This window comes from Plectropomus leopardus, unplaced genomic scaffold (assembly GCF_008729295.1).
Source record: "Plectropomus leopardus isolate mb unplaced genomic scaffold, YSFRI_Pleo_2.0 unplaced_scaffold29, whole genome shotgun sequence".
Classification (NCBI taxonomy): Eukaryota; Metazoa; Chordata; class Actinopteri; order Perciformes; family Serranidae; genus Plectropomus; species Plectropomus leopardus.
In genome coordinates, this window is record NW_024631600.1 from 1 (window position 1) to 60657 (window position 60657).

Sequence of the window (60657 nt, forward strand, 5' to 3'; positions counted from 1 at the left end):
TTGCGTCTCTCTTGTTTACTATGCCGGTAATACTGTTTTCTTTGGTGCTCATGTTTCCAGTAAAAAAACGCAATGAATAAATTGTAGAGAATCTCACCAAGTTATCATTGTGAGTAGTATGTCCATAGTGGCAAAAGTTAGACACATATGCCAGCTATGCATATGCAGCTAACTAACGTTAACTCCAGCAGGTAGCCAAAACAACCGGGTTTTCTACATTTAAAGAACTTGTATAAAAATGAACTTAATCGCAATCAGACCGGGCATGTAATTTAGACAGGCATTTATTTGAAGCTTTACGGTATAGAGAGAGAATGAGAAAGACACATACACATTTAGATACTTCACAAATCGACAATGATGTATTTATTTTCTGAATGTCTATCCAGTATACATACAGACACAGAAATACAGGTGTAAATAAATGAATAAAAGCAGACACGTTATAAACAGTTTACTGTACAGAAATATTGAAGAAGGCAGCATATCTGTTAATGTCCAAATTAATTACCAACATTTATTTATTAATTTCTGCATCTAATCATTTATTTTTATACTTATGTATTAATCATCCTATACATATTTATCTATTTCAGATACTTATTTCAACATCTATGTTGGGCTACATATGTATTTTGTTAAGTAATTCAACTATGTTATTATTTTATTATTATTTTAGCATTTTTTTCTTGTTAAATAATGAATCAGTTTTTCGTCCTCCACACTATTAGCAACTAACAGTTTGACCAGCAGAGGGCGTACTCCTTTGTCTTCAGTCTGAGGTATATGGAAGATTAAAAAAAAATGTTTTTCATTTAGTGTAGACACAGTTAAAACTCAGATAAAACTGAAATACATATAGTGCTATATGTGGGCCTTTTAAATCTTCCTTAGTTTCTTCATACATAATTTCCACAGTCTTTAAGGATGATTTCCAGCCTTTTTGTTCAGTTCTTTATTGACTGATGGCCTCAGTTTTACAGTTTTAAATACATATATTTTCTTCATCTCAACATCTGGACATGATTATCACAACCTCCTGCTCACACACAGACAAAAGGGCTGACGTGACACCTGAAACATAAAGTCATTAACAAAGCATCTTGAAAACAGTTCACTGACAGCATTTGTAACAAAATTAGGAATCCTCAAAATAAAACTCTAATGATAATAATATTAATGATAATTAAAATAAATATTAATATTATTAGTCATCCAATTGAAGCTTTACTTAAACATGTACAGCACTGATTTTGGAGGCAGTGTCAAATGTGCCCAGGGTTAAAAATATAGTGTTACGAAACCAGAGAAGCAGAGTGAAGTGCATTTTATAGCCTGTGTGAATGTGAAATGTAATATTCAAGCAGTGGAGATTTTAAATCGATGGTGATCTCTTAAACTGGCCAAAATGATTTGTGTGCAACCAAAGAGTGATTTTTCCTTCTCAGATTGTTTTATCTAAACACGTTTTAGAGACCTGAGGAAGTGAAGTATCCAATAATTCACCAGAAAACAAGGTTAAAGAGGCTTTGCAGCATTCTAGTTTCTCTGTGAGGGTGCACTTAGGCACAGTGGTGCTTTGTGCTAAATAAATATCCACGATGGTAACATGCTGATATATAGCAGGTTGCATGATCACCATCATAAATTAACATATTAACATGAGAACAACTATTGGTAGATCCAAAGTACAGCTGAAGCTGATGGGAATGTCATTATTGCATTGGAGCAAAGGATTGATCCAAATTTCATCACAATCCATCCAATAGTTGCTGAACTCAAAACAACATATGTCAACCTCATGGTGGCACGAGAGATAAAGTCAGAATCACCAAAGTTAGAGATTCATCTCTTGACAAAATTTCATGATAATCCATCCTATGAATGTTGAGATATTTTAGTTTGGACCCAAAGTGGTGGATAATTTGGTTGATAAAATGTTAATAATTTGGACTAGTTTTTCACCTGGGAACAAGCAATTTATACATATGGCAATCACACTTAAGTTATTTAAGGTTTATTGAATTTAATTAAAAGCTGAACTCAAACAGAAACTGGTTAAAACACAAGTAAAAGGAAAAAGGGAGTTTTCCATTATTATGAAATGCTTATGAAAGTTTAATGTTGTATGCTTCGTTGCATGTTTCTGGTGAACATGGAAGCATTTTTTCTTAATTGCATTTTTGCTTTCACAGCAAGAGTGTGAGCTCAGTACCAGAGGAGAAAAATAGTAAATACAATCAATCACCACAGTTAACAGCTTAACATGCAACCCATTCAGAGAAAGCACAAGGTTGAAGGCAAAAGAGATGAAAATCTTTAAGCTAAAATAAAAATGTCAAAACGTTTCACAAATTAAATGAGCAGGAGTTGAGACAAGCGTGCAACTGCATAGGGAGAAAATGTTCTCTGTGTTTTGTCTGAAGGCAATGACATCAAGTATTTGCCTCCTAAATATACAATAAAGTCCTGGTAAAAACATGAAAACAAAATGATAAGAAAAAGAATAGCCGGCCCACTTTGTTCCTTGGAGTTTCTTGCTCAGGCTCTTAGTTCATACTGAGGTGAAACTTTGGCCCTATTGAATATTAGACAATATATATTTCTGGGAATTATGCCTGACAATGACTGGGTCTGTAGCCCAGCTTGTGGCTCTGTAAGGTAAAAACAGCTGCTGGAGGAGGGTGGTATTCTCAAAATCAGTGGCATCTTATATTGCGGTTCTCTTTTCTATAAAATCTAAAAATTCTAGACACATAATATCCATCCTCCAAGGACCCAACCTGTCTAATTCAGGCTCATTATCTTTGCATGCTAATGAGCTGGCTCATGTGATGTGCTAATAACAATATGCATGTTTTATTTCACATTTAGTGAAGAAAAGTAATGCAGTAAATGCAGAATTCATGCATGCAAATCATCTCTCCGTCCATCAGAGATGTAGAGTGTTTCCTTTGTTGCTACGCTGCTCTGGAGAAAACTTTTTACAGATGGTACACATGCGTCGTAGTAATAGAATAAAAGACATAATACCCACGAGGCTGTTCTTTACTGTGATAACACTAAAAGTACAACAGTGATACAGACGTGTGAGCAGACTAGAGATTTAGTTCCTGGAACATTTTTCAGACACAGTTTTGGAAAATTTGAGCTGCAAGATGAGACGCCAAGGTGTCATAATGTTGACAGATGGATGCGATTTCAGTTCCGTTATTGAACTACTCACACAACCCATGAAGAAGTCTTACTGGCTATTATCAGCCAGTTTTGTTTCGTGCTAACAGTGCTTGCACAAACCTCGTCTTTAAGAAAGAAATAACCAAAACATAGCGTATATTATTAATTCAGGTTGGGTTAGAGTCATATGAGGTCCAATCAGTTTGGCTCCTAAAGAAATTGCCATTTTGGGAAGTATGATAATTTGCTTACTTGACGAGACTTAGATGAGAAGACTGATACAACTCTCTTTTAGAGCCTGTTGTCAGATTAGTTAAATTTTGCATAAAGACTGGAAACATGCTACAGTCCAGCATATAATTCTCCATAAAACCATAATTTGTCATTTTTGCATTTTGGTTAATATACATACTAAATAAACAAGGTATGTATGTAACAAGGTATTTCTTTTACCTTTGGACAGAGCCAGGGTAGCTGTTTGCTCATGTTTCCAGTCTTTATGCTAAGCTAAGCTAAGCTAATTCTCTCCATGGCTCCTGCTACACATTTAGCATACAAACACTTAAGTGGTCAGCAAACTTCTTGTCTAATGCTCAGCAAATGATTTAACAATTCATATAGACCTCAAACACCGATGGGCGACAATGTATGTAAATGTGACAGGTATGGTATATTCATTTTGTAATACATATTTTTCAGCAAAAAACAACAACAAAATAAACACATAGCAAAAGAACTACTAGCATTCTTTTAAAGGGACAGTTCACCTCAAAATCACAGTAGATACATGCTTCCCTCTGAGCAGTGATATGGTTGGTGGGTGTAGTTTGGTAGAAAGAAAATAGTTCCTACATGAAACTATTCACAATAAGGTCTGTGGATTGTCTTGAGTAATCGGGTCATGATTTCTGGAAAGTTGAGTTATTCAAATGTATTTTGTGATGCTTTGAGCACCAAAAGCCAAATGCCATATAGTTCCCTAATTTTGGAGAGAAGGCAGACATCTCTATAGCGTGTAGCATTTATGTATTTGGGATGAACTTTCTCTTTAAGGTCTCACCAGAGACTGCAAGGGAGCTTATCTACTATGTTAGATAGAAGCTACCTTACCAAGTTTATGCAGATGAATATTTGTAAAAATAAAACTCTAGTTGTGCTGCACATGGCTGAGTCACAGAATCACATTATAGATCGTCCTCCTGGGTATTACTGCTGTAATATATACACTTTATAAGAATTATAAAAAGGCTATTTGGAACAGGTTGTTACATGGTTGACTATGTTGGTACAAAACAGTTAGTCTGTTTAACTTGTAGGTTTTTTCTGTATTGTTGGATTATTTTTAAGTTAATTGGAGTTAAGTCATCTGCAGGCAGTATTTTCCTCAATAAGTAGATCCAGTGACATGTGTGTGCAGGTATGTGTGTGTTGTGTGTAGACATACATCAGCTCTCTGACCACTTGACTCACTCCACAGGTTTCTTAAAGGTGCAGTTAATCATTCTTTAGTGAAATTTCCTTGTTTTTTTTTTCATACTCCACAGTCAGATGAGAGATCAGTTTCTTCTGTGGATCCAGAAAAGAGTCTGTGCGTCTTAGTTTAGGAAAAAAAAGACCAGAAGCAGAGGGAAATATACACAGACAACTACAAAGCTGTCTAATTCATAAACTGTATCTCATTTAAGCGCTAATTTGAGCTAATCACCCAGCCGACAGATTGCAACCTCCATGTTTTCACTGTATTTTGAGGATGTTTACTTCTTATGTTGAGTTTTTTGTTGTCAGACTATGTCCACAATAACTCATTTTTTGTCCACATTTGTGTTTCAAGATCACTTTCTTAAAGATCTTTTGTCCACACTCAAAAACCTTAACAAAATGGCTACATCTCATCTTTGTCCTCCTTTATTTTGGAAAACTTAAAACAAATCTGGAAAACTCAAGACTTTTAAATATTTTTAAAGGAAAGAAACGGAAATACATGCTTCTTAAGACTTTTCAAGACCTGCAGATAGTTTAGTTACAAACGAACAGCAAGCTGAAGTTGTAAGATTTATCCACTCTTGAAAACATTTTTGGAGAGAGGAGAGGAGGAGACGCATTTTTAAATTTAACCAGCTTAATGTGGGCGTACTTTAACTGTGACTCACAGGCTCCTTTGTGTGGCGTGGAGTTGTGGAGACTACTCACCACAGTAAGTAAAGTCTGAGAACAAATGCAATCACATTTGGAGGAAACTGCTGACTTCTAGCCAAGTGTTTATCGAGCTCTGAAAATAGAGCTGTAAAAAAAAATCCCCAAACTAAAATCCAAGCCACAAGAAACTTGTCTGAAACCAAAGCAAAACCGCAGCATTTTCTGTCTTATTCATGCATATATGTGCCATTTGATTGTACGTCTTTATGAACTCGCAAGACTAATTTAAAGTGAGCTGAGTAACAGCAGTGAATCAGATTGGTCCTCAGTATGATCGGATGTTAGGGAAGCATTATCGGCAGTGAAAAACTGATCCAGAAACTGATCTAGGCACTACCACAAAACAAAGAAAAAACTACTCCACAGGCAGCTCCTTTTAGGACAGTCGAGCTCAATGTGAAACAACAATCAAAAGGAAAGTAACATTTGTGATTTGGTTTCAAAGTAAAAATCAAGATGGGAGTGAAAGAGTGAGCGTAGCGCCTCACAGTGTAATATCTTACAGTATATACACAAAATGTAAAGGCCCTCTCTGTACAGGTGTGCGTGGTAGTTGTTTTGTAATGTGTGATGAGGAATGAGGTTTATTTGGCTACAGACCCACTTCTCTGGGGGCTCGGTTTACGAACTTGGTTTGTTTCATGATTAGATTTAGATTAAAGGACCATACCACTAATTTGACATGTTTCAGTCCCATAAAACACAAAATTGTGTGTGTCATATTACTGATGTGCAGTTTCCAGTGCCTGCTGTTTGCATTTAGACTTCAGACTTGATTGATATACATGAAAGTGTGAAAGCGTAATGCTCATTAGTAATCTGTTTACGTACAAAAATAGATGTCGTTCGTTTTTAATATTGTAAACTGCACTGCTCTCATACTTCCATGCATCATTTATGTTGGCATATACTACACATCCAATATGGCACTAGAGGGCAGAGTCAAAAGTTTCACTCCTCAACAAACTGTGGAGGAGGTCGTAACAATAACAAGTTGTAGACAGCAGTGGTCTGCAAGGCCATTTAATACATCACGACATTTGGACTGAGAATTCTATTCACTAAATTTTAGATTTGTTCGATTATGCCATGTTTTTTAAAAGTGTTCTTTGGCTACTGTAGTATCTCAATTTCTGGTGATACTGCTCCGTTTAGTGCATGTCCGTAAGCCATCGGAAAACACAGAATACGGACGTACTGGGTGCAGAACATACACAGAAGGCTCCGTATATCTTATGTTGAGCATAATGAGCCTTTTAGAGATCATCATTTTTGTTTATTTTGTCACTGCTAAGGTGCAATAAGAGACTAAAAGTATATTCATGAACATTTATGGATGCAAGAGTTTACCACAGAAAAAGCTCAGGTTAAATACTCAGAGGTGGATTCATCATAATATATTATTTCTTCTTATTATTTCTTCTGTTTCTGGTCTTCTTATGGGATTTGTAGAATAACAATAGACTTGTACTTAAATGGCAATGCAATTACATCCTTTGTTTACTGTGACAGATAATGTTTCTTAATCAAGTTTCAAGTCTTTCTTTCTTGATTTTGGTCATTCATATTTAATCAACTTTAAGTACTTAAGGCTACATTGTAGTTTATTTTTTCACGCCCCATTGTATATATTTATTTTACCTCTTCCATAAATTTGCCAGTAAGTGTTGACGGTGGGCAGGAGCTGATTTTTGTTTGAAAGATACTGTATCTAAAACCTGGTAGCATGCTTTGTAAAAGACTTGGCTAATTAATTTCTCTTAAAAGTATACATTAAAGTAACTGCCGTAAACCTTAAAAACAGTGGCATGGTCCTTTAAAGATTGATTTCAGAGATGAACAGTATCAGTGGAACATCCTCATAAGATTATGTGTGAACAGCAGGCACATCTATCAGTTGACGCCAGTTTGTGTGTGTGTGAATGTGTGTGTGTGTGTGTGTGTGTGTGTGTTTGTACGTGAGTTGTTTACAGCCTATAGCAACAGCATGTAGTATTTATAGTGAGTGGCACAGCGTTCCTTTTGTTCTGGCAGTGAGAATGAAGTGTTCATGCGTCTGTCCTCATGTTAACGTGTCTTCATGCTCATTGTGTGTGTGTGTGTGCGTGTGTGTGTGTGTGTGTGTGTGTGTGTGTGTGTGTGTGTGTGTTTGTGTGCTTCACTATTCCTGTATTTCCCAGTCAATGGTTGGGTAAACCTCCAGCAGCCTGGGTGCAGTTCAGCTTTCTGAACCCAGGCAGCTTGACGCGCCCATGGGAGTAGATGTCTCGGTCAGACCCCTGGTTCATCCGCTTGACCAGGTTCTTCTCGTACAGCAGAGGGTGGTAGGCGCCAAGTGTGCAGGCGGCATCATAGAAGCGCTGGTAGTAATGGCAAAGCTCCGTCTTCCTGCGGGATGGCAGGAACTCGTAAACGTGCACCAACTCGCACAGCGACATCATCAGGACAGTGCCTGGGGGGCATAGAAAGTAGAGAACATTTGATCACATTTCTTTTACAGAGGAACTGTTTTAAGTATCTGGCGGTATTCTTTATTGTACGTGACAGCGTTCTTTTACTGAACTCTATGGTGTTTCTTTCTTGTACTCAACTGCATTTCTTTACCATACTCTTCTGAGTTTCTTACAGTACTCTACAGTACTCTATTGCTTTTATTGACTGCATTTCTTTACCATATTGTATAGCTTTTCTTTACCATACTTGACTGTTTCTTTACCGTAGTCTACTGGGCTTCTCTAAAGTGCTCTACTTCATTTCTTAACTGTACTCTGCCGTGTTTCTTTACAGTACTCCATGAGTTTCTCGACCGTTTTCTATTGAGTTTCTTTACCATACTCTACTGTGTGTCTTTACTATACTTTACTGCATTTATTTAACTACTCCACTATGTTTAATTACTTCTCTGCACTGTGTTTCTTTTACCATAGCCTACTGTGCATCCTAACTGTTTTCTTGTGCCTTTTATTTACTGTGCACTACTGTGTATCTTCATCATATTCATCTGCCTTTTTTTTTACTGTTCTCTACTGCATTTCTTCTTCTCTACCATACTCTACTTTCTGTTCATGTTGGCAATACACAGACTCGCTTGACTAAGATGGTAACAAATCTGTATTCTCTCTCCTCTCATTGCCAAAAAGCAGAGTGCAAAACATTCAAGTAGTAGCTTCTCATTTTCAGCTGGTGCAGACCATCACTTTAACTAGTCAAAAGAAATGCTTTAATGAGAATGTTGACTTTTCAAATACCGAGCAGGCCAGAGGAAGGCGGGTTCTTCTGGATGGGCTCGGCCATGTTGTCTTGTATTCGTTGCCAGACCTGCCACTCAAAGCGAGGATGCAGGATGTAGAAGGGCTGCATAGGATGAACCCTCCTGTATCTCTGGTACTGGGTGAAGATGGGATAGTCCGTCCTGTTGTACCACTGTAGGGGGGGTCACAGAGTACAACTGAGACTTCTTTAAATCATTGTTTAGTACTATGGGTTTACATTCCTGTGTCTGTACACAGCTGAAGTTAATGATCAGATGTTCTTCTTCTCTCTGAGAAAGTTCAAACTGTGAGCAGCCTCCCAAAGTTGAAGGGGCAGACATGGGGCAAAATTTAATCTATTGAAGTCAAAAATGGCTTTTTCTAAGGGTTAAGGATGCTTTTGTGTTTTCATTCTGCTGACACTGTGTGAATGCAGCATTACATGTGACCAGGCCTTTGGACCATACCTGAGTGAGGTCAGCAGAGAAGGGGGCGGGGTCCCAGGCCACCAGAGCACCCGAGCTGTACAGAGAGCTCGACAGAAAGCGATGGTCATCAGATGCCATCACCTATAGCACAGGCGCACATTAATTTAAATACAAATGCAATATATCTATAGCTACAGCATAGGCTGACTATTTATTTCATTAAAAATGTCTTAATTCTAATAAACAGTCTTTAATAAACCCACTGAAGAGCTCCTGGAGTACAAACTTGTTTGATTCAAAACCTCTCATCCTGTAAGTCGGTCAAACCATTTACAAACAGTCTTTGGCTGAATGGAAACTGAGATACATTATCTCTGCTCCATCAAAGTGCTTTCAAGGGCAGCTTGAGTACATATGTGAGATTACATCTGTTATTATTTAACCAAAATAGAACTGAAGTTTCTCATCCTCAAAATTGGAAATGTTCAAGCTTAGAGAAAACCGCAGAATCTGCCTGAGAATCAAACATTGAAAATAGGAACTGCGAATAGCTTATTTGGCATACTTAAAGGTTAAGGTCATGCTATGGTCATTACCTGTACTTGCAATTATTTGAAAATTTATTCTTAAACTTGTAGTAAATGTAAAACCCAAGATAAGAAAAAAACTGAAGACTTGTGCTAAGTTTACCTCTTTCTGAAATCTGACATTTTATCCATCATAAATATTCACGTAAACCACATAAGGATCTCTTCAAAATAAGTTTGGGGAAAAAAAGCATTCATCTTTAGGTACAGCTTCCCTTCTTTGTCTTAACTTTTTATATTTAATTCTGAGTGCTATACAAACACATGAGGACTATCTGTGTCAGTTGCCGTAAATATCCTTTAGCAAGTCAGTGTGTTTACCTGTGAATTGATGAGGCGGATAGTAGTTTTTGAACCGACATCCTTCTCATAGCCAGTGGTCGGCGCGGCGTTGAAGCGCAGCACAGCATCATGAGAGTCTGTGGTTTAGTAATAGTAATAATATTTTTAGGAGAAATTAAATGTTATTGATGCAACACATGTCTGTTTTTACCTCTGTAAATAACTAACACAAAAGTGAAAGAGAACGTGAATGTAAAGATGTCCAAATGTTTGTTTTTCTTATCAAAGGTTTTTAAAAATATCTGCAGAAACCATTCATTCATTCTTAAAACATGATTATGCTAAAAATATCTCACCTATCTCTTTGCCAAGTCCAGAGTTGCGGAGGGACCCTGCTGATGACACCACAGCACAACTCCTGTACGGCCCCAGGTCAGAGGTCAGCTGGTTTGGTGGCAGTTGTGCGGCCCAGGGCACCGACGAGAAGGGCTGGAGGTCAGACGTCAAAGTTGTGACCTCTACCTTCTCCTTCATCTGGCAGAGAAGCTCAGGACCACTCAACTTAGGCCTGCTAGACACTCCGCCAGGGCCGGAGAACTCGACTCCGTACTTATTCATTGCCTGACAGAAAAATCAAGGTAAGAATTATGCCAGTATAGTTAAAATATTTAGAGTACAGTTACATTTTGTGATTTAAATCAACTATTTATTACAAAAAGTTCAATTTTTCTCCACCGAATACTAAAGTTACCTGGTAATTCTGCACCACCTTCCTCAGTCTGCTTCCCAGCATGTTACTGGACATCTCGTCATCCCACACCTCTCCCAAAAGCCCGTGAGGTCCGAAGAACTCAGCATCCCCCACTCTGCCACTCAGCTCCCCTCTGCGGCGGCCTCCAAACAGGGTCTCCAGGGCACGCGTGAAGGGGCGCGGCAGCAGACGAGAGAAAAACCCAGCGGTCTCCCGCTCTCTCGGCTTCCGCTTTGACAGCCCTTCCTCGGCTTCATGGGTGTGGTTTGGGGAGGAGAGGACAGGGATTGGACGGTGAGGGTCACCTGGGACAACACCTGGGAGCTTCTGAGGGTCGATGTACATGGGCTTGGCTCCGCCTCGCAGCACCTGTGGGAGATAGAGGGACGCCGATGTCAAGTCAAGTAGGTCAAACATCCATGGTCACTTTTATGATATTTGAAGTGTAAATGCAATCACCAGAATTTAGAGTGTTAGCCTCGTGTTCGGCTATAAATGAACTACACTATGACTGCACGGCTTCAATGTCATAAAGCCATATTCTGTTCTGATGTTCTTAAGTCTCATTTAGCTAGCAGCTTTTTAAGACACGTAGAGCAAAACATGAAAGTATCTTAAGCTTGCGTTAAACATAGACCTATTTTCAGGCATCAAACCAAAATTCCAGAAAAAAATAAAAATTGAAAAAAAAACTGCTACATTCTAACTAATTTCTCGGTTTTAGGACTCCTTCCTGCACTACTCTATAGTCATCAAGCATCTCAGGTAAGGAAATCACTCCTCATGGGACTAAAATGATCAGAACAACAGAGGTAAGAGCATTTTATTGACTTTTCTAACTTAAAAAATGGGTGTGGCTTTGTGTTAGGTGACAATGAAATATGGCAGCAGACCTTGATGACAGAGTGTGCACGAGGCTGAGCCCGTGTCCGAGCCTGGACACCAAAGATGGCGTCAGTGACGGGCACACTGTTTTCAGCACAGATGGCGTAGAGCAGGGCCATGGAGATGCAGAAGAAGGCCATGCAGAGAACTCCACGGCGAGCCCGACGCCTCAGACGCCACAGCAGGCTGACTCGGTCCATCGCCGCCCCAGGGATCTGCAGAGGACATTTACAGTTTACTGTCTGGTAAGTCTGTCTGAACTTTTAAAATGTATCCAACACTTTAAATCAGGATGGCAACCGTTTGCAACAGCTGGGCTAAGCTAATAAAACAGCCTACTGTGTTTCAAGTATCAATTTAAGTAGTTGAGTTTTTTCAATTTTTTCAAAAAATCAAGTTTGAGCAAATAAGAACTAATGTGTAATTTGTTTTAATTAATTCAAATGTTTTTAAAGACGTCTTTTAAACAGGTTTGTTATCTAAAAATGCAAACTGTTTCCACACATTTCTTTAGTGGTGTTTGTTGGTGTTCAGGTTTTTTGAATTGCATACTTTTTTTGTATCACGTTCAAAACATTGAATTTTGGAAAAAAAAAATGACAGGCCCATTTTTTAGAAAACACTGCTCATCTGAAAACAGCTGACAGACACAGTTAGAGACTAGCTGATGAACACAGTGAAGCATTTAGCAGCTGAAGGGACAGATGCTTCCTTCATGAGGTGAGGACTAATGATGAAGTTTAAAGAGACAGAATATTGGACTTAGATTTATCAGTTGGACACAAAAAAACCACTGCGAATGAATACTGCTCTGTGTAGAAATAAGCAAATGTTTGCAAACAAGTTCAAAATATCGATTTTAAAAGGTGTTTTCACAGTTTTGTGCCCCAAAGAATGCATATATTAATTTGTATTTCTCTTTACTGTGAGGGTAAATTAAATCTTGACTGATGTGGTGTTTGAAATCACTTGATGGCAGCACTTATCTGCGCTGTGAGGTTTTTTTTTTTTTTTTTTTTTTTGCCTGAGCAAGTGGGTCAACAGGATCTCCTTTCCCCTCATAAAAGACAGACTGCATGAGACAGAAGAGGAAGCACTGAAGCTCCTTTCCTCAGCATTTAGGGAGTTTTTCGGCTGACATTTACACAACTCCCAACAAATAAGGAGAATAATTCCTGGAAACAAAAAAATAAATCCAGAACCAACTATATTTGCACATTTTACTAAGGTAAAATTTATTATTTGCAATTCAGTCTTCATTAGAAGCCTTCTTCACGTGTGCTGCGCATTAATGTGACCTATTATTGAGCTATTAATCAATCCATTTATTAATCAATTATTGATTCACATAATCATTTGAAACTATTTTTGAAAATTATTCCTTTTATTTCTCATTTTAATGTAAAATAATGGAAAAATTATTGACTTTAATTCAAAATAATGGTGATATTGCATTATTTATTTATTGGGTTATCATTCATATCATTTCAAACATAGTGTATATATATGAACCATATTTATTGATTTTGACAAAGCCTTTGATACAATGAATCATCAGATCCTGCTGACCAAACAAACAGTGCTGTCCTCTTATCAGTCTTAACAGTTCTCAGATGGTTAACCACTAACATGACTGGTTATTCCTCTAAAAAAATCTATATGTGTGACCCTATTCATTTTGCAAAACAAACTCTAAACATCACAGAAACGTACAATCATACATATACATATCTTGGTGTATCCCTCAACTGTCATCCAAATTATTGACACCCCATTGTGCGCTTTACTAAGACGATCCATCAGAAATTGTCTGTCTATAATAAGATCAGAACCCCTCTGTTTCAGACATACAGCATATCTACATGCAGTCATTCTCTCAACAGTATCCTACTGTCTCCCATTTTGGTCCCTCGCCACAAAGGAAACCATTGAACCAACAGCTAGACTATTACAGATCTTACAAGATCCATGAAAAACTTCTTCTTTGGACTCACCACTGCACTCTCACAGTCTAACTTTTCAGAATTACACAAATAATCCAGCCATTGAATTTTACTTTCAGATCCAGAACAACTCCAATCTTAAACTTCCTGCTTCACTTCCAAGTCACAACACAAGACAAGACTCATTTTTCCTGTACCGCCTTATGAAATCAGTTATTGTCAGACATCATTTTTTGCACCTACGCTAAAATCTGGAAGAAGATCTCATAGTACCTTAGACCAATAATGTCTATAACTCATTTTATGCATAAATATACACACTGTTTGATAGGACATACTTGCAACCACTGATTCAAATCTCACACAGTCTTGCTTATGCCACTAAAGACCTTTACTCTGTAATGTCTATGTAGCTGCCTATGTTTTGTTGTTGTCTTGTCTCTGTCAGTCTAACTGGAGTCAGGCCAGTTTTCACTATAACACACCTGATGTTACTTCTAAATCCTTTCCTGTATAAATAAATAAATGAAAAACGTACACTCACACCATGACAGTCTGTCCTCCGAAGAGCACTGACAACTGTAAAATTAGGATCAGTATCAAGATTGTTTATATTAAAGTTAAGTCCATATTTTTTATAGAAAGACAAGATATTTAGACTAATGCTACGGCTGTTGTGATGTTCTTAATGTGGCAGCAGTGTTGTTGTTGAGCTCTGGCTTTGTGCAAGCCAGCTGCTGTAGAAATAACACAGCGGGAACATATTGATTGTATAAGTTCTCTGCATGCAGCCAGCTGTGCAGTCATGTGTAAATTTGTTTTCCATAGGGTCTGCTGTATGTGATAGATTCCATCGATTTCTGTCTTCTTCCAGTCCATTTGGCCATATTGTGTAGTAGCAGGGAAAACTGTGCCCAGGTGGCATGTACTGTATAATACTGGATCCAGGGTTTGATGTTGTTTCTACATCCATTTTCTGATGCTTATCTAGGTCACGGTGGCAGTCGGTGAAGTAAATTAGCCTCCCACCAATAGCTGCATCCCCCGCTCAGGTGTTCCCAGGCCATATGGTGTTAATAATCCCTTCAGAGTAGGAACCAGTAGGAACCAGGAACAAGCTGGGTTCACTCCCAGTTGAACATGCCTCCACTGGGAGGCATCTCCTCCAAGAATCACCACGTTATTATGATGGTTTTTATGTCCATGGAAGTCGTTCTTTCAGGGGAAATAGCTTGTCGTAGGGTCTCTTTAGACAAGTTGGTTGCAGATGAGAAGCCAAACCAAGAGTTATTTCACCACAAAGTAAATATTTTCTTTTGCCTCATCACTTGGAAGCCTTGCATCAGCTGATTTTGAGACATTCTAGTACCTGCTGTAGAAAACGCTGAGTCATGTAAGACTTCCGTCCGTCCTGGAGGGATTTATATTTGCTCAGTGATTACATTTCACTGTATCACTGCAGCTTTTTGTGAGACTGAGCCTCACTCTTGAGCACTAGCTCAGCCACAAGGCTTTAAAAAAATCTTGGACTGTTGGTGAGGCCTAAAGATGATGGTGGTTGGTATGTTAGGGTTTTTTTTTTCTTCAGAGCAAAATATCTCAAATCACATTGAGATTGGCTGTTAATATTTGAATGAATACTACTGTATTTGTCATTATTATTAATATTCATTATGTTTCTTTTATTTTTGCGGTAACTGATAATTGAGGCTTTGGGGGATGTAAACAGGAAGTATAATGTCAGTGAGGTCTGCTGTGTGCTACAACTTGAGTCTACTTTTTGTCTGTATTTGTACTTATTTTAGGCAAAATAGCACCATTAAAAGTATGCAGAATTAGGTATTCCTGAATGCACTGTGCCTAAGGATGTACAGACAACTATCAGTGGATTACGCTGATAATGAAGAAAACCTTAAAACGTGATGTTTCTCAGGTAAGTTCTGCAGGCATAAGAGATGTCTTTTTTCTGTGCTGATTTATAGACATTGATTCATGTTGCTATATGTCTGTGCATTTTGATTTGACTGAGTTATAACTCCTGGAAGAAGTATGATGTTCGAAACAAATGGCAGCAAGCTACTATAACTAACCTCTAGTTGTTCTTAGAGCTCCTGCACCTGTGTGTTTCACCTCCCAACTCTCAACAGTTTGCAAATCTCTCACGATCAGGGGAAAATGTGCACTAGATAGATAAAAATCTATTGAAGAAATTAACTTGATTTCATTCTCACCCTTCAAAGGATACAGATGAATATAATGAAACAATTTTGATTATTGTTTTAGTCTTATTTTTGTTTTTTTTTTTGCTAGACCCTCGTGTTTAATATTGAACACCTGTCCGTAAACCACTGATTTCCTCTTTCTTCTCCTTCACTCATTATTATCACTGTTATTATTATTATATGATCATTACGTCTGCAGATGTGCTGTTAACATCAATTAAATCTGACTGGTAGTCAGTTCAAATTACTGTAAAAACACTGTGGAATAAAAGGGCAATCACTGGCTCCTGTAATGGACTTCCCCCATTTTCTTCTCTCTCTTTTTTGCTCTTTCTCTTCAGGCATCTCTCGTCCCGCCTTCCCTCCAGTTTTTCCATCCTCTGATGAATCAAGCCATCTTCCTCCTCCTCCTCGTCCTCCTCCTCTCTGCTCTTTCTCCCTGATTTCACCCATCACCCCAGGCAGTGATGGCCTGCTCCCATGTCCTTATTCTCCTTTGTTGTTTCACTCACTCACTTGTGTACAGTATTTAGCAGCAAAGATTCGGTTAGAAAACCTGTGTTTTTTATGTGGTTTGTTTTATCTTGTGTTTAAAGGAAGTAAATGTCATTGAAAGTTTTTTTTCAAATGACTAACAAAATATTATCTCACTCATCTGTAGTGGTAATCACACAGATAGTCTGTGGATTATTAGCATGATTATGCAAGGGAGCATTTTCACAACTATGAAGGACCACAAGTGTCATTATATTGACTGATAATAAAGCATTTAATTCATTGATATCTTAATGGATAATAAAATAATTTAATTCAGAAATCCATTAATCCATAAATAGTAAAAGTAAAAAAGATTTCTGAGATTAAAAAGGCAATCATTATTTTTTTTTTTTATACAGCAAAGGATTTAAAAGTTAATATGTATGTTTAAAAAAAGTAATACAAGTTATTGTTCTAATGTAGTTTGGGATCTGGTTCCAGATTTTAGTGAAGGTGTGAAACAATGATTTTTATCCATAACTGTTTTTATAAGGCTTTACGGGGAAAAGTGCATGCGAAATTGATCTAGTGATGCTTTCTTGTGTTGTGACTTGGAATGAAGTAGGAAGTGTAGGATTGGAGTTGCTGTTTTGGATCTGAAAGTAAAAGTCAATGGCTAGATTATTTGTGTCGTTCCTAAAAGTCAGGACGTTAGACTATGAGAGTGCAGTGCAGTGTTGAGTCCAAGGAGGAAGCTCTCCATGGATCGTGTGAGCTCTGTTATATAGTCTTGCTGTTGGTTCAATGGTTTCCTTTGTGGTAAGGGACCAAATTGGGAGACAGTAGGATATTGTTGAGAGAATGAGGTCATGTAGATATGTGTCTGAAACAGAAGGGTTGAGATATAGTCTAATGTTGTAATAAATGTACAGTTTCTAATTGAGCTTCTTAGTTAGATTCTCAATATGGTGTCAATAAGTGAGATAACAGTCAAGGGATACACCAAAATATTTGCACGTTTCTTAGATTTTTAGTGTTAGTTTTGCAAAATGAATAGGGTCAGATATATGACACGCAGTTGTCATTTTCACAGCCAGCGCCCATGTTTTTTCAGTACCAACACCCTCTGTGTGTCAATCGACATGAAGCAATCATACCATTGATCAACAATAACCTGGCCCTGTATTTTCATGCTATTTAAAGGGCAGCCGATGTTTGTTCTGTGGAACAAACGCATAGTAATTGCATTGATCCGACATTTTGTTATCCGACGTTTTGTGCCCAGCGGGCGGAGCTCTCCATGACTTCTTTTCCTCCGCTGCAGTTTGTCACTCACAGGGTGGATAACTGTCTCTTTAACTAAACATTTATCAAAATTGTTGCCAGTTATTTTAGGGTTTATTAACTGATCAATCGACATTTATTGCTTCAGCTTTAGATTAATCATTTGTCTAAATAAGCCACATTCATGTCTTTACACGACAGCTTAAGAGCTCCCAAAGTTAGTGTTGCATGAACTTTTCAGGAATTCAAAACCAAAAAAAAAAATCATTGGGTTTCTCTTTACAAGCTACTGAAATGGAACCTCCTGACGTCTGGTTCAGTCTGTGAATGAACCATCTGTCCTTCCAGCTGAGATTAAACAAAGAGACTAAAAAGACAGAAAAGATTTCAATGATTGACCTCAGTGAGATAATAAAGAGGCTTTTGGGGGAAACAGCTGCTTCCACTTTGCTTCAACTGAAGGAAGGAGCTGTTTGGATCCTCTTTTATGGATGATCATAGGGACCTAAACAGAAAACATTTAAAATTGAACATTGAAATTGAAATTTAAATGGTGAATTATTGTCCCAAAAAATATTGCCTATATTAAAAGCGTCATTTGAAATTATTAATGACATTATTCAAATTGTATTTTAAGTGGTGCTGAAATGTGTGGCACTTTGCACCGTACATTATGACAAAAACATTGCACAGTATCCTACAAGATATTAAAACAACTAACTGAATGAATGCTAACGAACATTTATTCACTTTGTATTTAACATCACAACTCATCTCCATTTAAACACACACAGTCATGTGGTTACTCTCTCATGCCTGAGTGCACACCATGGATGTATTATAAGGAAGTCAGTACACACACAAATTTACACATATACATGCACACACACACACACACACACACACACACACACTCCCAGGCTTCTCAGGATTTCTCGTGTGTCCAAAGGCACCTCTCTCATTTATCCTAGATTGAAGATATCAAGCCAGTGTGACTGTGTGTGAGGCTCTGACATACTTTCTGCATTGAACTTAACAGTCGCGTGGACATGCATGCAGTTCCATCCATTAAGTCTTAAGGGCACACGTGTGTGTTTTGTGCACGCGTGTGTGTGTGTAAAACATGATCAGAGCTAATGGTTAGTCTTCCTCCTCCCATTTTGCTCTGATTATCTTGATAATAATTTTAACCGGCTATTATTTCTAGTGACAACTAGCAATGATTAATTCAATTTATCACACACATACCTATACTTTCAAGGCTCATTTATACTTTCTTAACATATAAAAATAGATACATCCATTTCAAACATTGTAAATGTCATGCCCTAATACTTCCATGTGTTCTGTATGTGGGCTCAGATACAGCCAGTAGATGGCACGAGAGTGCACAGTGAAAAGTTACAGACAACAACAAACGAGGCAACAGTGGAGGAGGTTGTAATAATGTACCTTGAAACAGAGGCAGCATTTTCGAAAGCAGTGGTTTGTGAGACAATTAAATACATATGGACAGAGAATTCATTTCACTGCATTATCAATTTGTTGTGTTACGCTTTAAAAAAAAAAAAAAAATCTTGCTTGAACTACACCCAACGCCCCGTCAGTCTCCAGTGGCACTGCTACGTTTCATCCATATCTGTAAGCCCTCAGAAAAGGTGCAAAAATACGGAAGAAATGAACACAGACAGAAGGCTCCAACTGTGTCTGTACCTTACATTGAGCATAAATCAACCCTTGCTCTCTTTCTGATGGAGATCAGACCAGTTTTATCTGTATGATAAGTATCTGTCGCAGGGTTACAGACATTTTGGTGCCTCTCTCAACTAAATAACAGTATTTTAGCATTTTAATTTTGAACTTGTTTGCAAACAGTTGCTTATTTCAACATCCAGCAGTTACAGAGCAATATGAGCATTACTCTGGAGTCTTTATGGTTACGTTCAACTGAGTCCAGTATTCACTCTTTTAGCTCAGTTTTTGGTCTCCACCAACTCCTGCTGTGTTCACCACCTAGTCTCTGTGTCTGTCTGTATCTCTGAAAATGACACTGGGGGCAGTGAGTGTGAACCACAGCAGTAAATTTTTGGGCTTTAACGATAAACACTGAGCTGAAATTCACAATAAAGCTCTGTTAAAGCCAAATGAATCTTCAGATTCAGCTAATAATTCTCTATAAATTCATCACTGCCAAAGACACCCAACACATTATCCTTTCATACATTGTTCGGTTTTTAAAAATATTGATTATAGCTGCTTTAAGTTCTGCAGTTTTGAATCAATATCAGCACAGTTGAGGTGTGAATCACCTGAAAAATGAGGCTCACACAGCTGTGGATCTCCGACATGGCTGCCAGATGATGTGATGCCTGAATGAATGAATGACTGAATGAAACAGCTGCATCACGACAGCACTGCAGTCTGCAGAGCTTCTCAGCCTCAGACAGATGGTGTTGTCCCCCGATATCTGCTTAAAGATGTCACCCTAATCCCCTTCACAGACACATACAGACAGGCACACACACACACGCATAACTACACAACCACACAGGCAGTCAGAGGTGTGTGCGTGTGTGTGTGTGTGTGTGTGTGTGTGTGTGTGTGTGTGTGTGTGTGTGTGTGTGTGTGTGTGTGTGTGGTTTTTTTTAATCCGGCCTGGCGGAGTATGAGGGAGTTGGATGGTTATGTATGTGTCAGCAGCAGCAAAGCTCTGAATCAAACCACACAGAGGTTGATTGGTTGGTAGCTGTCGGGTGCAACGTGACATTTATGTTTCGGCCGATCAGAAAACCAAATCTAGCTGCACGGCTCTATGTTGTCTTCTGCCAAATCATAGATTATGACAGTTATAGGAAAAAATACTGAGAATCAATCCAGTCTGGTCGAGCAGACTGGAAAATTTCAATGATGAGGTAAATCTGTGCTGGATTGACATTGCAATCCCTGGAGCCACACCACATGCATGACTAAAAAGTGGTCACACTTTAAGTGGCAGAGGTCAAGATATATATATTTAATCCCTGATATGGGTCATAAACACTTAATCCTACATTGCCCCAGGATCATTTAACAGTGCACTTCCTGTTTCGAATGTAATGCTGACTGTGTTTCAAAGCATTTCTTTTAGCAGATGAGTGCAGTTAAATTTGCACGACTCCTACTACTGTAAATGTATCAGAGCAGTGAATGAATAATGGCACGTACAGCAGCTGTTACTACTGTTGAAGCTGTGAGTCATCTGCACATCTTCTCTCAGAAAACACACATTTGTGAGGGGAGAGCCACCTGAGTTTTCAAATACTGACACTGTGAAATTTTAATTGCACACACTGGACTGGACTGATGTTTGCTGTCAGCTGGCTTGAAGCAGTGGTGCAATAAAATTAAGTACATTTACTCAAGTACTGTGCTTGAGTAGAAATTCAAACTACTTGCACTTTACTTGAGTATTCCTGTATTATGGAACTATTTTTTCACTCCACTACTTGTCAGATTGGACCTTTTACTGCACTACATTTATCTTACAGCTTCAGTTACTTTTCATATTATAGCTCTTGGGTTGAGAAATTGTACTCCTTAAGCTAAAACTCTTATAAAACCCTCATGGCTGAAGTCATGGCTGTTTTTCTGACATCATAGCCCTTTTTACACAGAGATCACACTAAAGAGCTGCTCCTAAGTGCCTTTTTTATGCCTCCTTTGCATATTAACACAGAACCAAACAACGGCAACATGATCCTCGAGTGTTTGATTTTAAATAGCATAGTGGCATCGCAGACCCAAAACAAGCTGTAACGTTAAACACAACAGTGTCGGCCTAGTGTTACATGTAACACTGAGATACCAGCGGCAGTGCTTTATGAACAATAACAATGGCACTGACATTTCAAATAACAATCCTTTACCTTTTCTGTTTTATGCCAGCTGGTCTCGTCATCTGCTTGGAGGGTAAGGAGCTCCCAAATCTTATTGTTTTCCCAGTTTCCGGATATTTACGTCTGCTGTTCTTCTTTGACTTAGCTGATAATTGCTACTAGCTGCTTTTTAAATCTCCCACAGCAGGTATCGCACATAACACATAATCAAAATGTCACACCCATCCTGCCCATGGTCCAGTCCTGCTGGCTGTCCTTTTTTATACAGACACAGTTTTGGCGCTGTGACTACCTGGTTTGCTGGCTCAAAGGTGAGACAACGTTACGCGGTTCTCACAGGACAGCCATGCCACACACGTACAGTATGATGATCTTATAGAATATGATGCTTTGCTGTAGATTAAACTACCCAACAGTATATAAAGATGTTAAAATTAGCATAAACATCAACAGCAGTTGCAGGCAGCGTACACATTAATGCAGCAGTAAAATTAATCCAAAAAGATCATATATGATAGTAAAAACACTGACTTTTTACTGCACAATGAGCACTTTTACTTTTCCACAAACTTTTTTTTTTCAATACTTGCATACTTTTATGTAATTAAGATTTTTAATGAGGGCTTTTCACTTGTGGTGGAATATTTTCACAATGTGGTATTAGTACTTCTACTTAAGTACACAGTGGTGATGTTACCTTGTAGCCCATGGTGTGTGTTGAACGGCACGCTGTGTTGCTATTGTTGTTGCTTAGAAACAGGCTGCTGCCTTCAGGTTTCCCTTCATTGCCTCTGTGGACAGAGATACAAACAGTAAGCGTTCAGCATGAGATTAAAACTTAAGAATCTGTCACCTCTATGTGCAAACTTGAGAATGAAAGCTACTTATTACGTTTCTTAAGACTTAAAAATGCTCTTAAATTTGGTACAGTCACTCGCAGATGACTCAAACACCTCCTGGGTGACTGTATGAAATCTAATTGGTCATGATGAATATGTGTAATTAAAAAAGGTTTTGCTTGTTCTTCGAATTTGGACTGTTGGTTGGACAAACATTGTGAAGGTATCACTTTGGGCTCGGGGTTATTGTGAAGGCATCTCTCTCTTCTTTTCAGAATTTTTACAAACCAAACAATCAATCAGTTAATGGAGACAATAACCAGCAGATTAATCCATAATGAAAATAATCATTAGTTAATGGTTCAAATTGAGCTCTGCTTCAACCAATAAGTAAAATCCTGCTTTTACATTGATGCATTAGTAATAATGATCCAATGATGTAATATATAATATTATAACAGCATAATATAACTGCATTTGCTCCATTTTTCTAATTTTACCAGCATACTTTAAGTAACATTTTCAGTAAAAGACTTTTACTGCTTACAATGCATTATTCTAACAAATAAATCTTAATATAACTGCAACACAAAGTGCTTGCATTTTCAGCTCCCCATAGATCAGATTGTAACATTTAGGGTATACTTTTAGGAATTTTAGGTGTAGCTTCTCTTATATTTCAATAGTTCAAATCTCTACAATTCAAATCAGTGTTGAGGAGTACCTAGTTACATGCAACTAGTTAAAGTAATTAAATCACAAAATAAATGTTACTAAAGTCAGTTAGAGATTCTGTAAAAAATATGTAATTTAAGAGTTACTGATATGTTGGTGATTACAAAGGGTTGACGTATGAAAAAAAAAGTTTCCGTTAGAAGTTTATATTACAAATAAAACTTTCATTCTGTTGCTTTAAATCTTTTTGTTGTACAGGAATGCCTTCCTTTGACATATTTTTGGACTACACAGGTCAGCAAACACAACATTTATGCACATACATTTTTAGGTTCTTTTCAGCTTTAATGTCTGGTTTAAAACATTTGTCAGACAAGTAATCAAATGTAATAAGTTACATTACTTTGATGAAATAATTAAAGTAGTTATGTAACATGACATTTTTAACAGAGTAACTAGTAATCTGTAACCTATTACATCTCAGAACTAACGTTCCCAAACACTGCTTCAAATGCAAATCTCGTTACTCTTTTGCCTAATCTAATACCCACATAAATCTGCTTATTTAGCTCCTCAATGGCAAATCCTAAAAAACCCCAACATTATAATTCATTATGACACCATCTCTAAGCTGTGTCCATTACATACAACAAAGCTTGACTTTTCTTTAACCAAAAACATTTTTTATCACTATTTATCACCATTCAACTTCCATTACTCAGAGAAATAAAAAATATGATCTTTAGCTTTTGTAATCCTTCTTTTGTGCAGCAAAATTTGAGTTTCCCTTTATTCTACCTTCAGTAAACATGCCTTGCTGTACTGCCTCTTAATTCATCTTATCTAAAATCATATTGTTGCACTTTTTTATTTCTCTTAGCACATGAGTTTTTATTGTGTTCTGTATTGACTGGATGTCTTCTTAATATAGTTATTGGTGGTAAAAATAAATAAATTGTGATTAAATATTAAAAAGTAAAAGAAGAGGGATTTGGAGGAAAATACTATAAAATAAATTAGAAAAAAATCTATATTTTATACCACAGAATGGAACTGTATTGCACAGAATACACTTTACACATCATAATTTCAAAAATAAATCACAGCAGTTAATGAGATGCCAGGTCATTTGCATGTATATATTAAGGGCAGGCCATTATCAGAAACCATGCCAAGTCAACCCAGGATCATTTCAAGAACATACTGAGATCGATCGATTTATGGATTAGTAAATCAATGTATAGTTCTGTATATATGTGCCTGTCTTATCTGTCTAAATTTAGCTTATCTAAGGTGTTACGCTGCTATTCATTGACCTGTGTTGAGTGATGCTCCTCCGTTGCCAGCCCGCCAACCGCGTCGTTTCTCTGATTTATCGTCTACACGGTACGGAGCAGGTTGTTGTTCCCGCCGCCATGTTCCCGGTGAGTCGCGTGCGTCGCGGTCCCGCCGCTGATGTCCGTCCGGTCCGTGGCCGCTGTCGGTGTCCGGTGGCATTTGGAGAAGTGCAGACCGGAGCGGTTAGTCCTCCTCTCTGCGACCGCACAGGCTGCAGCACCGAGCGTCGGGCTGGCGACAACTAGAGGAGAGCGTTTCCGGCGAAACTTTCAAAATAAGAGCGGTTGATGACTTTTGGATACTTAAGTAAAGGCATAAAAAATGTCGTACAAATGCAGAATAGTGGATATCAAATTGCAGGAGCAGTAAATAGTCAGATGTTGGTAACAGTGAACTGCAGTGGAGGAATGTCACGAAGTACATGAACAAAAATACTGTACAATTTGTATTGTATGCGCAGCAAATTCAATTTTTTGCTTCTTTTTACTCATACTCTACAACAATGTAAAGTCAAATATAGACATTTTAATAAATGTTTTAAACCCACACAGGAATAGAGTTAGTAATGCAGAACTAAAATAGGAAACAAACGTATAAAGAAATACATGCATAAATAAATAAATATATATTATCTACAAAATACATTTGTGGATAAATAAATATTAAAATGTATGCAGAAATTGCATTTAAAAAATGAATAAATACATTAAATTAAAATAAACATAGTTGATAATTAACTAGGACATAAATACCTTAAATGTATTTCAACTAGATTTATTTATTTGTGTATTATTGATTTATTAGTAGACTCGGTTTTAATTATGTTGTGTATTAACGTAAAATAGTATTTTTCCACATCGCTACTTTCGCTTGAATAAAATATGTGATTACTTCTTCCATCATTGCCTGTAAAGAGCTTCCACATTTCTGGCGTCAGAAGCGGCATACACTCCTTTTTACTATATTTTGTTTTGAAGGGATGGGATAATGACTTGATATCCGGGTTTTTCTTGCTTTATTCTGTGAAACTTGACAGACTTCTCTGCAGCAGCCAAGACACGCAATCTCTCTGCAGAGGAGAGAAGATGAGGACACATTGCAGAAACTGAGATTTTTACTTTTACAAACACCAATCTTTCCTCTGTCCTGTCTTGATTACTGATCATCGAATTCTATCATTACTATTGCCACAACTGTATTAATCTATAGAAGTACTGCTGGAGGATTGTTGATAATTTTACAATGATGATGCAATGTTTTTATGTAAACCATGTCTTTTTTTTGTTTCATCACGCTTAAATTTTAGTTTGAGGAGTCAAATACTAGTACTTAACTGCCATTATGTTCAAATGGGGTAGAACGGGGTTGGTCGGCACATTTTTACTTTCACTCGAATAAAAAATTGTATCCAATAGATTCTCTCTCACTGAAAAGTGGAAAGTGTCAGGTAGAAACGGAGTGATCTTACTCTCATTAAGCTTATTCTGTTAAAAAAGACATGGACGTTTTCTTGTTTTCGTGTAGCTGTTATGGGTAAGCTTCTGCCCGCACAAGCAGGTTCTTTTTTTAATCGAAAAGGTAGTTCCCTGACCGGGAATCGAACCCGGGCCGCGGCGGTGAGAGCGCCGAATCCTAACCACTAGACCACCAGGGAAAGTTATCAGTGAGATGGGCCGGTTCCGTATTGTTTCTGATACCAGGACCTTGCTGTTGTGTGTGGTTGAGTGGTAGATGGCCAAGAAGGGACAATAAATTTTTCATGTCAGCTTTTACCACGGAATGCGTTACCTCATCGGTTACGTACGCGTGACTTATCGACACGTGCTCTCACTCTTGTTTCAGGAGGCGTGGCGGTTTACTTCGTTATTGTTTTTGCCTGAAGTGAAGCAATGGTAGCAATGACAAGTTGCTAATGTGAAGTCATTAAAACTTCCATTGCGTTTGAAAGTCTGTAATCAGTGTTGTGGTTACAGCTCGCAGGTCAGTGATGCTGTGTTTACTAAGTTATCTCCATTCTGTAAGAATTAATGCTACAGGTTTGGTTATACCTTTTATTTCACTGACTAGCTTAGCTAACCGTTACTTACCTAGCTTGCAAGCTAGCTACTATTATGTCACGGTTGCCCGTGAATGTATTAGTGTGGAGAAATATAACGATAATCAGAATAGTGGTAAGTGGTAACCTATCTCGACAGTAGTATGTTTATTTTTCCATATATTTATTTCCGGATCTCAAGACCTCGTGGCGCAACGGTAGCGCGTCTGACTCCAGATCAGAAGGTTGCGTGTTCAAATCACGTCGGGGTCAAATGTTTTCTTCATAGTAAATGTCATTTTTTGTCGCCTTTCATTTGGTTGACACTACGGTGACACGATAGCACAGTTGTTGAAGAAGTAATCAGGTGTTTACTCTGTAGAAGTGGGTATGGTGCCGCATCCAAATGCTTAGTGATGGAGGAAGTATTCGGACTGCCCATATGTAAAAGTATTAACTATTAAAAAGAAAGAATAGTAAAACAAACAAGAAAATGACCTCTCTCTCTCTTTATATATATAGATATTTTTTAAGCATATGTAATAACCAATGTTTACTTACTTTTTGGGACTTTGTGGTACAATTATTGCCAAATTGCTTATTGTGGTTTTTCTTGTGATTTTGAAAGAAATTAAACCAATTTTCTCTGGTTTCAGAGGTTTGAATGCTAGTGACATCTGAATGCACGACAAGAAAACTGATGGCAATCCAGGTGTTAAAGGTTAGCCTATGCAAGTATAATCAGGAAGATGTAAAGGAAATTATCCAAAGTACTCTAAGCAAAATGTCCCTTGTGACTGTCAACACAAAGGAAGATTTCATCAACAGAGTGAGAACTTTTTGTCCTTGACATCCTCAGCCTCATTTTTAAATGTACTGCAGGTAGATGACTTTGGGGATTTTTTAAGACTTTGAGGCTTTTTAAAGAGAGACCTACATTCTCCCTAACCTGTCCTTATTCCTGTTTGTCCCACAAAACCTACAGAACTCTGTTTATGATATAAGGAAGTGTAGCCATACTAAAAGCAGCCTGATATAACCAGGAAAGTTATACTAAAATGAGTAAAATGTTTAGATTGAAAAGGCTCAGTTCAAAGAGTAAAAATTTGAATCAGAAATATTTTATTGATCCCTGGGAGGAATTTGGAATCTATAAGCACAGGTTTTTAATACACCTCCAAAGTGAGAATTTGTGTGTGCATATTAGGCACTGATACCTTATATTGAAAAAATGAGAATAATTTGAGGAAAGACTGCAGAAATAAACATTTTGTTTCATGATTATATACAATTATTAAGCGAATAAATTAAAACAAAGCTCTATAGATGCTTGGAAATAGATGTAATACCTGCCACACAGAAGTCACAAACAGAAATGTAATTATTTTCTCCGTAAAGAAAACTCTAAAAATCATAATAACGGTACAAAGTATATTCACCTTTTGCCTTAAACAAAATATAGCTTATAAAATATAGCAACTAACAGTGAGGTAGAGCTGAAAAAGCAAGCACTGCAAGGTAAGGTTGTAGGTAAGCTAACTTGACATCTCAATAATAAATGTTGTTTTTGGTGATCATGTTTTAAAGGAATAGTTTGACATATACAAAAAATACTTTTTGCACTTTCTAAAAAAAACGAACATGCAACTAAAGTCAGCACGGCTTAGCTTAGCGTTGCATAAAGACAAGAAAATTAGGGTTAACGGAAGGTAAGTAAATCTGTAAAGCTCAATTATTAACTTGTACTTTATTTAATTCGTACAGTTAAACTAAGTGTCAAAACTACATTTTGTCATTTTATGGGGGTTATGATTCAGACTATTTTTTGCCTCGTACCAGTAACTTCCTTTAGTCTCCACTGGTTCACGGGCAACAGTCAAGAAATAGTCCCGCACATAGCCCACCTTAACATGATGTCTTGTTGTTTTAAAGACATAACATGTTGCACTTAGTTTATAGCTGTTTGCCACAGTGTTTGTCTTGATATGACAGCCAGACATGTTGTTTTTTCTTTTCACCGGATTTATCGACAATAAGAAAATATAGAATAACATTTGTTATTTCTAAATAACAATAAAGTCATAATCAAAGGATAAAGTAGTTTCAATATTTTTTAGCAATTTTCTTACCTATATAAAATATGGTAACCTACTTATGTATCATAAACAGCTATTTGGTTATAACTTTTACAATATACTATACATTCCCATGCTAGCTGGTGGAACTGGAGCGTGACTTGTGGATGCTGACTTTCTTGCGGGTGTTGTCGCTGCAGCGCTCCATGATGAGCTCCGCACTTGGACGGGGAGGGATGACTGGAGCCTCCTTCTTCAGCTCGCTCTCCGAACTGGAGCTGGACGTCTCGGGAATGTTGTCTGTTGATTACAAATGACACAATTATTAGATCTTGTGCATGGGTGGATCACTGAAAGGGCCTTCTGGGCACAGGCCCCAGGGACCCAAATTAGTACTGACCAGGAAGAGACTCAAAATGAGCAAAAAGAGACACTAAAAGACTTCAAGGAGATACAAAATGATCACAAAGTGACACAGAACGACCAAAAAAGTTACAAAATTACTTCAGAGAGACCCAAAAGACTTTACAAGATACAACATTTAGATCTAAGTGACAGCCACAGACTAAACTGCCCTGGAAACATGTCAGTCTGAAACACTTTCATTACCCTGGTTTTTCCTCTCCATCAGCGGCGACTTTGCAGTGTTCTTGGAGTTCCTGTGCGGCTCTGCAATGCGGCTGCCCTTCTGCTGGAGGTATCGACGGCTGTTCCTGCGGTAGGTGTCCTGGCTGAGCCGCTGGCGGGACTTGTTGTGGATGCTCTTGGCATTTCGGATGGTGGACCTGAGACATGAAAAAGGACACAGGGACTTGAATGGTAAGTAGAGTGTGTGGGTGTTGATCCTACAATAGTTCGTCTGCTTTCAGAGTGAATCTCAGATGTTGGAGATGTCTGATTTTTTTTTTTTTTTATCAATTTTTTGTATTTTTTAATACTTAAAATGACAAACTTTGAACTCTTTACTCTTGAGTTACATTATTTTACTTGAGCAGTTTTTATCAATGCCTATTTCTACTTCTGCTCTGCTGCATTTCAGGCTTAAATATCGATACTTTTTACTCCTCTGCATTTGAGGTTTTTGCACTGATTAAGATTTTTGCTCAAAAACATATAAAATGTCCAAGTAGAGCTAAAACAATTAATCATTTATTACTAAAAAATAACCATTAGATTAGTCCATAATGAAAAAAAATAGGAGTCAATAGTTCACGAGCTCCACCTCAACCAACTACAACAGTTAAATCCTGCTTTTATATTAATGCAAGTCATAGGGGAGGTTTTTTTTTGCATTTAGTGCTTTTACTTTTAATACTGTAAGTACATTTCTTGATTATAATTACATACTTTTACCGAAGTATATGCAGGATGGTAACTTATAACGGTGTATTTTTACACTGTGGAATGAGTATTTTTACTTAAGTAAAGGATCTGAAAACTTTCTCCAGTACTGAAATGATAAAAACTCATTTGGTCGAAATAATCTGTCTACAAGTACACATATTTAAAGGAACAACTAAAAATATAATAGTTAACATAATACATATAAATACAATTTACTTGTGATTTTTATCAAATAAGAAATGGTATTTGATAGATGTCATCAATTATTTAGGCTTTTAATGGTTGTAATGCAAATGTATTGTCTTAAATTTTGTACTTTTAGTCCCAAAAACAGATACTTGATGGCAGTGTGCAGCAAAGAGGAAATAAATCACACACTGTGGAGCAACAGAGTGAACTTCCCTTTTGTCTTAAGTGACTCAATATAACCGCAGAGAGAAACTATGTGCAAACATCCGTGGATATCAATTTATTACAGTGGAAAAGTAACGTTTTAGAATGAAGTACTTAAAAAATATGTTTTAACAGTAGCACACAGATGAAGTGAATCATGCATTTTTTAGATATCATACTGTAATTAATATATATTAATTACAGTATGATATCTAAAAAATGCATGATTCACTTCATCTGTGTGCTACTGTTAAAACATATTTTTTAAGTACTTCATTCTAAAACGTTACTTTTCCACTGTAATAAATTGATATCCACGGATGTTTGCACATAGTTTCTCTCTGCGGTTATATTGAGTCACTTAAGACAAAAGGGAAGTTCACTCTGTTGCTCCACAGTGTGTGATTTATTTCCTCTTTGCTGCACACTGCCATCAAGTATCTGTTTTTGGGACTAAAAGTACAAAATTTAAGACAATACATTTGCATTACAACCATTAAAAGCCTAAATAATTGATGACATCTATCAAATACCATTTCTTATTTGATAAAAATCACAAGTAAATTGTATTTATATGTATTATGTTAACTATTATATTTTTAGTTGTTCCTTTAAATATGTGTACTTGTAGACAGATTATTTCGACCAAATGAGTTTTTATCATTTCAGTACTGGAGAAAGTTTTCAGATCCTTTACTTAAGTAAAAATACTCATTCCACAGTGTAAAAATACACCGTTATAAGTTACCATCCTGCATATACTTCGGTAAAAGTATGTAATTATAATCAAGAAATGTACTTACAGTATTAAAAGTAAAAGCACTAAATGCAAAAAAAAACCTCCCCTATGACTTGCATTAATATAAAAGCAGGATTTAACTGTTGTAGTTGGTTGAGGTGGAGCTCGTGAACTATTGACTCCTATTTTTTTTCATTATGGACTAATCTAATGGTTATTTTTTAGTAATAAATGATTAATTGTTTTAGCTCTACTTGGACATTTTATATGTTTTTGAGCAAAAATCTTAATCAGTGCAAAAACCTCAAATGCAGAGGAGTAAAAAGTATCGATATTTAAGCCTGAAATGCAGCAGAGCAGAAGTAGAAATAGGCATTGATAAAAACTGCTCAAGTAAAATAATGTAACTCAAGAGTAAAGAGTTCAAAGTTTGTCATTTTAAGTATTAAAAAATACAAAAAATTGATAAAAAAAAAAAAAAATCAGACATCTCCAACATCTGAGATTCACTCTGAAAGCAGACGAACTATTGTAGGATCAACACCCACACACTCTACTTACCATTCAAGTCCCTGTGTCCTTTTTCATGTCTCAGGTCCACCATCCGAAATGCCAAGAGCATCCACAACAAGTCCCGCCAGCGGCTCAGCCAGGACACCTACCGCAGGAACAGCCGTCGATACCTCCAGCAGAAGGGCAGCCGCATTGCAGAGCCGCACAGGAACTCCAAGAACACTGCAAAGTCGCCGCTGATGGAGAGGAAAAACCAGGGTAATGAAAGTGTTTCAGACTGACATGTTTCCAGGGCAGTTTAGTCTGTGGCTGTCACTTAGATCTAAATGTTGTATCTTGTAAAGTCTTTTGGGTCTCTCTGAAGTAATTTTGTAACTTTTTTGGTCGTTCTGTGTCACTTTGTGATCATTTTGTATCTCCTTGAAGTCTTTTAGTGTCTCTTTTTGCTCATTTTGAGTCTCTTCCTGGTCAGTACTAATTTGGGTCCCTGGGGCCTGTGCCCAGAAGGCCCTTTCAGTGATCCACCCATGCACAAGATCTAATAATTGTGTCATTTGTAATCAACAGACAACATTCCCGAGACGTCCAGCTCCAGTTCGGAGAGCGAGCTGAAGAAGGAGGCTCCAGTCATCCCTCCCCGTCCAAGTGCGGAGCTCATCATGGAGCGCTGCAGCGACAACACCCGCAAGAAAGTCAGCATCCACAAGTCACGCTCCAGTTCCACCAGCTAGCATGGGAATGTATAGTATATTGTAAAAGTTATAACCAAATAGCTGTTTATGATACATAAGTAGGTTACCATATTTTATATAGGTAAGAAAATTGCTAAAAAATATTGAAACTACTTTATCCTTTGATTATGACTTTATTGTTATTTAGAAATAACAAATGTTATTCTATATTTTCTTATTGTCGATAAATCCGGTGAAAAGAAAAAACAACATGTCTGGCTGTCATATCAAGACAAACACTGTGGCAAACAGCTATAAACTAAGTGCAACATGTTATGTCTTTAAAACAACAAGACATCATGTTAAGGTGGGCTATGTGCGGGACTATTTCTTGACTGTTGCCCGTGAACCAGTGGAGACTAAAGGAAGTTACTGGTACGAGGCAAAAAATAGTCTGAATCATAACCCCCATAAAATGACAAAATGTAGTTTTGACACTTAGTTTAACTGTACGAATTAAATAAAGTACAAGTTAATAATTGAGCTTTACAGATTTACTTACCTTCCGTTAACCCTAATTTTCTTGTCTTTATGCAACGCTAAGCTAAGCCGTGCTGACTTTAGTTGCATGTTCGTTTTTTTTAGAAAGTGCAAAAAGTATTTTTTGTATATGTCAAACTATTCCTTTAAAACATGATCACCAAAAACAACATTTATTATTGAGATGTCAAGTTAGCTTACCTACAACCTTACCTTGCAGTGCTTGCTTTTTCAGCTCTACCTCACTGTTAGTTGCTATATTTTATAAGCTATATTTTGTTTAAGGCAAAAGGTGAATATACTTTGTACCGTTATTATGATTTTTAGAGTTTTCTTTACGGAGAAAATAATTACATTTCTGTTTGTGACTTCTGTGTGGCAGGTATTACATCTATTTCCAAGCATCTATAGAGCTTTGTTTTAATTTATTCGCTTAATAATTGTATATAATCATGAAACAAAATGTTTATTTCTGCAGTCTTTCCTCAAATTATTCTCATTTTTTCAATATAAGGTATCAGTGCCTAATATGCACACACAAATTCTCACTTTGGAGGTGTATTAAAAACCTGTGCTTATAGATTCCAAATTCCTCCCAGGGATCAATAAAATATTTCTGATTCAAATTTTTACTCTTTGAACTGAGCCTTTTCAATCTAAACATTTTACTCATTTTAGTATAACTTTCCTGGTTATATCAGGCTGCTTTTAGTATGGCTACACTTCCTTATATCATAAACAGAGTTCTGTAGGTTTTGTGGGACAAACAGGAATAAGGACAGGTTAGGGAGAATGTAGGTCTCTCTTTAAAAAGCCTCAAAGTCTTAAAAAATCCCCAAAGTCATCTACCTGCAGTACATTTAAAAATGAGGCTGAGGATGTCAAGGACAAAAAGTTCTCACTCTGTTGATGAAATCTTCCTTTGTGTTGACAGTCACAAGGGACATTTTGCTTAGAGTACTTTGGATAATTTCCTTTACATCTTCCTGATTATACTTGCATAGGCTAACCTTTAACACCTGGATTGCCATCAGTTTTCTTGTCGTGCATTCAGATGTCACTAGCATTCAAACCTCTGAAACCAGAGAAAATTGGTTTAATTTCTTTCAAAATCACAAGAAAAACCACAATAAGCAATTTGGCAATAATTGTACCACAAAGTCCCAAAAAGTAAGTAAACATTGGTTATTACATATGCTTAAAAAATATCTATATATATAAAGAGAGAGAGAGGTCATTTTCTTGTTTGTTTTACTATTCTTTCTTTTTAATAGTTAATACTTTTACATATGGGCAGTCCGAATACTTCCTCCATCACTAAGCATTTGGATGCGGCACCATACCCACTTCTACAGAGTAAACACCTGATTACTTCTTCAACAACTGTGCTATCGTGTCACCGTAGTGTCAACCAAATGAAAGGCGACAAAAAATGACATTTACTATGAAGAAAACATTTGACCCCGACGTGATTTGAACACGCAACCTTCTGATCTGGAGTCAGACGCGCTACCGTTGCGCCACGAGGTCTTGAGATCCGGAAATAAATATATGGAAAAATAAACATACTACTGTCGAGATAGGTTACCACTTACCACTATTCTGATTATCGTTATATTTCTCCACACTAATACATTCACGGGCAACCGTGACATAATAGTAGCTAGCTTGCAAGCTAGGTAAGTAACGGTTAGCTAAGCTAGTCAGTGAAATAAAAGGTATAACCAAACCTGTAGCATTAATTCTTACAGAATGGAGATAACTTAGTAAACACAGCATCACTGACCTGCGAGCTGTAACCACAACACTGATTACAGACTTTCAAACGCAATGGAAGTTTTAATGACTTCACATTAGCAACTTGTCATTGCTACCATTGCTTCACTTCAGGCAAAAACAATAACGAAGTAAACCGCCACGCCTCCTGAAACAAGAGTGAGAGCACGTGTCGATAAGTCACGCGTACGTAACCGATGAGGTAACGCATTCCGTGGTAAAAGCTGACATGAAAAATTTATTGTCCCTTCTTGGCCATCTACCACTCAACCACACACAACAGCAAGGTCCTGGTATCAGAAACAATACGGAACCGGCCCATCTCACTGATAACTTTCCCTGGTGGTCTAGTGGTTAGGATTCGGCGCTCTCACCGCCGCGGCCCGGGTTCGATTCCCGGTCAGGGAACTACCTTTTCGATTAAAAAAAGAACCTGCTTGTGCGGGCAGAAGCTTACCCATAACAGCTACACGAAAACAAGAAAACGTCCATGTCTTTTTTAACAGAATAAGCTTAATGAGAGTAAGATCACTCCGTTTCTACCTGACACTTTCCACTTTTCAGTGAGAGAGAATCTATTGGATACAATTTTTTATTCGAGTGAAAGTAAAAATGTGCCGACCAACCCCGTTCTACCCCATTTGAACATAATGGCAGTTAAGTACTAGTATTTGACTCCTCAAACTAAAATTTAAGCGTGATGAAACAAAAAAAAGACATGGTTTACATAAAAACATTGCATCATCATTGTAAAATTATCAACAATCCTCCAGCAGTACTTCTATAGATTAATACAGTTGTGGCAATAGTAATGATAGAATTCGATGATCAGTAATCAAGACAGGACAGAGGAAAGATTGGTGTTTGTAAAAGTAAAAATCTCAGTTTCTGCAATGTGTCCTCATCTTCTCTCCTCTGCAGAGAGATTGCGTGTCTTGGCTGCTGCAGAGAAGTCTGTCAAGTTTCACAGAATAAAGCAAGAAAAACCCGGATATCAAGTCATTATCCCATCCCTTCAAAACAAAATATAGTAAAAAGGAGTGTATGCCGCTTCTGACGCCAGAAATGTGGAAGCTCTTTACAGGCAATGATGGAAGAAGTAATCACATATTTTATTCAAGCGAAAGTAGCGATGTGGAAAAATACTATTTTACGTTAATACACAACATAATTAAAACCGAGTCTACTAATAAATCAATAATACACAAATAAATAAATCTAGTTGAAATACATTTAAGGTATTTATGTCCTAGTTAATTATCAACTATGTTTATTTTAATTTAATGTATTTATTCATTTTTTAAATGCAATTTCTGCATACATTTTAATATTTATTTATCCACAAATGTATTTTGTAGATAATATATATTTATTTATTTATGCATGTATTTCTTTATACGTTTGTTTCCTATTTTAGTTCTGCATTACTAACTCTATTCCTGTGTGGGTTTAAAACATTTATTAAAATGTCTATATTTGACTTTACATTGTTGTAGAGTATGAGTAAAAAGAAGCAAAAAATTGAATTTGCTGCGCATACAATACAAATTGTACAGTATTTTTGTTCATGTACTTCGTGACATTCCTCCACTGCAGTTCACTGTTACCAACATCTGACTATTTACTGCTCCTGCAATTTGATATCCACTATTCTGCATTTGTACGACATTTTTTATGCCTTTACTTAAGTATCCAAAAGTCATCAACCGCTCTTATTTTGAAAGTTTCGCCGGAAACGCTCTCCTCTAGTTGTCGCCAGCCCGACGCTCGGTGCTGCAGCCTGTGCGGTCGCAGAGAGGAGGACTAACCGCTCCGGTCTGCACTTCTCCAAATGCCACCGGACACCGACAGCGGCCACGGACCGGACGGACATCAGCGGCGGGACCGCGACGCACGCGACTCACCGGGAACATGGCGGCGGGAACAACAACCTGCTCCGTACCGTGTAGACGATAAATCAGAGAAACGACGCGGTTGGCGGGCTGGCAACGGAGGAGCATCACTCAACACAGGTCAATGAATAGCAGCGTAACACCTTAGATAAGCTAAATTTAGACAGATAAGACAGGCACATATATACAGAACTATACATTGATTTACTAATCCATAAATCGATCGATCTCAGTATGTTCTTGAAATGATCCTGGGTTGACTTGGCATGGTTTCTGATAATGGCCTGCCCTTAATATATACATGCAAATGACCTGGCATCTCATTAACTGCTGTGATTTATTTTTGAAATTATGATGTGTAAAGTGTATTCTGTGCAATACAGTTCCATTCTGTGGTATAAAATATAGATTTTTTTCTAATTTATTTTATAGTATTTTCCTCCAAATCCCTCTTCTTTTACTTTTTAATATTTAATCACAATTTATTTATTTTTACCACCAATAACTATATTAAGAAGACATCCAGTCAATACAGAACACAATAAAAACTCATGTGCTAAGAGAAATAAAAAAGTGCAACAATATGATTTTAGATAAGATGAATTAAGAGGCAGTACAGCAAGGCATGTTTACTGAAGGTAGAATAAAGGGAAACTCAAATTTTGCTGCACAAAAGAAGGATTACAAAAGCTAAAGATCATATTTTTTATTTCTCTGAGTAATGGAAGTTGAATGGTGATAAATAGTGATAAAAAATGTTTTTGGTTAAAGAAAAGTCAAGCTTTGTTGTATGTAATGGACACAGCTTAGAGATGGTGTCATAATGAATTATAATGTTGGGGTTTTTTAGGATTTGCCATTGAGGAGCTAAATAAGCAGATTTATGTGGGTATTAGATTAGGCAAAAGAGTAACGAGATTTGCATTTGAAGCAGTGTTTGGGAACGTTAGTTCTGAGATGTAATAGGTTACAGATTACTAGTTACTCTGTTAAAAATGTCATGTTACATAACTACTTTAATTATTTCATCAAAGTAATGTAACTTATTACATTTGATTACTTGTCTGACAAATGTTTTAAACCAGACATTAAAGCTGAAAAGAACCTAAAAATGTATGTGCATAAATGTTGTGTTTGCTGACCTGTGTAGTCCAAAAATATGTCAAAGGAAGGCATTCCTGTACAACAAAAAGATTTAAAGCAACAGAATGAAAGTTTTATTTGTAATATAAACTTCTAACGGAAACTTTTTTTTTCATACGTCAACCCTTTGTAATCACCAACATATCAGTAACTCTTAAATTACATATTTTTTACAGAATCTCTAACTGACTTTAGTAACATTTATTTTGTGATTTAATTACTTTAACTAGTTGCATGTAACTAGGTACTCCTCAACACTGATTTGAATTGTAGAGATTTGAACTATTGAAATATAAGAGAAGCTACACCTAAAATTCCTAAAAGTATACCCTAAATGTTACAATCTGATCTATGGGGAGCTGAAAATGCAAGCACTTTGTGTTGCAGTTATATTAAGATTTATTTGTTAGAATAATGCATTGTAAGCAGTAAAAGTCTTTTACTGAAAATGTTACTTAAAGTATGCTGGTAAAATTAGAAAAATGGAGCAAATGCAGTTATATTATGCTGTTATAATATTATATATTACATCATTGGATCATTATTACTAATGCATCAATGTAAAAGCAGGATTTTACTTATTGGTTGAAGCAGAGCTCAATTTGAACCATTAACTAATGATTATTTTCATTATGGATTAATCTGCTGGTTATTGTCTCCATTAACTGATTGATTGTTTGGTTTGTAAAAATTCTGAAAAGAAGAGAGAGATGCCTTCACAATAACCCCGAGCCCAAAGTGATACCTTCACAATGTTTGTCCAACCAACAGTCCAAATTCGAAGAACAAGCAAAACCTTTTTTAATTACACATATTCATCATGACCAATTAGATTTCATACAGTCACCCAGGAGGTGTTTGAGTCATCTGCGAGTGACTGTACCAAATTTAAGAGCATTTTTAAGTCTTAAGAAACGTAATAAGTAGCTTTCATTCTCAAGTTTGCACATAGAGGTGACAGATTCTTAAGTTTTAATCTCATGCTGAACGCTTACTGTTTGTATCTCTGTCCACAGAGGCAATGAAGGGAAACCTGAAGGCAGCAGCCTGTTTCTAAGCAACAACAATAGCAACACAGCGTGCCGTTCAACACACACCATGGGCTACAAGGTAACATCACCACTGTGTACTTAAGTAGAAGTACTAATACCACATTGTGAAAATATTCCACCACAAGTGAAAAGCCCTCATTAAAAATCTTAATTACATAAAAGTATGCAAGTATTGAAAAAAAAAAGTTTGTGGAAAAGTAAAAGTGCTCATTGTGCAGTAAAAAGTCAGTGTTTTTACTATCATATATGATCTTTTTGGATTAATTTTACTGCTGCATTAATGTGTACGCTGCCTGCAACTGCTGTTGATGTTTATGCTAATTTTAACATCTTTATATACTGTTGGGTAGTTTAATCTACAGCAAAGCATCATATTCTATAAGATCATCATACTGTACGTGTGTGGCATGGCTGTCCTGTGAGAACCGCGTAACGTTGTCTCACCTTTGAGCCAGCAAACCAGGTAGTCACAGCGCCAAAACTGTGTCTGTATAAAAAAGGACAGCCAGCAGGACTGGACCATGGGCAGGATGGGTGTGACATTTTGATTATGTGTTATGTGCGATACCTGCTGTGGGAGATTTAAAAAGCAGCTAGTAGCAATTATCAGCTAAGTCAAAGAAGAACAGCAGACGTAAATATCCGGAAACTGGGAAAACAATAAGATTTGGGAGCTCCTTACCCTCCAAGCAGATGACGAGACCAGCTGGCATAAAACAGAAAAGGTAAAGGATTGTTATTTGAAATGTCAGTGCCATTGTTATTGTTCATAAAGCACTGCCGCTGGTATCTCAGTGTTACATGTAACACTAGGCCGACACTGTTGTGTTTAACGTTACAGCTTGTTTTGGGTCTGCGATGCCACTATGCTATTTAAAATCAAACACTCGAGGATCATGTTGCCGTTGTTTGGTTCTGTGTTAATATGCAAAGGAGGCATAAAAAAGGCACTTAGGAGCAGCTCTTTAGTGTGATCTCTGTGTAAAAAGGGCTATGATGTCAGAAAAACAGCCATGACTTCAGCCATGAGGGTTTTATAAGAGTTTTAGCTTAAGGAGTACAATTTCTCAACCCAAGAGCTATAATATGAAAAGTAACTGAAGCTGTAAGATAAATGTAGTGCAGTAAAAGGTCCAATCTGACAAGTAGTGGAGTGAAAAAATAGTTCCATAATACAGGAATACTCAAGTAAAGTGCAAGTAGTTTGAATTTCTACTCAAGCACAGTACTTGAGTAAATGTACTTAATTTTATTGCACCACTGCTTCAAGCCAGCTGACAGCAAACATCAGTCCAGTCCAGTGTGTGCAATTAAAATTTCACAGTGTCAGTATTTGAAAACTCAGGTGGCTCTCCCCTCACAAATGTGTGTTTTCTGAGAGAAGATGTGCAGATGACTCACAGCTTCAACAGTAGTAACAGCTGCTGTACGTGCCATTATTCATTCACTGCTCTGATACATTTACAGTAGTAGGAGTCGTGCAAATTTAACTGCACTCATCTGCTAAAAGAAATGCTTTGAAACACAGTCAGCATTACATTCGAAACAGGAAGTGCACTGTTAAATGATCCTGGGGCAATGTAGGATTAAGTGTTTATGACCCATATCAGGGATTAAATATATATATCTTGACCTCTGCCACTTAAAGTGTGACCACTTTTTAGTCATGCATGTGGTGTGGCTCCAGGGATTGCAATGTCAATCCAGCACAGATTTACCTCATCATTGAAATTTTCCAGTCTGCTCGACCAGACTGGATTGATTCTCAGTATTTTTTCCTATAACTGTCATAATCTATGATTTGGCAGAAGACAACATAGAGCCGTGCAGCTAGATTTGGTTTTCTGATCGGCCGAAACATAAATGTCACGTTGCACCCGACAGCTACCAACCAATCAACCTCTGTGTGGTTTGATTCAGAGCTTTGCTGCTGCTGACACATACATAACCATCCAACTCCCTCATACTCCGCCAGGCCGGATTAAAAAAAACCACACACACACACACACACACACACACACACACACACACACACACACACACACACACACACACACACACACACACACACACTCACTCACTCACACACTCACACTCCTACCTTTTAATCTTGAGTAGTTTATAGCTCCATAAACCCATGCATAATACACACACACTCACACACACACACAGTCACACACAAACACACACACACACACACACACACACACACACACACACACGCACACACCTCTGACTGCCTGTGTGGTTGTGTAGTTATGCGTGTGTGTGTGTGCCTGTCTGTATGTGTCTGTGAAGGGGATTAGGGTGACATCTTTAAGCAGATATCGGGGGACAACACCATCTGTCTGAGGCTGAGAAGCTCTGCAGACTGCAGTGCTGTCGTGATGCAGCTGTTTCATTCAGTCATTCATTCATTCAGGCATCACATCATCTGGCAGCCATGTCGGAGATCCACAGCTGTGTGAGCCTCATTTTTCAGGTGATTCACACCTCAACTGTGCTGATATTGATTCAAAACTGCAGAACTTAAAGCAGCTATAATCAATATTTTTAAAAACCGAACAATGTATGAAAGGATAATGTGTTGGGTGTCTTTGGCAGTGATGAATTTATAGAGAATTATTAGCTGAATCTGAAGATTCATTTGGCTTTAACAGAGCTTTATTGTGAATTTCAGCTCAGTGTTTATCGTTAAAGCCCAAAAATTTACTGCTGTGGTTCACACTCACTGCCCCCAGTGTCATTTTCAGAGATACAGACAGACACAGAGACTAGGTGGTGAACACAGCAGGAGTTGGTGGAGACCAAAAACTGAGCTAAAAGAGTGAATACTGGACTCAGTTGAACGTAACCATAAAGACTCCAGAGTAATGCTCATATTGCTCTGTAACTGCTGGATGTTGAAATAAGCAACTGTTTGCAAACAAGTTCAAAATTAAAATGCTAAAATACTGTTATTTAGTTGAGAGAGGCACCAAAATGTCTGTAACCCTGCGACAGATACTTATCATACAGATAAAACTGGTCTGATCTCCATCAGAAAGAGAGCAAGGGTTGATTTATGCTCAATGTAAGGTACAGACACAGTTGGAGCCTTCTGTCTGTGTTCATTTCTTCCGTATTTTTGCACCTTTTCTGAGGGCTTACAGATATGGATGAAACGTAGCAGTGCCACTGGAGACTGACGGGGCGTTGGGTGTAGTTCAAGCAAGATTTTTTTTTTTTTTTTAAAGCGTAACACAACAAATTGATAATGCAGTGAAATGAATTCTCTGTCCATATGTATTTAATTGTCTCACAAACCACTGCTTTCGAAAATGCTGCCTCTGTTTCAAGGTACATTATTACAACCTCCTCCACTGTTGCCTCGTTTGTTGTTGTCTGTAACTTTTCACTGTGCACTCTCGTGCCATCTACTGGCTGTATCTGAGCCCACATACAGAACACATGGAAGTATTAGGGCATGACATTTACAATGTTTGAAATGGATGTATCTATTTTTATATGTTAAGAAAGTATAAATGAGCCTTGAAAGTATAGGTATGTGTGTGATAAATTGAATTAATCATTGCTAGTTGTCACTAGAAATAATAGCCGGTTAAAATTATTATCAAGATAATCAGAGCAAAATGGGAGGAGGAAGACTAACCATTAGCTCTGATCATGTTTTACACACACACACGCGTGCACAAAACACACACGTGTGCCCTTAAGACTTAATGGATGGAACTGCATGCATGTCCACGCGACTGTTAAGTTCAATGCAGAAAGTATGTCAGAGCCTCACACACAGTCACACTGGCTTGATATCTTCAATCTAGGATAAATGAGAGAGGTGCCTTTGGACACACGAGAAATCCTGAGAAGCCTGGGAGTGTGTGTGTGTGTGTGTGTGTGTGTGTGTGTGCATGTATATGTGTAAATTTGTGTGTGTACTGACTTCCTTATAATACATCCATGGTGTGCACTCAGGCATGAGAGAGTAACCACATGACTGTGTGTGTTTAAATGGAGATGAGTTGTGATGTTAAATACAAAGTGAATAAATGTTCGTTAGCATTCATTCAGTTAGTTGTTTTAATATCTTGTAGGATACTGTGCAATGTTTTTGTCATAATGTACGGTGCAAAGTGCCACACATTTCAGCACCACTTAAAATACAATTTGAATAATGTCATTAATAATTTCAAATGACGCTTTTAATATAGGCAATATTTTTTGGGACAATAATTCACCATTTAAATTTCAATTTCAATGTTCAATTTTAAATGTTTTCTGTTTAGGTCCCTATGATCATCCATAAAAGAGGATCCAAACAGCTCCTTCCTTCAGTTGAAGCAAAGTGGAAGCAGCTGTTTCCCCCAAAAGCCTCTTTATTATCTCACTGAGGTCAATCATTGAAATCTTTTCTGTCTTTTTAGTCTCTTTGTTTAATCTCAGCTGGAAGGACAGATGGTTCATTCACAGACTGAACCAGACGTCAGGAGGTTCCATTTCAGTAGCTTGTAAAGAGAAACCCAATGATTTTTTTTTTTGGTTTTGAATTCCTGAAAAGTTCATGCAACACTAACTTTGGGAGCTCTTAAGCTGTCGTGTAAAGACATGAATGTGGCTTATTTAGACAAATGATTAATCTAAAGCTGAAGCAATAAATGTCGATTGATCAGTTAATAAACCCTAAAATAACTGGCAACAATTTTGATAAATGTTTAGTTAAAGAGACAGTTATCCACCCTGTGAGTGACAAACTGCAGCGGAGGAAAAGAAGTCATGGAGAGCTCCGCCCGCTGGGCACAAAACGTCGGATAACAAAATGTCGGATCAATGCAATTACTATGCGTTTGTTCCACAGAACAAACATCGGCTGCCCTTTAAATAGCATGAAAATACAGGGCCAGGTTATTGTTGATCAATGGTATGATTGCTTCATGTCGATTGACACACAGAGGGTGTTGGTACTGAAAAAACATGGGCGCTGGCTGTGAAAATGACAACTGCGTGTCATATATCTGACCCTATTCATTTTGCAAAACTAACACTAAAAATCTAAGAAACGTGCAAATATTTTGGTGTATCCCTTGACTGTTATCTCACTTATTGACACCATATTGAGAATCTAACTAAGAAGCTCAATTAGAAACTGTACATTTATTACAACATTAGACTATATCTCAACCCTTCTGTTTCAGACACATATCTACATGACCTCATTCTCTCAACAATATCCTACTGTCTCCCAATTTGGTCCCTTACCACAAAGGAAACCATTGAACCAACAGCAAGACTATATAACAGAGCTCACACGATCCATGGAGAGCTTCCTCCTTGGACTCAACACTGCACTGCACTCTCATAGTCTAACGTCCTGACTTTTAGGAACGACACAAATAATCTAGCCATTGACTTTTACTTTCAGATCCAAAACAGCAACTCCAATCCTACACTTCCTACTTCATTCCAAGTCACAACACAAGAAAGCATCACTAGATCAATTTCGCATGCACTTTTCCCCGTAAAGCCTTATAAAAACAGTTATGGATAAAAATCATTGTTTCACACCTTCACTAAAATCTGGAACCAGATCCCAAACTACATTAGAACAATAACTTGTATTACTTTTTTTAAACATACATATTAACTTTTAAATCCTTTGCTGTATAAAAAAAAAAAATAATGATTGCCTTTTTAATCTCAGAAATCTTTTTTACTTTTACTATTTATGGATTAATGGATTTCTGAATTAAATTATTTTATTATCCATTAAGATATCAATGAATTAAATGCTTTATTATCAGTCAATATAATGACACTTGTGGTCCTTCATAGTTGTGAAAATGCTCCCTTGCATAATCATGCTAATAATCCACAGACTATCTGTGTGATTACCACTACAGATGAGTGAGATAATATTTTGTTAGTCATTTGAAAAAAAACTTTCAATGACATTTACTTCCTTTAAACACAAGATAAAACAAACCACATAAAAAACACAGGTTTTCTAACCGAATCTTTGCTGCTAAATACTGTACACAAGTGAGTGAGTGAAACAACAAAGGAGAATAAGGACATGGGAGCAGGCCATCACTGCCTGGGGTGATGGGTGAAATCAGGGAGAAAGAGCAGAGAGGAGGAGGACGAGGAGGAGGAGGAAGATGGCTTGATTCATCAGAGGATGGAAAAACTGGAGGGAAGGCGGGACGAGAGATGCCTGAAGAGAAAGAGCAAAAAAGAGAGAGAAGAAAATGGGGGAAGTCCATTACAGGAGCCAGTGATTGCCCTTTTATTCCACAGTGTTTTTACAGTAATTTGAACTGACTACCAGTCAGATTTAATTGATGTTAACAGCACATCTGCAGACGTAATGATCATATAATAATAATAACAGTGATAATAATGAGTGAAGGAGAAGAAAGAGGAAATCAGTGGTTTACGGACAGGTGTTCAATATTAAACACGAGGGTCTAGCAAAAAAAAAAACAAAAATAAGACTAAAACAATAATCAAAATTGTTTCATTATATTCATCTGTATCCTTTGAAGGGTGAGAATGAAATCAAGTTAATTTCTTCAATAGATTTTTATCTATCTAGTGCACATTTTCCCCTGATCGTGAGAGATTTGCAAACTGTTGAGAGTTGGGAGGTGAAACACACAGGTGCAGGAGCTCTAAGAACAACTAGAGGTTAGTTATAGTAGCTTGCTGCCATTTGTTTCGAACATCATACTTCTTCCAGGAGTTATAACTCAGTCAAATCAAAATGCACAGACATATAGCAACATGAATCAATGTCTATAAATCAGCACAGAAAAAAGACATCTCTTATGCCTGCAGAACTTACCTGAGAAACATCACGTTTTAAGGTTTTCTTCATTATCAGCGTAATCCACTGATAGTTGTCTGTACATCCTTAGGCACAGTGCATTCAGGAATACCTAATTCTGCATACTTTTAATGGTGCTATTTTGCCTAAAATAAGTACAAATACAGACAAAAAGTAGACTCAAGTTGTAGCACACAGCAGACCTCACTGACATTATACTTCCTGTTTACATCCCCCAAAGCCTCAATTATCAGTTACCGCAAAAATAAAAGAAACATAATGAATATTAATAATAATGACAAATACAGTAGTATTCATTCAAATATTAACAGCCAATCTCAATGTGATTTGAGATATTTTGCTCTGAAGAAAAAAAAAACCCTAACATACCAACCACCATCATCTTTAGGCCTCACCAACAGTCCAAGATTTTTTTAAAGCCTTGTGGCTGAGCTAGTGCTCAAGAGTGAGGCTCAGTCTCACAAAAAGCTGCAGTGATACAGTGAAATGTAATCACTGAGCAAATATAAATCCCTCCAGGACGGACGGAAGTCTTACATGACTCAGCGTTTTCTACAGCAGGTACTAGAATGTCTCAAAATCAGCTGATGCAAGGCTTCCAAGTGATGAGGCAAAAGAAAATATTTACTTTGTGGTGAAATAACTCTTGGTTTGGCTTCTCATCTGCAACCAACTTGTCTAAAGAGACCCTACGACAAGCTATTTCCCCTGAAAGAACGACTTCCATGGACATAAAAACCATCATAATAACGTGGTGATTCTTGGAGGAGATGCCTCCCAGTGGAGGCATGTTCAACTGGGAGTGAACCCAGCTTGTTCCTGGTTCCTACTGGTTCCTACTCTGAAGGGATTATTAACACCATATGGCCTGGGAACACCTGAGCGGGGGATGCAGCTATTGGTGGGAGGCTAATTTACTTCACCGACTGCCACCGTGACCTAGATAAGCATCAGAAAATGGATGTAGAAACAACATCAAACCCTGGATCCAGTATTATACAGTACATGCCACCTGGGCACAGTTTTCCCTGCTACTACACAATATGGCCAAATGGACTGGAAGAAGACAGAAATCGATGGAATCTATCACATACAGCAGACCCTATGGAAAACAAATTTACACATGACTGCACAGCTGGCTGCATGCAGAGAACTTATACAATCAATATGTTCCCGCTGTGTTATTTCTACAGCAGCTGGCTTGCACAAAGCCAGAGCTCAACAACAACACTGCTGCCACATTAAGAACATCACAACAGCCGTAGCATTAGTCTAAATATCTTGTCTTTCTATAAAAAATATGGACTTAACTTTAATATAAACAATCTTGATACTGATCCTAATTTTACAGTTGTCAGTGCTCTTCGGAGGACAGACTGTCATGGTGTGAGTGTACGTTTTTCATTTATTTATTTATACAGGAAAGGATTTAGAAGTAACATCAGGTGTGTTATAGTGAAAACTGGCCTGACTCCAGTTAGACTGACAGAGACAAGACAACAACAAAACATAGGCAGCTACATAGACATTACAGAGTAAAGGTCTTTAGTGGCATAAGCAAGACTGTGTGAGATTTGAATCAGTGGTTGCAAGTATGTCCTATCAAACAGTGTGTATATTTATGCATAAAATGAGTTATAGACATTATTGGTCTAAGGTACTATGAGATCTTCTTCCAGATTTTAGCGTAGGTGCAAAAAATGATGTCTGACAATAACTGATTTCATAAGGCGGTACAGGAAAAATGAGTCTTGTCTTGTGTTGTGACTTGGAAGTGAAGCAGGAAGTTTAAGATTGGAGTTGTTCTGGATCTGAAAGTAAAATTCAATGGCTGGATTATTTGTGTAATTCTGAAAAGTTAGACTGTGAGAGTGCAGTGGTGAGTCCAAAGAAGAAGTTTTTCATGGATCTTGTAAGATCTGTAATAGTCTAGCTGTTGGTTCAATGGTTTCCTTTGTGGCGAGGGACCAAAATGGGAGACAGTAGGATACTGTTGAGAGAATGACTGCATGTAGATATGCTGTATGTCTGAAACAGAGGGGTTCTGATCTTATTATAGACAGACAATTTCTGATGGATCGTCTTAGTAAAGCGCACAATGGGGTGTCAATAATTTGGATGACAGTTGAGGGATACACCAAGATATGTATATGTATGATTGTACGTTTCTGTGATGTTTAGAGTTTGTTTTGCAAAATGAATAGGGTCACACATATAGATTTTTTTAGAGGAATAACCAGTCATGTTAGTGGTTAACCATCTGAGAACTGTTAAGACTGATAAGAGGACAGCACTGTTTGTTTGGTCAGCAGGATCTGATGATTCATTGTATCAAAGGCTTTGTCAAAATCAATAAATATGGTTCATATATATACACTATGTTTGAAATGATATGAATGATAACCCAATAAATAAATAATGCAATATCACCATTATTTTGAATTAAAGTCAATAATTTTTCCATTATTTTACATTAAAATGAGAAATAAAAGGAATAATTTTCAAAAATAGTTTCAAATGATTATGTGAATCAATAATTGATTAATAAATGGATTGATTAATAGCTCAATAATAGGTCACATTAATGCGCAGCACACGTGAAGAAGGCTTCTAATGAAGACTGAATTGCAAATAATAAATTTTACCTTAGTAAAATGTGCAAATATAGTTGGTTCTGGATTTATTTTTTTGTTTCCAGGAATTATTCTCCTTATTTGTTGGGAGTTGTGTAAATGTCAGCCGAAAAACTCCCTAAATGCTGAGGAAAGGAGCTTCAGTGCTTCCTCTTCTGTCTCATGCAGTCTGTCTTTTATGAGGGGAAAGGAGATCCTGTTGACCCACTTGCTCAGGCAAAAAAAAAAAAAAAAAAAAAAACCTCACAGCGCAGATAAGTGCTGCCATCAAGTGATTTCAAACACCACATCAGTCAAGATTTAATTTACCCTCACAGTAAAGAGAAATACAAATTAATATATGCATTCTTTGGGGCACAAAACTGTGAAAACACCTTTTAAAATCGATATTTTGAACTTGTTTGCAAACATTTGCTTATTTCTACACAGAGCAGTATTCATTCGCAGTGGTTTTTTTGTGTCCAACTGATAAATCTAAGTCCAATATTCTGTCTCTTTAAACTTCATCATTAGTCCTCACCTCATGAAGGAAGCATCTGTCCCTTCAGCTGCTAAATGCTTCACTGTGTTCATCAGCTAGTCTCTAACTGTGTCTGTCAGCTGTTTTCAGATGAGCAGTGTTTTCTAAAAAATGGGCCTGTCATTTTTTTTTTCCAAAATTCAATGTTTTGAACGTGATACAAAAAAAGTATGCAATTCAAAAAACCTGAACACCAACAAACACCACTAAAGAAATGTGTGGAAACAGTTTGCATTTTTAGATAACAAACCTGTTTAAAAGACGTCTTTAAAAACATTTGAATTAATTAAAACAAATTACACATTAGTTCTTATTTGCTCAAACTTGATTTTTTGAAAAAATTGAAAAAACTCAACTACTTAAATTGATACTTGAAACACAGTAGGCTGTTTTATTAGCTTAGCCCAGCTGTTGCAAACGGTTGCCATCCTGATTTAAAGTGTTGGATACATTTTAAAAGTTCAGACAGACTTACCAGACAGTAAACTGTAAATGTCCTCTGCAGATCCCTGGGGCGGCGATGGACCGAGTCAGCCTGCTGTGGCGTCTGAGGCGTCGGGCTCGCCGTGGAGTTCTCTGCATGGCCTTCTTCTGCATCTCCATGGCCCTGCTCTACGCCATCTGTGCTGAAAACAGTGTGCCCGTCACTGACGCCATCTTTGGTGTCCAGGCTCGGACACGGGCTCAGCCTCGTGCACACTCTGTCATCAAGGTCTGCTGCCATATTTCATTGTCACCTAACACAAAGCCACACCCATTTTTTAAGTTAGAAAAGTCAATAAAATGCTCTTACCTCTGTTGTTCTGATCATTTTAGTCCCATGAGGAGTGATTTCCTTACCTGAGATGCTTGATGACTATAGAGTAGTGCAGGAAGGAGTCCTAAAACCGAGAAATTAGTTAGAATGTAGCAGTTTTTTTTTCAATTTTTATTTTTTTCTGGAATTTTGGTTTGATGCCTGAAAATAGGTCTATGTTTAACGCAAGCTTAAGATACTTTCATGTTTTGCTCTACGTGTCTTAAAAAGCTGCTAGCTAAATGAGACTTAAGAACATCAGAACAGAATATGGCTTTATGACATTGAAGCCGTGCAGTCATAGTGTAGTTCATTTATAGCCGAACACGAGGCTAACACTCTAAATTCTGGTGATTGCATTTACACTTCAAATATCATAAAAGTGACCATGGATGTTTGACCTACTTGACTTGACATCGGCGTCCCTCTATCTCCCACAGGTGCTGCGAGGCGGAGCCAAGCCCATGTACATCGACCCTCAGAAGCTCCCAGGTGTTGTCCCAGGTGACCCTCACCGTCCAATCCCTGTCCTCTCCTCCCCAAACCACACCCATGAAGCCGAGGAAGGGCTGTCAAAGCGGAAGCCGAGAGAGCGGGAGACCGCTGGGTTTTTCTCTCGTCTGCTGCCGCGCCCCTTCACGCGTGCCCTGGAGACCCTGTTTGGAGGCCGCCGCAGAGGGGAGCTGAGTGGCAGAGTGGGGGATGCTGAGTTCTTCGGACCTCACGGGCTTTTGGGAGAGGTGTGGGATGACGAGATGTCCAGTAACATGCTGGGAAGCAGACTGAGGAAGGTGGTGCAGAATTACCAGGTAACTTTAGTATTCGGTGGAGAAAAATTGAACTTTTTGTAATAAATAGTTGATTTAAATCACAAAATGTAACTGTACTCTAAATATTTTAACTATACTGGCATAATTCTTACCTTGATTTTTCTGTCAGGCAATGAATAAGTACGGAGTCGAGTTCTCCGGCCCTGGCGGAGTGTCTAGCAGGCCTAAGTTGAGTGGTCCTGAGCTTCTCTGCCAGATGAAGGAGAAGGTAGAGGTCACAACTTTGACGTCTGACCTCCAGCCCTTCTCGTCGGTGCCCTGGGCCGCACAACTGCCACCAAACCAGCTGACCTCTGACCTGGGGCCGTACAGGAGTTGTGCTGTGGTGTCATCAGCAGGGTCCCTCCGCAACTCTGGACTTGGCAAAGAGATAGGTGAGATATTTTTAGCATAATCATGTTTTAAGAATGAATGAATGGTTTCTGCAGATATTTTTAAAAACCTTTGATAAGAAAAACAAACATTTGGACATCTTTACATTCACGTTCTCTTTCACTTTTGTGTTAGTTATTTACAGAGGTAAAAACAGACATGTGTTGCATCAATAACATTTAATTTCTCCTAAAAATATTATTACTATTACTAAACCACAGACTCTCATGATGCTGTGCTGCGCTTCAACGCCGCGCCGACCACTGGCTATGAGAAGGATGTCGGTTCAAAAACTACTATCCGCCTCATCAATTCACAGGTAAACACACTGACTTGCTAAAGGATATTTACGGCAACTGACACAGATAGTCCTCATGTGTTTGTATAGCACTCAGAATTAAATATAAAAAGTTAAGACAAAGAAGGGAAGCTGTACCTAAAGATGAATGCTTTTTTTCCCCAAACTTATTTTGAAGAGATCCTTATGTGGTTTACGTGAATATTTATGATGGATAAAATGTCAGATTTCAGAAAGAGGTAAACTTAGCACAAGTCTTCAGTTTTTTTCTTATCTTGGGTTTTACATTTACTACAAGTTTAAGAATAAATTTTCAAATAATTGCAAGTACAGGTAATGACCATAGCATGACCTTAACCTTTAAGTATGCCAAATAAGCTATTCGCAGTTCCTATTTTCAATGTTTGATTCTCAGGCAGATTCTGCGGTTTTCTCTAAGCTTGAACATTTCCAATTTTGAGGATGAGAAACTTCAGTTCTATTTTGGTTAAATAATAACAGATGTAATCTCACATATGTACTCAAGCTGCCCTTGAAAGCACTTTGATGGAGCAGAGATAATGTATCTCAGTTTCCATTCAGCCAAAGACTGTTTGTAAATGGTTTGACCGACTTACAGGATGAGAGGTTTTGAATCAAACAAGTTTGTACTCCAGGAGCTCTTCAGTGGGTTTATTAAAGACTGTTTATTAGAATTAAGACATTTTTAATGAAATAAATAGTCAGCCTATGCTGTAGCTATAGATATATTGCATTTGTATTTAAATTAATGTGCGCCTGTGCTATAGGTGATGGCATCTGATGACCATCGCTTTCTGTCGAGCTCTCTGTACAGCTCGGGTGCTCTGGTGGCCTGGGACCCCGCCCCCTTCTCTGCTGACCTCACTCAGGTATGGTCCAAAGGCCTGGTCACATGTAATGCTGCATTCACACAGTGTCAGCAGAATGAAAACACAAAAGCATCCTTAACCCTTAGAAAAAGCCATTTTTGACTTCAATAGATTAAATTTTGCCCCATGTCTGCCCCTTCAACTTTGGGAGGCTGCTCACAGTTTGAACTTTCTCAGAGAGAAGAAGAACATCTGATCATTAACTTCAGCTGTGTACAGACACAGGAATGTAAACCCATAGTACTAAACAATGATTTAAAGAAGTCTCAGTTGTACTCTGTGACCCCCCCTACAGTGGTACAACAGGACGGACTATCCCATCTTCACCCAGTACCAGAGATACAGGAGGGTTCATCCTATGCAGCCCTTCTACATCCTGCATCCTCGCTTTGAGTGGCAGGTCTGGCAACGAATACAAGACAACATGGCCGAGCCCATCCAGAAGAACCCGCCTTCCTCTGGCCTGCTCGGTATTTGAAAAGTCAACATTCTCATTAAAGCATTTCTTTTGACTAGTTAAAGTGATGGTCTGCACCAGCTGAAAATGAGAAGCTACTACTTGAATGTTTTGCACTCTGCTTTTTGGCAATGAGAGGAGAGAGAATACAGATTTGTTACCATCTTAGTCAAGCGAGTCTGTGTATTGCCAACATGAACAGAAAGTAGAGTATGGTAGAGAAGAAGAAATGCAGTAGAGAACAGTAAAAAAAAAGGCAGATGAATATGATGAAGATACACAGTAGTGCACAGTAAATAAAAGGCACAAGAAAACAGTTAGGATGCACAGTAGGCTATGGTAAAAGAAACACAGTGCAGAGAAGTAATTAAACATAGTGGAGTAGTTAAATAAATGCAGTAAAGTATAGTAAAGACACACAGTAGAGTATGGTAAAGAAACTCAATAGAAAACGGTCGAGAAACTCATGGAGTACTGTAAAGAAACACGGCAGAGTACAGTTAAGAAATGAAGTAGAGCACTTTAGAGAAGCCCAGTAGACTACGGTAAAGAAACAGTCAAGTATGGTAAAGAAAAGCTATACAATATGGTAAAGAAATGCAGTCAATAAAAGCAATAGAGTACTGTAGAGTACTGTAAGAAACTCAGAAGAGTATGGTAAAGAAATGCAGTTGAGTACAAGAAAGAAACACCATAGAGTTCAGTAAAAGAACGCTGTCACGTACAATAAAGAATACCGCCAGATACTTAAAACAGTTCCTCTGTAAAAGAAATGTGATCAAATGTTCTCTACTTTCTATGCCCCCCAGGCACTGTCCTGATGATGTCGCTGTGCGAGTTGGTGCACGTTTACGAGTTCCTGCCATCCCGCAGGAAGACGGAGCTTTGCCATTACTACCAGCGCTTCTATGATGCCGCCTGCACACTTGGCGCCTACCACCCTCTGCTGTACGAGAAGAACCTGGTCAAGCGGATGAACCAGGGGTCTGACCGAGACATCTACTCCCATGGGCGCGTCAAGCTGCCTGGGTTCAGAAAGCTGAACTGCACCCAGGCTGCTGGAGGTTTACCCAACCATTGACTGGGAAATACAGGAATAGTGAAGCACACAAACACACACACACACACACACACACACACACACACACACACACACGCACACACACACACACAATGAGCATGAAGACACGTTAACATGAGGACAGACGCATGAACACTTCATTCTCACTGCCAGAACAAAAGGAACGCTGTGCCACTCACTATAAATACTACATGCTGTTGCTATAGGCTGTAAACAACTCACGTACAAACACACACACACACACACACACACACACATTCACACACACACAAACTGGCGTCAACTGATAGATGTGCCTGCTGTTCACACATAATCTTATGAGGATGTTCCACTGATACTGTTCATCTCTGAAATCAATCTTTAAAGGACCATGCCACTGTTTTTAAGGTTTACGGCAGTTACTTTAATGTATACTTTTAAGAGAAATTAATTAGCCAAGTCTTTTACAAAGCATGCTACCAGGTTTTAGATACAGTATCTTTCAAACAAAAATCAGCTCCTGCCCACCGTCAACACTTACTGGCAAATTTATGGAAGAGGTAAAATAAATATATACAATGGGGCGTGAAAAAATAAACTACAATGTAGCCTTAAGTACTTAAAGTTGATTAAATATGAATGACCAAAATCAAGAAAGAAAGACTTGAAACTTGATTAAGAAACATTATCTGTCACAGTAAACAAAGGATGTAATTGCATTGCCATTTAAGTACAAGTCTATTGTTATTCTACAAATCCCATAAGAAGACCAGAAACAGAAGAAATAATAAGAAGAAATAATATATTATGATGAATCCACCTCTGAGTATTTAACCTGAGCTTTTTCTGTGGTAAACTCTTGCATCCATAAATGTTCATGAATATACTTTTAGTCTCTTATTGCACCTTAGCAGTGACAAAATAAACAAAAATGATGATCTCTAAAAGGCTCATTATGCTCAACATAAGATATACGGAGCCTTCTGTGTATGTTCTGCACCCAGTACGTCCGTATTCTGTGTTTTCCGATGGCTTACGGACATGCACTAAACGGAGCAGTATCACCAGAAATTGAGATACTACAGTAGCCAAAGAACACTTTTAAAAAACATGGCATAATCGAACAAATCTAAAATTTAGTGAATAGAATTCTCAGTCCAAATGTCGTGATGTATTAAATGGCCTTGCAGACCACTGCTGTCTACAACTTGTTATTGTTACGACCTCCTCCACAGTTTGTTGAGGAGTGAAACTTTTGACTCTGCCCTCTAGTGCCATATTGGATGTGTAGTATATGCCAACATAAATGATGCATGGAAGTATGAGAGCAGTGCAGTTTACAATATTAAAAACGAACGACATCTATTTTTGTACGTAAACAGATTACTAATGAGCATTACGCTTTCACACTTTCATGTATATCAATCAAGTCTGAAGTCTAAATGCAAACAGCAGGCACTGGAAACTGCACATCAGTAATATGACACACACAATTTTGTGTTTTATGGGACTGAAACATGTCAAATTAGTGGTATGGTCCTTTAATCTAAATCTAATCATGAAACAAACCAAGTTCGTAAACCGAGCCCCCAGAGAAGTGGGTCTGTAGCCAAATAAACCTCATTCCTCATCACACATTACAAAACAACTACCACGCACACCTGTACAGAGAGGGCCTTTACATTTTGTGTATATACTGTAAGATATTACACTGTGAGGCGCTACGCTCACTCTTTCACTCCCATCTTGATTTTTACTTTGAAACCAAATCACAAATGTTACTTTCCTTTTGATTGTTGTTTCACATTGAGCTCGACTGTCCTAAAAGGAGCTGCCTGTGGAGTAGTTTTTTCTTTGTTTTGTGGTAGTGCCTAGATCAGTTTCTGGATCAGTTTTTCACTGCCGATAATGCTTCCCTAACATCCGATCATACTGAGGACCAATCTGATTCACTGCTGTTACTCAGCTCACTTTAAATTAGTCTTGCGAGTTCATAAAGACGTACAATCAAATGGCACATATATGCATGAATAAGACAGAAAATGCTGCGGTTTTGCTTTGGTTTCAGACAAGTTTCTTGTGGCTTGGATTTTAGTTTGGGGATTTTTTTTTACAGCTCTATTTTCAGAGCTCGATAAACACTTGGCTAGAAGTCAGCAGTTTCCTCCAAATGTGATTGCATTTGTTCTCAGACTTTACTTACTGTGGTGAGTAGTCTCCACAACTCCACGCCACACAAAGGAGCCTGTGAGTCACAGTTAAAGTACGCCCACATTAAGCTGGTTAAATTTAAAAATGCGTCTCCTCCTCTCCTCTCTCCAAAAATGTTTTCAAGAGTGGATAAATCTTACAACTTCAGCTTGCTGTTCGTTTGTAACTAAACTATCTGCAGGTCTTGAAAAGTCTTAAGAAGCATGTATTTCCGTTTCTTTCCTTTAAAAATATTTAAAAGTCTTGAGTTTTCCAGATTTGTTTTAAGTTTTCCAAAATAAAGGAGGACAAAGATGAGATGTAGCCATTTTGTTAAGGTTTTTGAGTGTGGACAAAAGATCTTTAAGAAAGTGATCTTGAAACACAAATGTGGACAAAAAATGAGTTATTGTGGACATAGTCTGACAACAAAAAACTCAACATAAGAAGTAAACATCCTCAAAATACAGTGAAAACATGGAGGTTGCAATCTGTCGGCTGGGTGATTAGCTCAAATTAGCGCTTAAATGAGATACAGTTTATGAATTAGACAGCTTTGTAGTTGTCTGTGTATATTTCCCTCTGCTTCTGGTCTTTTTTTTCCTAAACTAAGACGCACAGACTCTTTTCTGGATCCACAGAAGAAACTGATCTCTCATCTGACTGTGGAGTATGAAAAAAAAAACAAGGAAATTTCACTAAAGAATGATTAACTGCACCTTTAAGAAACCTGTGGAGTGAGTCAAGTGGTCAGAGAGCTGATGTATGTCTACACACAACACACACATACCTGCACACACATGTCACTGGATCTACTTATTGAGGAAAATACTGCCTGCAGATGACTTAACTCCAATTAACTTAAAAATAATCCAACAATACAGAAAAAACCTACAAGTTAAACAGACTAACTGTTTTGTACCAACATAGTCAACCATGTAACAACCTGTTCCAAATAGCCTTTTTATAATTCTTATAAAGTGTATATATTACAGCAGTAATACCCAGGAGGACGATCTATAATGTGATTCTGTGACTCAGCCATGTGCAGCACAACTAGAGTTTTATTTTTACAAATATTCATCTGCATAAACTTGGTAAGGTAGCTTCTATCTAACATAGTAGATAAGCTCCCTTGCAGTCTCTGGTGAGACCTTAAAGAGAAAGTTCATCCCAAATACATAAATGCTACACGCTATAGAGATGTCTGCCTTCTCTCCAAAATTAGGGAACTATATGGCATTTGGCTTTTGGTGCTCAAAGCATCACAAAATACATTTGAATAACTCAACTTTCCAGAAATCATGACCCGATTACTCAAGACAATCCACAGACCTTATTGTGAATAGTTTCATGTAGGAACTATTTTCTTTCTACCAAACTACACCCACCAACCATATCACTGCTCAGAGGGAAGCATGTATCTACTGTGATTTTGAGGTGAACTGTCCCTTTAAAAGAATGCTAGTAGTTCTTTTGCTATGTGTTTATTTTGTTGTTGTTTTTTGCTGAAAAATATGTATTACAAAATGAATATACCATACCTGTCACATTTACATACATTGTCGCCCATCGGTGTTTGAGGTCTATATGAATTGTTAAATCATTTGCTGAGCATTAGACAAGAAGTTTGCTGACCACTTAAGTGTTTGTATGCTAAATGTGTAGCAGGAGCCATGGAGAGAATTAGCTTAGCTTAGCTTAGCATAAAGACTGGAAACATGAGCAAACAGCTACCCTGGCTCTGTCCAAAGGTAAAAGAAATACCTTGTTACATACATACCTTGTTTATTTAGTATGTATATTAACCAAAATGCAAAAATGACAAATTATGGTTTTATGGAGAATTATATGCTGGACTGTAGCATGTTTCCAGTCTTTATGCAAAATTTAACTAATCTGACAACAGGCTCTAAAAGAGAGTTGTATCAGTCTTCTCATCTAAGTCTCGTCAAGTAAGCAAATTATCATACTTCCCAAAATGGCAATTTCTTTAGGAGCCAAACTGATTGGACCTCATATGACTCTAACCCAACCTGAATTAATAATATACGCTATGTTTTGGTTATTTCTTTCTTAAAGACGAGGTTTGTGCAAGCACTGTTAGCACGAAACAAAACTGGCTGATAATAGCCAGTAAGACTTCTTCATGGGTTGTGTGAGTAGTTCAATAACGGAACTGAAATCGCATCCATCTGTCAACATTATGACACCTTGGCGTCTCATCTTGCAGCTCAAATTTTCCAAAACTGTGTCTGAAAAATGTTCCAGGAACTAAATCTCTAGTCTGCTCACACGTCTGTATCACTGTTGTACTTTTAGTGTTATCACAGTAAAGAACAGCCTCGTGGGTATTATGTCTTTTATTCTATTACTACGACGCATGTGTACCATCTGTAAAAAGTTTTCTCCAGAGCAGCGTAGCAACAAAGGAAACACTCTACATCTCTGATGGACGGAGAGATGATTTGCATGCATGAATTCTGCATTTACTGCATTACTTTTCTTCACTAAATGTGAAATAAAACATGCATATTGTTATTAGCACATCACATGAGCCAGCTCATTAGCATGCAAAGATAATGAGCCTGAATTAGACAGGTTGGGTCCTTGGAGGATGGATATTATGTGTCTAGAATTTTTAGATTTTATAGAAAAGAGAACCGCAATATAAGATGCCACTGATTTTGAGAATACCACCCTCCTCCAGCAGCTGTTTTTACCTTACAGAGCCACAAGCTGGGCTACAGACCCAGTCATTGTCAGGCATAATTCCCAGAAATATATATTGTCTAATATTCAATAGGGCCAAAGTTTCACCTCAGTATGAACTAAGAGCCTGAGCAAGAAACTCCAAGGAACAAAGTGGGCCGGCTATTCTTTTTCTTATCATTTTGTTTTCATGTTTTTACCAGGACTTTATTGTATATTTAGGAGGCAAATACTTGATGTCATTGCCTTCAGACAAAACACAGAGAACATTTTCTCCCTATGCAGTTGCACGCTTGTCTCAACTCCTGCTCATTTAATTTGTGAAACGTTTTGACATTTTTATTTTAGCTTAAAGATTTTCATCTCTTTTGCCTTCAACCTTGTGCTTTCTCTGAATGGGTTGCATGTTAAGCTGTTAACTGTGGTGATTGATTGTATTTACTATTTTTCTCCTCTGGTACTGAGCTCACACTCTTGCTGTGAAAGCAAAAATGCAATTAAGAAAAAATGCTTCCATGTTCACCAGAAACATGCAACGAAGCATACAACATTAAACTTTCATAAGCATTTCATAATAATGGAAAACTCCCTTTTTCCTTTTACTTGTGTTTTAACCAGTTTCTGTTTGAGTTCAGCTTTTAATTAAATTCAATAAACCTTAAATAACTTAAGTGTGATTGCCATATGTATAAATTGCTTGTTCCCAGGTGAAAAACTAGTCCAAATTATTAACATTTTATCAACCAAATTATCCACCACTTTGGGTCCAAACTAAAATATCTCAACATTCATAGGATGGATTATCATGAAATTTTGTCAAGAGATGAATCTCTAACTTTGGTGATTCTGACTTTATCTCTCGTGCCACCATGAGGTTGACATATGTTGTTTTGAGTTCAGCAACTATTGGATGGATTGTGATGAAATTTGGATCAATCCTTTGCTCCAATGCAATAATGACATTCCCATCAGCTTCAGCTGTACTTTGGATCTACCAATAGTTGTTCTCATGTTAATATGTTAATTTATGATGGTGATCATGCAACCTGCTATATATCAGCATGTTACCATCGTGGATATTTATTTAGCACAAAGCACCACTGTGCCTAAGTGCACCCTCACAGAGAAACTAGAATGCTGCAAAGCCTCTTTAACCTTGTTTTCTGGTGAATTATTGGATACTTCACTTCCTCAGGTCTCTAAAACGTGTTTAGATAAAACAATCTGAGAAGGAAAAATCACTCTTTGGTTGCACACAAATCATTTTGGCCAGTTTAAGAGATCACCATCGATTTAAAATCTCCACTGCTTGAATATTACATTTCACATTCACACAGGCTATAAAATGCACTTCACTCTGCTTCTCTGGTTTCGTAACACTATATTTTTAACCCTGGGCACATTTGACACTGCCTCCAAAATCAGTGCTGTACATGTTTAAGTAAAGCTTCAATTGGATGACTAATAATATTAATATTTATTTTAATTATCATTAATATTATTATCATTAGAGTTTTATTTTGAGGATTCCTAATTTTGTTACAAATGCTGTCAGTGAACTGTTTTCAAGATGCTTTGTTAATGACTTTATGTTTCAGGTGTCACGTCAGCCCTTTTGTCTGTGTGTGAGCAGGAGGTTGTGATAATCATGTCCAGATGTTGAGATGAAGAAAATATATGTATTTAAAACTGTAAAACTGAGGCCATCAGTCAATAAAGAACTGAACAAAAAGGCTGGAAATCATCCTTAAAGACTGTGGAAATTATGTATGAAGAAACTAAGGAAGATTTAAAAGGCCCACATATAGCACTATATGTATTTCAGTTTTATCTGAGTTTTAACTGTGTCTACACTAAATGAAAAACATTTTTTTTTAATCTTCCATATACCTCAGACTGAAGACAAAGGAGTACGCCCTCTGCTGGTCAAACTGTTAGTTGCTAATAGTGTGGAGGACGAAAAACTGATTCATTATTTAACAAGAAAAAAATGCTAAAATAATAATAAAATAATAACATAGTTGAATTACTTAACAAAATACATATGTAGCCCAACATAGATGTTGAAATAAGTATCTGAAATAGATAAATATGTATAGGATGATTAATACATAAGTATAAAAATAAATGATTAGATGCAGAAATTAATAAATAAATGTTGGTAATTAATTTGGACATTAACAGATATGCTGCCTTCTTCAATATTTCTGTACAGTAAACTGTTTATAACGTGTCTGCTTTTATTCATTTATTTACACCTGTATTTCTGTGTCTGTATGTATACTGGATAGACATTCAGAAAATAAATACATCATTGTCGATTTGTGAAGTATCTAAATGTGTATGTGTCTTTCTCATTCTCTCTCTATACCGTAAAGCTTCAAATAAATGCCTGTCTAAATTACATGCCCGGTCTGATTGCGATTAAGTTCATTTTTATACAAGTTCTTTAAATGTAGAAAACCCGGTTGTTTTGGCTACCTGCTGGAGTTAACGTTAGTTAGCTGCATATGCATAGCTGGCATATGTGTCTAACTTTTGCCACTATGGACATACTACTCACAATGATAACTTGGTGAGATTCTCTACAATTTATTCATTGCGTTTTTTTACTGGAAACATGAGCACCAAAGAAAACAGTATTACCGGCATAGTAAACAAGAGAGACGCAA

General features: G+C 37.5%; 4 protein-coding genes and 4 non-coding genes across 8 annotated transcripts; 4 read left to right on the forward strand and 4 right to left on the reverse strand.

Moving 5' to 3' along the window:
• Window positions 1–5259: 5259 nt before the first annotated feature.
• LOC121938259 (beta-galactoside alpha-2,6-sialyltransferase 1-like) lies at window positions 5260–24423 on the reverse strand. Its single transcript, XM_042481528.1, has 9 exons — window positions 24189–24423; window positions 22056–22149; window positions 11566–11772; window positions 10673–11041; window positions 10278–10542; window positions 9961–10058; window positions 9092–9193; window positions 8622–8796; window positions 5260–7825 (listed from the first exon to the last, which is right to left on the reverse strand). Exons 2-9 carry the CDS (start codon window positions 22065–22067, stop codon window positions 7554–7556), a joined length of 1500 nt encoding a protein of 499 aa, XP_042337462.1. The 5' UTR covers window positions 22068–22149; window positions 24189–24423; the 3' UTR covers window positions 5260–7553.
• A 1369-nt stretch (window positions 24424–25792) lies between these two features.
• Window positions 25793–25864, reverse strand: trnae-cuc. The gene has a single exon. It is a non-coding gene; the product is annotated as a tRNA-Glu (tRNA).
• Window positions 25865–26446: 582 nt separating this feature from the next.
• Window positions 26447–26518, forward strand: trnaw-cca. Its single transcript has one exon. It is a non-coding gene; the product is annotated as a tRNA-Trp (tRNA).
• Window positions 26519–27344: 826 nt separating this feature from the next.
• On the reverse strand, window positions 27345–31058 carry LOC121938256 (neutrophil cytosol factor 1-like). Its single transcript, XM_042481525.1, has 3 exons — window positions 31051–31058; window positions 28930–29165; window positions 27345–28620 (listed from the first exon to the last, which is right to left on the reverse strand). The coding sequence occupies exons 1-3, from the start codon at window positions 31056–31058 to the stop codon at window positions 28457–28459; spliced, it is 408 nt and encodes a 135-aa protein (XP_042337459.1). The 3' UTR covers window positions 27345–28456.
• A 46-nt stretch (window positions 31059–31104) lies between these two features.
• Window positions 31105–33152, forward strand: LOC121938257 (neutrophil cytosol factor 1-like). The gene is made up of 3 exons (XM_042481526.1): window positions 31105–31121; window positions 31332–31567; window positions 31877–33152. The coding sequence occupies exons 1-3, from the start codon at window positions 31105–31107 to the stop codon at window positions 32038–32040; spliced, it is 417 nt and encodes a 138-aa protein (XP_042337460.1). The 3' UTR covers window positions 32041–33152.
• Window positions 33153–33978: 826 nt separating this feature from the next.
• Window positions 33979–34050, reverse strand: trnaw-cca. The gene has a single exon. It is a non-coding gene; the product is annotated as a tRNA-Trp (tRNA).
• A 582-nt stretch (window positions 34051–34632) lies between these two features.
• trnae-cuc lies at window positions 34633–34704 on the forward strand. The gene has a single exon. It is a non-coding gene; the product is annotated as a tRNA-Glu (tRNA).
• Window positions 34705–36073: 1369 nt separating this feature from the next.
• LOC121938258 (beta-galactoside alpha-2,6-sialyltransferase 1-like) lies at window positions 36074–55398 on the forward strand. The gene is made up of 9 exons (XM_042481527.1): window positions 36074–36308; window positions 38348–38441; window positions 48886–49092; window positions 49617–49985; window positions 50116–50380; window positions 50600–50697; window positions 51465–51566; window positions 51862–52036; window positions 52833–55398. Exons 2-9 carry the CDS (start codon window positions 38430–38432, stop codon window positions 53102–53104), a joined length of 1500 nt encoding a protein of 499 aa, XP_042337461.1. The 5' UTR covers window positions 36074–36308; window positions 38348–38429; the 3' UTR covers window positions 53105–55398.
• Window positions 55399–60657: the final 5259 nt, after the last annotated feature.

Bases quoted from the DNA above. Each gene is read 5' to 3' on its own strand.
- LOC121938257 (XM_042481526.1), top strand. The intron at 31,568-31,876 runs GTAATGAAAGTG...TGTAATCAACAG, and splicing joins GATGGAGAGGAAAAACCAGG to ACAACATTCCCGAGACGTCC.
- LOC121938256 (XM_042481525.1), bottom strand. The intron at 28,621-28,929 runs GTAATGAAAGTG...TGTAATCAACAG, and splicing joins GATGGAGAGGAAAAACCAGG to ACAACATTCCCGAGACGTCC.
- LOC121938258 (XM_042481527.1), top strand. The intron at 51,567-51,861 runs GTATGGTCCAAA...CCCCCCCTACAG, and splicing joins TCTCTGCTGACCTCACTCAG to TGGTACAACAGGACGGACTA. The intron at 52,037-52,832 runs GTATTTGAAAAG...TATGCCCCCCAG, and splicing joins GCCTTCCTCTGGCCTGCTCG to GCACTGTCCTGATGATGTCG.
- LOC121938259 (XM_042481528.1), bottom strand. The intron at 10,543-10,672 runs GTAACTTTAGTA...TTTTTCTGTCAG, and splicing joins AGGTGGTGCAGAATTACCAG to GCAATGAATAAGTACGGAGT. The intron at 8,797-9,091 runs GTATGGTCCAAA...CCCCCCCTACAG, and splicing joins TCTCTGCTGACCTCACTCAG to TGGTACAACAGGACGGACTA.